Here is a 72,089-nt window from a genome sequence, read left to right on the forward strand (position 1 = left end):
TTGTCCACCAGCCTAGTGTATGTTGCGCCAGCGTTCTTCAAACCGAACGGCATCATTTTATACATGTATGTGCCGTGTATGGTGATGAATGCGCACTTAGGCATGTCTTCCTCGGCCATGAATACCTGATGATACCCTGAGAAGGCGTCTAGCAGGCTCAGCATAGTGTAGCCTGCCGTTGCGTCAATTAAACTATCTATTCGAGGCAAGGGATAGCAATCTTTAGGGCATGCTTTATTAAGATTGGTAAAATCAACACACATCCTCCACGCCCCTGATGACTTCCTCACCATTACAACATTTGCTAGCCACTCAGAGTAAGTACAAGGCATGATAAAGCCCGCCTCTAATAGTTTGTCTACTTCGGCTTTGATAGCCTCATCCTTCTCGGCCGAGGAGTTCCTCATCTTCTGCTTGATAGGGCGAGCGGTGGAGAGTACGTTCAGCTTGTGAACGATCACCTCCCGGCTCACGCCTGGCATCTCGGCTGCTGAGTATGCGAAGACATCTTTGTTCTTCCTCAGCAGGTCTAGGAGATCGGCTCTGAATTTTGGCTCCAGGTCGGCACCGATAGTTACGGTGCGCTCTGGGTCAATTTCCACTTCCTCGGTCTGGGCTCCCTCAACCATGCCGACATGAGTATTCATCAGGTCGCCCTCCTGTTGTAAGGATGGGCTCTTCCCTTTCTCCGACTTCTTCGCCACTTTGAGGGATTGCATGTTGCACCCTCTGGCAGATACTTGGATGTTGACGATTTCATCTCTCTCGTCCTTTGAGACGATATTTTGTGCTTCCCCCGGTCCGAGACGTACATCAATGTCAGGGCCCGGATGGACATCACAGCATCGGCCTCACTCAAAGTGACCCAGCCTATAAGAACATTGTAGGCAGACGAACCGTCGATCACCACGAACTCAGATAGAACATTTTTAGCCGCATCGGCTTGGCCGAACATCACCGGCAGTCTGATTGACCCCAGGGGTACCAGGCCGCCCCCAGAGAAGCTGTACAGCGGGTTAGTGCAGGGGCTCAGGTCTTCAATCTTCAGACCGAGGTTACGAAAGCACTCTCTGAACATGTTGTTCGTGTAGGCGCTTGTGTCAATTAGGCACCTCTTAACCAAGTGGTTGGCTATGTCCAGGTGGACTACCAGCGGGTCGCTGTGCGGGGCAACGACTCCTTCATAGTCCTTCTTTCCGATGGTTATATCGGGGACGGTGGAAGCGGGGATCGCTGTGGTGGGCACAAAGTTTATGGCTTGGTAAAGCTCATTTAAGTACCGTTTCTACCCATTAGCCGACCCACCGTTCTCGTTTCCTCCGATGACAACCTGGATCACTCCCATCCTCTGGAATACTGATTTTCTATTCGCCCCGTCGGAGCTTGTTTCTGGGCCTCCAGCTACATACTTGCTGAGGGCCCCCTTTCGGATCAGCTCCTCGATGGCGTTCCTCAGATGCCGACAGTTGTCGGTCTTATGGCTGGTTTGGCCGTGGTACTCGCAAAACTGGCTAAGGTCGCCGTCCCCCCTGCCTTGGGGGGCCTTGCCCATTTCTGCCCTTCATTCTTGCTCAGGGCGAAGACCTCGGCCGGTGATTTGACCAGGGGGTGAGACTGTTGTACCGCTTCGGGGTGTATGGTCCCGAACTCCCCCCGGCGCCCGCCGAGTTCTGTTTCCTATTAAATCTCTCAGGCCGTGACCTATTCATGTCACGGCGTCCTTCTTCTACGTTGTCCCGGCGGCTCTTCCTCTCTGGGTGCCCAGCTTCACTGTGGCCTACCCAAGTCTTGTGATAGTCATCCATCTTTACGGCTCGGTCGGCCATCTTTCTGGCGGAGTCTAGGTTGAGGTCTTCACACTTGATGAGCTCGTTTTTGAACTCGCCTTTCGGGAGGCCTTTCATCAGCGCGAAGGCCGCCAGTTCGGTGTTCAGCTCACGGATTTGCCGAACCTTAGCGTCGAATCTCTTGACGTAGCTCCGGAGGGACTCGTCCTTCCCCTGTCGGATAGTTAGGAGATCTGAGGTCTCCACGACCCTTCTTTTGTTGCAAGCGTATTGGGCTATGAAATTGTCTCTCAGGTCGGCATAACAGTATACCGAGCCATTAGGTAGCCCCTTGTACCAACTCTGAGCCATGCTGTGGAGGGTCATTGGGAAGACTCGACACCACACCTCATCGGGTTGCTCCCATACCGACATGTACGACTCGAAAGCCTCGGCATGGTCGGTTGGGTCGCTATCCCCTTTGTATGATAGGGGCGGCAGCTTCAGTTTAGTCGGCACCGGGACTTCGAGGACATAGGCACTGAGGGGCTGTCTGACCACGTGTCGAATGACACGCGGCGATCGGCTCCTCGCAACCTTAGTCCGGCTTCTCTCCCCGTGGCGGGAAGGGCTTCTTGTTGTCCGACTTTGGAGAGTCGGACTTCTTTCTTCATTTCTTCGGGGGTGGCCTCGTTGTTGCCGCGGCGACGCTGTCCTCCCGCGAGTGGGGGAAGGACTTTGGTCTGCCACTGGCACCACGGGCTCCGCCGGCGTCCTTGCATGCCCAGCTCCTTGTATTACTCCGGTCAAGTTGTTCGGAGTCACTTTATGGGCCCTAGTTACCTGTGGAAGCGCTGCCGTCACCGTCGTCGTGACAGGGGTGACCGGCGTACCACCCATCAGGTCCAGGAATAGCTTCAATTTGGCCGTATCGACCACATGTCCCATGACAGTGACTTGGCCGGTCGGCAGCGGTGTTTCTGGCCCTCTTGGCATCCCGTACTTCACCGGCTCAATGACTCGGCCGGTGGGGGACTGCCCGATCTCAGAATTAGGGAACGCGTCATCCTGGTAGAATTCAGTTTCTACACTCACAATTTCTGGCTATTTTGACATCTTCTTAGCTCTTTGAATGGTTTTTTGGTTGTTTTTTTTTTTGTAAGGGAGGTGACTAGCTTTTAGTATCTATCCCCACAGACGGCGCCAATTGTTCCGGGTGTAATTTCGGAGCAGTGTTGTGACCACGTGAGCTTGTTGAATGGTGTCGTTGCTTGTCTCTTCATTTCACTCTTTCCTGTTTAAGATGAACAAACTGAGGGCTCGGCTTGGTACCGAGCGTACTCACTCCAACGCTCAAGTCAGTAAACTTAAAAGAGATAAGTTGTATGTTAACTTGGCAAAGATGTATTGTAGAGAGATAAGGAAGTTTATACCAGATTAAGAGATGTTTAGATGATATTTCGATCCTTTTCTCAATGAGAGAAGTGGAGTATTTATAGAGTTTCACCTTTTGTCACGTAGTGGCCAAGTGGCAGAGCAGGTGAAAAGACTGTCTTGCCCTCGGCCGAGGGACCCATGGCAGGCCGGCAGGCCTGGTTGACTCCATGCCGAGGGGACTGGATGTGAGTACGCGGATATGTCTCTCGGCCGGCTAGTTGCCCAGACCGAGACCCAAGTGACAGGCCGACAGGCTGCGTCGGTTAGGCTGTTTAATACGTTGACTTGCTGTCTTTTGGCTTTGACCTTGCTCAATTTGTTGACCCGGTCAGCGGGTGCAGAATATGCCCCATCAAATATGAACAATAAAAATCCGTAAATTAACCAAAATATCCTAAAACATTTTAGGACCAGAAATTTAACATGCATAAATTAATTTCGTGATATCTCATAACAACACAAATTATTCAAGTTTTATATGTTATTCTTATAACTCGGAAAAACTTTTAACCGATTTGCATGCAAACAACCATGGCTCTGATACCGATTGATGGAAAAGTAGATCTATATACTTACATATTCATATATGTTTAATTTAATTTGTCATAAAATTAACTAATGATCTTATGCATGCAAACAAATAAACAAAATAAGGAAGAAGCATCCATTTTTACATTGGATTTTCGGTTCAAATGGGCACAAGAGAGATCACCTTTCTCTCTTGTTCTTGAGCTTTCCTTTTGGATGAACAAAGACCCAAGTGTAGGATCTCTCCCAAGGATTTATACCCAAGGCTCACTCTAATTGAAATTAATATTATAGTTACTAGTACAATATTAATTTGGTGAAGAAAAATGACCCAAAATAATTTTGGTCTTAGCTCCTAAAACCGGGTAGGAGAAAGGGAAGGAAGGAGAAAATAATTTTTATCTATCTAAAATTATTTGATGAGATGAATGAATAATTTCTAATGCACACTAAAACAAGTAATGTGTTGGACAAATTATAGAGAAAACCCTTGGTCTTTTCTTTTGCCAAAACCGGGTAGGGGGGGGGGGTTTCTTAGGGCCAATCACTACTACAGATACAACCTATAACAACGGTCAAAAACCGTTGTTATATAAAAAAGCGGACGTTGTTAAAGCGTCCGTTGTAAAAGGTTTTAACAACGGTTGGTTTTCTTAAGGAAACCGTTGTGAAAAATATTAACAACGGTTTTAAGTATAAAAACCCGTTGTGGAAAGTGTGACTCAATTTTGGGGGGAAAGTTATAACAACGGGTTGTTTGTAAATAACCGTTGTTGTTTGTTCTTAAAAAAAAAAAAAAAAAAAAAATTAAATATTACTCCTAGCTATAAATATTAAAGCATCCTTTACTAACATATTAAAGCATCCTTTACTAACATTCATTAATTGAAACAACATGGCAATGAACCCTAATTTTATCAACAACGAAGAATGGCTTACACAAACGATTGAAGATGATGGGAAGGTTCTCGTCGGGCTTCCCGCCGATCAACACCCATTAATCAAAGCATCCCTTGAACATCAACGGAATTATTGGATTAAGAGGCGTGAAGCAGTCCGGCTTGTCAACAAAGCCTCATCATCATCATCATCATCATCTTCATACCCTCGTCGGCTGTTACTCGCAACTTGGCAGCGAAACGAGAGATATGTTGAGTTGTACTCTTCCAACCTTATCTCCACATGCAAGTTGTGTCCTTGCATATATTCAATCTGTTATTGCAAAATATGAAGCCAATGACCCGGAAGTTAGCGGTATACCAGAGTGGCGTGATTGGTGGCAGGTTGAGAAGCGCTTTTTACGCTTAACCGGGGTTGTTCCGGCTTATTATACATCTTTTGATTTCTGATAATTGCTGTAATGTATTTGGTTTAAAATTAAATGAAATGATCATTTTGAAAGTGTTGAGTTATGCTTGTTTGATTTGCTTCCATTTTTTCAACTCCATAGATCTATCACTCATCATCAAGATCTGATTATGGCACAACTTCCTAACATATATGGCACAACTTCCTAACATATATATTAATTAAAAAACAACTCAACCCACACATTAGTATAAATACATTGCATTATCTCAACTAACATGCATTTCCATTATCTCAATATATTCTCCAAACCCTAATCGCTAAAACATGCTCGATCCGTCTTCAAGGACGCCAAAGAAGATGGAAATGAAATAATTAGAAACACATACATGGAAATGAAATAATTAGCAGATCTTTGAACGGAACCTAATGGTCGATAAAAACACATACATTGAAATGAAATAATTAGAACAATAAAATAATGACGATGAAACAAACCTGATAATTACAGAACGTACGTAAAGAGACGATGAAATCAACAGTGACGGCGAGAAGATAAAGCGACGATGAGAAAGAGAGAAAGAGACGATGAGAAAGTGTGTTTTTTGTGTTTGTGTTTGGTCTTTCTTTGGGTTTGTGTTTGTGTATTAAGGTTTGTGTTTTGTGGTCACAGCAGACTTGTGTTTGTGTGGTTTATAGTATGGAAGGTATTGACAACGGTTATTAAACAACAACCGTTGTGAAATATGTTTTAACAACGGTTATAAAAAACACCCGTTGTTAAATAAGTTTTAACAACGGGTTTCAAAAATAACCGTTGTGATTACTTTTCACTAACTTTGCGCCAATTTTGCGCCAAATTATTAACAACGGTTGTTCATGTGTGACCCGTTGTTAAAACGAATAACAACGGTTTTTATAACCATACCCGTTGTAATTGATTTTAGTAAAATTCGCGCCATACATTCTACAACGTCTATTGTGATTTTCGTGAATATTCGTTGTTAAAGGGGCGTTGTAGTTGCCTGGATTTGTAGTAGTGAATGCATGAGTGTGTTGTTCTTAACAATGCAAACTAGGGTTGCATGGCTAGGCTATTAGTGAATGATTATGTTTTCCACTAATTTAAACAACACAATATTAGCCAAAACCTCCCCTTAATTTCGGTACATACATAAAATGGAATCCATTTTATTTTTATCAATTTTGTCTTATGTCACATGTCATATGTTACATAAATTTGTTATGTATTTTTAACATATTAAAAATCAACGTATTAATAAAAATACGTCATATACAAAAATCGACTTAGTAATTCATAATTACTTGTACCAAAATATTTTACCAATTTACAAATCACAATAAATTGTATTTATAATAATTCATTCAATTTTAATTGTTACTTTAAACAATAATTTCATCTGAGTAATGATACAATTCAATTACTCAGACCGTATCTCATTTAATCAAATTTCAATGTGATACGTAAATTTTACCTCCAAAATCGTCCGTCAATTTTCAAGTAATTTAATTAACTCGTAACGTTATACGATTAATTAAATGATCAATTAAGAGTGTTGCCCTATAGGTATGACCTAGGGGATCAACTGATCACCACCGTCCGCACGACGAATGTCAAACTCTAGTCAGCCAATCATTACCGATATATGTTGATCAGTTGACAGTAAAAATACTTCCCAATTGTATTCTTTATAATGAGTTTTAAACATGTGATCATCATGATCAACAGTCGTGATCGCATTATTGTCGGAGGACACATATTTCAACAGACTCATCCCAGCTATCCCATACACGTCATATCATACCTGCTCAATAACTGCTCACCACCCCCGAATGGATCACCACAGTTTTAAAAACATTAAACGGGGTCAGTACTAATCACACAATTTATACAACCAACAACACAGTAAACAAGCAGCTCAAGCGGTCACACACACAATCACGCCCACTCCAATCAATCTCCGTCACCGACTGTCCACTGGACTAGCCCTGCCAGTAGGGGACTGCAGCCGTACCCACCAAATCCCCGCTCATCATACCGAGCGATAACTCTGTCCTATTAATGTGCACATCCCCTCCCGTGGCGGGTTCCACGGAGGGCGAAACTAGGGCGTGAAGCCACTCCCGCAAGTGACTCCACTCAGCCGAGAACGCATCTCGAGAACCAGAGACAAGCAATCACAATCACAACACAACATCAACAACCGTCTGAATCAATCAACAATCACTAACTACAGCACAATCACCACACATTATGTAACTAATACTGAGTAGGGAAACCCTACCTGGAACAGGAACACAATCAGATGGTCTCAACAGCTGTATCAAAATTCCTCTTCTACGAATCCTCCTCCTAACATATAATCACACAATCACTACCAATCACAAAATACAACAAAACCCCCAAATCCCAATACTAGGATTTAACCAACTTTGACGAAATACTATAAAAACGGTACGTAGATCTTACCCTCGACGCAAGGATCACAACGGTATAAAGAACGATGGAATCCGACCTCTCAAGCTCCGGGATTTGTCAACAACACGGATGAATGCGAAGAACGTAACTTGAATCTCCCTTTTAATGTTATTAGGTTTGTAAAAGTGTATTATGAAAGTGACGGAAAGATTTATATATTAATCCGTGTTATTAACAAAACCCGTCGAATTATCACCCGCTAACCGAGCTACTCGATCGAGTAGCTGAGGTACTCGATCGAGTGCCCCTTTACTCGATCGAGTATCAAGGTTACTCGATCGAGTACCCAACAGGTCAGAAACTATTTTAAAGACGCAACTCACCCTTACTCGACAGAGTAAGGCCCACTCGATAGAGTACCCAGAGACTCATAAAACCGTAGTATTACAGCGACAGCTCGTCTGAGCTCATGACGGTTCTGGGCGCCATGGCTCGATTTGATAAAGATAGTGGTTGAATTGGGTGGCTATGGCGGGTGCAAGATTGTTCACTTGGTGGATTGCTTGGCGTTGGGTTGTGGTGGTTGCCATGGACAACGATGGTGGTTCATGGGTAAGTGCGGCTTGCGGCTTGTGGTGTAATACTCCGTATTTATATGTCTTGGGGTACTCTATCGAGTAGCCCTTACTCTGTCGAGTATGGGCAAGTTGCGAAATAAAATAGTTTCTGACCTGTTGGGTACTCGATCGAGTAGATGGGGTACTCGATCGAGTAGGGGGGTACTCGATCGAGTACCTTGGGTACTCGATCGAGTGTCCTATTTTTACGGGGAGTTTTCTCGGGTTTTGTTAATTACGCGATTAAGGTATTTAAACATATTCGTAATTGTTTTAAATCACTTTTTACAAAACCTAAAACCTGTTTAAGAGAGAAAGCAACTAGTTCTTCTTCCTAATCGCGTTCTTGACAATTCCGGAGTTCGACGGTCGGTTCGTATCGTAGTTCGTGTCGTTGGATTCCTTGCGTCGAGGGTAAGCTTTTAATATAATTTCTATAATGTTTTGTTAAGATTGATGAAACCCTAATTTAGGAATTGGGGGTTTTTATGAGTAGTATTTGAATGGTAGCATCTATGTGTTGTATGATAGGAGGAGAATTCGTAGAGGAGCCGTTTTGATACAAATGTTGTAGATACCGTCTGCGTGTTGTGCTTTCCGGGGATTTCCTACTCGGTATTAGTCCCATAATGGGATATTGGTGATGTGCTGTAGTTAGTTGTTTGATATGATGATTGTGATTGTGATTGTGATTGTGATTGTGGTTGTGTTTGTTGATGGTTCTCGAGATGCGTTCTCGGCTGAGTGGGGTCACTTGCGGGAGTGATCTCACGCCCTAGTTTCGCCCTTCGTGGAACCCGCCACGAAAGGGGATGTGCACATTAATGGACGGGGTTATCGCTCGTACGATGAGCGGGGGCTTAGGTGGAACGGCCGCGGTCCCCCATCGGCGGTGGGTCCAAAGGTGGACGGTCGGTATTGAGATGATGGGAGTTGGTGGTGTGTGTGTGTGTGTGTGTGTGATGTTGATTCATTTGTCTGTTTGTCTTATTATTGTTATTTATATTGATTGTGTGATTAGTACGACCCCCGGTGTTGTTTTGTAAACTGCGGTGATCCATTCGGGGATGGTGAGCAGATATTGAACAGGTATAGAGATGAGTACTGGGATAGCTGGGATGGCCACGACATGACGATAGAGTCTTCCGCTGTAGTTTAGCATTTGTTTACATTTCAGTTGAGTACAGATAGTTTGGAATAATGTATTGTACATTGGTTTGGTTTTGAGGATTGTATTCATCATTAAACTATTTATAATAAATGTTGTTTCCGTTTTGTCTATTTGATTATCATACCTCGGGCGACCGAGATGGTGATGTCTTCATACCTGAGTGGTCCTGGTAAGGCACTCGGAGTATGGGGGTGTTACAAAGGGTATCAGAGAGATGATCCTGAAACCTGTAACCAATGAACTTAATGAACATAGGGAGTCAATTAAAATGAACCCGGGGTAAAAGTTGTAGGAGCTAGTGCAAAGGCTTGGGAGACGTCCTAAAGTCGCGGGGGTCGCCCTACAACTTTGAACCGGTCACATGGGGAAAGTGTTTGTCGAGTCATCTGTGTGTTTGATTAACTTGCGCAACAAAGTAATGAAGTGTGTTGATTGTTTGGTGTTGAAATAGGAAGTTGAGCATGTGAAAGGAAATGATATGTGGAACATGTTAATGAGATGATAACATGTTGGATGTTTACAATGTGGCTTTAATAGCATGATGAATTGATCTTGTTGATAGTAGAATAGATGCGTAGCATATTTATTATGATATCATGTGATTTTATAAGGTTAGCATGTAGCATATGACGTAACATGCGGGTAGCTTTTACGTATTAGTGATACTCGATCGAGTGGGGCTGACTCGATCGGGTGGGTTGTTGGTGATTTTGAGTCCAGAATCGCGTTTTGGGGCACTCGATCGAGTAACTAGGGGTACTCGATCGAGTAGGGGGTCACTCGATCGAGTAGCCTAGATACTCGATCGAGTGGGTTAGAGATCAGAAGGTCTGTTTGGTTCTGGAGTTTGGGTACTCGATCGAGTACATGGGGGCACTCGATCGAGTAGCCCGTTACTCGATCGAGTGGGTTTGGATACTCGATCGAGTAGGTTCTGGGCAGCGTGTTTTCGTGTTTTGAAGTTTAGTACGTATGTTCATATCTACCCTTTCTTATATATGTATAGTTTCAAGATGCCGCCAAAGAGAAATGCTTTGTACGCGAGAGCAGAGCTTATGACCACGGATGACATCGTAAAGATGTTAGAACACCAAGATGCTCTTACTGAGACCCTAAAGAAAGTGAATGAGGACAAGAATAAGGATAAGGAGAAGGAGGTTGACCATGCTAAAGTCAGCCTCTATATTGCGAGGTTTAACCCGAAAGAGTACAAGGGGGTTGAGGAGCCTAACCTTCTTGATAGTTGGCTGAGGGAGATGGAGAACATACTAGATTTAGTTCACCGTCGATGAGATGAGAGTGGATCAGCCGCATTCTATCCGAGGGAGGCGGTGGCAAGTGGTAGGATTCGGTGAAAGTGAGTGCCAAGGAGATATATACCAACCAAGGGTTACCTGCTATACCTTGGGAGGAGTTTCGTAGGGCTGTGAGGAAGGAGTTCGTACCAGAACATGTGAGGAGTAAGTTGAGAGAGGAGTTCGACAAGTTTAAGATGACTGCTGAGATGTCTGTGGTTGAGTACTACAGGCAGTTTAATGAGAAATCTAGATATCTTTGAGGATATGGGTTTGAGTGAGGAGAATCTGGCTTTGAGGTTTGAGAGAGGGCTAACCACGAAAATTATGGATAAGTTACCCGTGGGAGTCCTCACGATGTAAAGGAAGCGTATGAGAGGGGGTGGGAGAGCCGAGAGACTAGTGGAGATGGCTCGGGAGGTCGGGTGGAGAGAAGAGGAAGTCCGAGAGCGAGGGTGGTGGCCAATCTAATTTCAAGAAAGGCAACCACAATCAATCTAAGGGATTTTCTTCGGGTCCGGGTTTAGTCTTTGGGACTTCCTTTGGGCGAGGCCGAGGAGTGTGAGTAATAGTTGGGGAGTGACTCGCTTTGGTTGTGGTGGTGTAGGCCACAAGAGACATGAGTGCACGAGTGCACCAGATCCTTTCGAGAGACTCGCACGAGCTTTGCGAGCAACAGACCGGCTGGATCATGGCCAAACCGGGGAGGTCAGAGCTACCAGAGTGGAGGCAACCGCAAAGGCGGTAATTCTTATCAGAAGACACCGATGAACAACAACAACAACAACAACAACAATCAAGGGTCGGGTGCTAAGCCGACCGCATCAGCCAGTACTGTCCAGGGAGGTGGGCAGAAGACCAGTGGCAAGTTGTTCATGATGGACAAGAAGGCAGCTGAGGAAGATGCGCACGTTATCACCGGTACATTCCTTGTTAATGGTATTCCTACGTTTGTTTTGTTTGATTCGGGGCTTCTCGATCGTTTGTGTCTTGAGTCATGTAAAACAGTTGGGTTTGAGAGTATATGAGTCTGTTAGGGAGCAAGTTTTCATACCTTCGGGTGAGTCTGTACCGTGTGGGAGGTTGTTTAGAGATGTATCTTTGATAGTGGGGCAAGTCGATTTCCCTGTAGACTTGCTAGAGTTTCCTTTTAATGGTTTTGAGATGATAGTTGGGATGGATTAGTTAGGAAAGTATAAAGCTAAGATAGACTGTCATCAAAAGAAAGTGTCCTTAAGGGGTCCAAAGGGTGTAAGTGTGTCTTATCGTGGGTTTCTAGTCAAACCCAAAGTTAAGTTGATTGCAGCTGTTACCTTGAAGTCTTATCTGAGGAAGGGATGTCCTCTGATCTTGTGCCATGTGAGAGATGACCGGATAGAGAGTCCGACAGTCGATGAGATACCAGTGGTGGGAGAATTTGCAGATGTTTTTCCAGAGGAGATTCCGGGGTTGCCACCGAAGAGGGAGATAGATTTCACCGTAGAGTTGAAGCCAGGGACGGGGCCAATCTCTAAGGCACCGTACCGTATGGGTCCTAAGGAGATGGAGGAACTTAGGAAGCAGTTGGATGATTATACATTAGACCAAGTGTATCGCCTTGGGGAGCACCAGTTCTGTTTGTGAAGAAGAAAGATGGGAGCTTGAGGCTGTGCATAGATTACAGGGAGCTGAACCGAGTGACGATAACGAACAAGTATCCTTTGCCAAGGATAGATGACCTGTTTGATCAGTTGAGTGGTGCAACAGTCTTTTCTAAGATTGATTTGAGGTCGGGGTACTATCAGGTGAAGATTAGAGATGTGGACATACCGAAGACAGCTTTCACGTCAAGGTATGGCCATTATGAGTATGTGGTGATGCCATTTGGGTTGTCTAATGCGCCGGCAGTGTTTATGGATTTGATGAATAGGATCTTCAGACAGTTCTTGGACCAGTTTGTGGTGGTATTTATCAATGACATCTTAGTCTACTCTAAGACTAAGGAGGAGCATGAGGAGCATCTGAGGATCGTGTTGCAGACTTTGAGAGATCATGAGTTGTATGCTAAGCTATCTAAGTGTGAGTTCTGGTTAGAGAAAGTTGCTTTTCTGGGGCATGTAATCTCTAAAGATGGGGTAGCTGTGGATCCGGCAAAGATTGAGGCTGTGACAAAGTGGGAAGCACCGAAGAATATTGCTGAGGTTAGGAGTTTCTTGGGTTTAGCTGGATACTACAGGCGGTTCGTGAAAGATTTCTCCAAGATAGCTAGACCGATGACAGCGTTGATGAGGAAAGAGAACAGGTTTCGTTGGGATGAGAGTTGTGAGACGGCGTTCCAAACCTTAAAGGAGCGTTTGACCACAGCTCCTGTCTTAGCATTGCCTGAAGGGAGCGAGAATTTCGAGGTTTATACAGATGCCTCGAAGAACGGGCTGGGATGTGTGTTAATGCAGAATGGCAAAGTGATTGCCTATGCTTCTAGGCAGTTGAAGCCTTATGAGGAGAACTACCCTACTCATGATCTGGAGTTGGGTGCCGTGGTGTTTGCTCTTAAGATTTGGAGACATTACCTTTATGGAGCAATCTTTAAGGTATTTTCTGATCACAAGAGTCTCAAGTACATCTTCACGCAGAAGGAGTTGAACATGAGACAGAGGAGGTGGATGGAGTTGATTGGCGATTATGACATGGAAATCATCTACCATGAAGGGAAAGCCAATGTTGTAGCTGATGCTTTGAGTAGGAAGAGTGTACATTCTTTGTGTACAGCTCTATCTTTGATGAGGCTGAGGGATGAGGTAGCGAGCTTTGGGATACACATGTTGCAGAAAGGAGATGCCATGGGTGATATGACAAGACAACTTGAGTTTTATGATGATATTCGGGATAAGCGGGCTTTGGATCCTAAGGTGGTGGAGTGGAGAGTCAGGGTAGAGAAAGGGACAGTGTCCCGGTTTTCTATTCATACAGATGGTAGTTTGAGGTTTGATGGTAGGTGGTGTGTTCCTAATGATGAGGAGTTGAAAAAGACTATTATGACAGAGGCACATTGCACACCATATTCAGTGCATCCGGGTGGAGACAAGCTTTACAAAGATTTGAAGAAAACGTTTTGGTGGCCTGGGATGAAGAAAGAGACAGCTGAGTTTGTGTCCCGTTGTTTGACATGCCAGAGAGTTAAAGGGGAACAGAGAAGACCACAAGGTAAGGTTCAGTCTTTGGAGGTGCCTGAGTGGAAGTGGGAATCCATTTCCATGGATTTCATTGTGGGTTTGCCTAAGAGTCAACAAGGTAACAATATGATTTGGGTGATAGTGGATCGTCTGACCAAGTCAGCTCACTTTGTTCCAATGAAAGATACATGGACTAAGGCACAATTGGCTATGGCCTATCGAAAGAACGTGCTGAAGTTGCATGGAGTCCCTAAGGACATAGTGTCTGACAGAGATGCGAGATTTATATCGAGGTTTTGGAAGGAGTTGCAGGAATCGTTGGGGACAAATCAAGATGAGTACGACTTTTCATCCTGCGACAGACGGACAGACCGAGAGAACAATCAAGACTCTAGAGGATATGTTGCGAGCTTGTGTGATGGATTTTGGTGGTAGCTGGGAGCAGAGGTTGGACTTGATAGAATTTTCTTACAATAACAGCTATCACACTAGTATTGGTATGGCACCGTTTGAGGCTTTGTATGGGAGGAGATGTAGGAGTCCAATCTGTTGGGACGATAGTCTTTGAGGCAAAGGGTCTTAGGACCAGAGATGGTGCATGAGATGGTGGAACAGATTAAGATGATCAGGGAAAGGATGAGAGCAGCTCAGGATCGACAAAAGAGTTATGCAGATCTACATCGCCGGGACATAGAGTTTCAAGTTGGGGACAAGGTCCTTCTGAAAGTGTCTCCCATGCGCGGAGTTATGAGATTTGGGAAGAAAGGCAAGCTAAGCCAGAAGTTTATAGGGCCTTATGAGATCTTAGAACGAGTTGGGGAAGTTGCTTTTCGTCTGGCTTTACCGGCTGCGTTAGAGAGAGTACATAATGTGTTTCATATCTCGCAGCTGCGGAAGTATGTGAGCGACCCTTCACATGTGTTAGAGGCCGAGAACTTAGAGCTTGATGAGTCTTTATCATATCTTGAGGTACCTAAGCAGATCCTAGACCGAAAGGTTAGAAAGACTAGGGGTGGTGAGACAGTTTTGCTCAAGATCATTTGGTCTAACCACGAGACCGAGGAAGCTACATGGGAGGCAGAGGATATCATGAAAGAGCGTTACCCCTTCCTTTTTTATCAGGTATGTATGGTTACGGGGACGTAACCTTGTTTCTTTTAGGGGGGTAGGAGATGATCGCGAGCAGTTTCTAAGAGTTTTATACACCTTCTTATGTGTTGCGTCGGTAGGTTGTCGGGATGAGTTGGGTAAGTAGCGTGTTTTATATTGAGTTTTGTTTTGGTGGTTGAGTCGGGAATGTTTTGGAGTACCTTTGTTTTAGTAGTGGTTTGAACTTCGGGGACGAAGTTCCTTTTAAGGAGGGAAGACTGTAATACTCCGTATTTATATGTCTTGGGGTACTCTATCGAGTAGCCCTTACGCTGTCGAGTATGGGCAAGTTGCAAAATAAAATAGTTTCTGACCTGTTGGGTACTCGATCGAGTAGCCGGGGTACTCGATCGAGTAGGGGTACTCGATCGAGTACCTTGGGTACTCGATCGAGTGTCCCGGTTTACTGGGGAGTTTTCTCGGGTTTTGTTAATTACGCGATTAAGGTATTTAAACATATTCGTAATTGTTTTAAATAACTTTTTACAAAACCTAAAACCTGTTTAAGAGAGAAAGCAACTAGTTCTTCTTCCTAATCGCGTTCTTGACAATTCCGGAGTTCGACGGTCGGTTCGTATCGTAGTTCGTGTCGTTGGATTCCTTGCGTCGAGGGTAAGCTTTTAATATAATTTCTATAATGTTTTGTTAAGATTGATGAAACCCTAATTTAGGAATTGGGGGTTTTTATGAGTAGTATTTGAATGGTAGCATCTATGTGTTGTATGATAGGAGGAGAATTCGTAGAGGAGCCGTTTTGATACAAATTTGTAGATACCGTCTGCGTGTTGTGCTTTCCAGGTAGGATTTCCTACTCAGTATTAGTCCCATAATGGGATATTGGTGATGTGCTGTAGTTAGTTGTTTGATATGATGATTGTGATTGTGATTGTGATTGTGATTGTGGTTGTGTTTGTTGATGGTTCTCGAGATGCGTTCTCGGCTGAGTGGGGTCACTTGCGGGAGTGATCTCACGCCCTAGTTTCGCCCTTCGTGGAACCCGCCACGAAAGGGGATGTGCACATTAATGGACAGGGTTATCGCTCGTACGATGAGCGGGGCTTAGGTGGGAACGGCTGCGGTCCCCCATCGGGCGTGGCCGGTCCAAAGGGGACGATCGATTGAGATGATGGGAGTTGGTGGTGTGTGTGTGTGTGTGTGTGACACAGTTCAAATTGTCTGTTTGTCTTATTATTGTTATTTATATTGATTGTGTGATTAGTACTGACCCCGGTGTTGTTTTGTAAACCTGCGGTGATCCATTCGGGGATGGTGAGCAGATATTGAACAGGTATAGAGATGAGTACTGGGATAGCTGGGATGGCCACGACATGACGATAAAGTCTTCCGCTGTAGTTTAGCATTTGTTTACATTTCAGTTGAGTACAGATAGTTTGGAATAATGTATTGTACTTTGGTTTGGTTTTGAGGATTGTATTCATCATTAAACTATTTATAATAAATGTTGTTTCCGTTTTGTCTATTTGATTATCATACCTCGGGCGACCGAGATGGTGATGTCTTCATACCTGAGTGGTCCTGGTAAGGCACTCGGAGTATGGGGGTGTTACATGTGGCTTGTGGTCTAACAGGTGGTGATGAGGAGGTCTGAGGTGGGTTTTATGGTGATGAATGGAGGACGAATTTGATGGGGAAAGAAAGTGAGCGACGGTATCGATTACGGCGATTGTTGTGGTTGCGTAATGGTGAGAATGACAATGTGCAAGTGGCTCGATTATGGCTTATTTCGATAGCTATGGATGGCTTAAAGTGAAAAGTTAGTAGCCCAGAGTGAATAATGGTGAGGTAGGTTTGTCATGGGTTGATTAGAAGGAGATTGTTGAATGAGAAGAGGTGGAAAATGAAGAGTTAGATGGTGGTAGCGGTGGCGGTGGTAGGAGTGGGGGTGTATTTTAGGGGGCGTGAGGTTATCGGTTTCCTTTGGGGATGGGTTTTATTGAGAAAAAAAATGGTGGTGGCTTGCTAATCAAGTAGAGGGTGCCTAAAGTTAGGTTTATTTTGAATTAAAATGTATTCCCTCTGTTCCGGTCATTTGTTGTCCTTTTACATATTCGGGTGTCTCAGAGAGTTGTTATCTTTTTTATTTTAAGAATGAACTTGATGAACAAGTTGATCATTCACACTCATTTTGTTCCACTTGTTATTTAGTAATTGGTCTCTTCCTCTTTCCTTGGTCTTTGTGTCAAAACAAAAGGATAACAATTGACCGGGACGGAGGGAGTAGTTTGGAGAATTATGAGAAGATTGCCTATAGTTCTGATTATGTATGTTAAATAATTCTATTTATTAATCGTAGATTTATACTAGGGGTGAGCATCGGTCCAAATTCGGACCGAAAAAAAGACCAAAAATAAAATTTAGGTGGACCGAAGACCTGACCTAAAAGGTTTGGTCTTGGCCCGACCGAATCCTTATTTTTTTGGTCTAGCCTAGTTTAGGCCAAAATGATCGAAATGTAAGACTTTTTATTTTAAAATATTTGATAATTAAAATTTAATTTTATTAAATCAAATAAACTATAAGATTAAAGTATTTTTAACATAAATAAACACCAATATTAAGTTTCTAATATTATTAAGTCTGTAAATACTCGATAACCTTGTTGCGAAAATTATCACCGGACACGTAAATTTCGAGTCAACTGATACCGACCAAAATTAAACGGTCTTGGACCAAACCGAATACCAAATTTTAAAAAATTGAAGGTCGTGGACCGAGCCTACTTCTATCTGTACCAGGTACCCCTAACTCTTGATATTTTGCACGAAATACCCAATTTTTTGTACCAAAAAATTTCAAAAAGTCATAACTTGTGTTTACGAGCTTAAAAAGTGACATTTTTTTTTTCAAATCGATCTTTCCGAGAACAACAGTTTGAAAAAAAAAAAAAGGATTGTCGAGTTTGGAACTCGTGACCAAGAGATATGGTCACTCAAAGTTTGTTCGATAAAAATATCTTTGACATGCAAAAACTCCTAACCACGGGATACAAATACGTGATACCCTCGTATTATAAGTTTTTTGGTTTTATATGTTGTACTTGTACCCCCTCCTTTTTTTCTATTTTATATTATACTTCTAAACCTCTTACTTATTTCTCCATCATGATCTCGTTTAACTTTCCATTAACTTTATCACTATCAAACAACCGTATTTGACCTTTATTCTGACTTATTAATGTTGTATCACCATCCTATATGAACATTATCACAAATCACTTTTAATAAGCGCAAACTATTATTTAAAACTTACATTATGATTCATGGCCTGATAAGGGAGATTTAATGAATTTTTAGTTAGATTCGTATACTATTTCGTGGGTTATTGGGTAATTCGACGAACTAATAAGTAAATGAGTAGGTTATCGAGTAATTGGAATAATAAATACACGATTTAATAGGTCAATTAAAAAACTAAGTTAGCAAATATAATATTAAGGTCATGATATAGGCCATGTTTGGTAAACAGTGGATTAATTTCAGCCCAAGCAGATTGCAAAAGCAGATTATAAATGGCAGATTTTATCAGAAGGTTTGACTAGCATATTATAATTAGCAGAATTAATTTGAGTGTTTGGTAATTGGCAGATTACGATTAGTAGATTGCTAATTTTCTTTGTAAAATTGTGAAAATTTTCCTATTTTACAATATGCTAACTAATATGATGTTTCAATATGTTGTTTACCAAACAGTAAAATTAGCATATTGATTGGTCAAACATGCTAAAACTCTTGAATATGTTAAAAATTGGCCAATATGTCGTTTACCAAACAACGCCATAGACTATTTTATAGAGTTCAGAGCTATTACCATAGAATTTCAAAAGTGTAAGAATATAACATAGAAAATCGAAAAACTCAATGATACACCGTATAATATCTTCTTTAATTTTGGACCGTGTCCACTCCTGAGAACTGAATTAAAAATCTGATGGACCGCTCCTACTCGCAATCGGTAAATATCGCAAACCCTCTAGGCCTTTACTGCTCTACATCACGGGCTGTTAATATAGTATTCTGTACTAGTTAGTTTACGCAAATACCATCCCTACAAGAGTTCATTATCAAATAAACAAGCCCAATTTGTTTTTTTGAAGGAATAAACAAGCCCAATTTTAAGTATCCACAAATTTGTCAAAATCCCCATTTCTCCAATCAATACTTCTCTCTAGCTCCAAGAAAAAAGTTCAGGCCTTCGATTGTTTGGATTCATGGATCAAATTGTAGTTTTTTTAATTATCGTTATTTTTGATTTGTCGCTTAAATTGTCTGTTGATAGTATAATACTCCCTCCTAGTCGGTGTTTTCTTCCCCTTTGATGTGGGCACAAGATTTTAGGAGAATTATTAAAGAATGAATAAAGAAAGATGGTGGGGTTTGTGAATTGGAGAAAAGAATGAATAATTAGGAATTAAATAAGAAATTGTGAGTAAGGTGGGGTTTGGTGATAGGAGAGAGGATGAATAAAATAAGAGTAAAAGTTAGGTGGGGTTTCGTGATAGGGGAGAGAGATTAATAAAATAAGGGTAAAAGTTTCCAAAATAAGAAAGGGGAAGAAAACCTGAATAATCCGTTTAAGGAAGTAGGGAAGAAAATAGTGAATAGGAAGAGGGAGTACTATAATTGAAATGCTTGAGGAGGGAGGGGTAATTTGGGTAGTTTATCAAAAATTTCGACGATTTGAAGTTATTTCTCTACGATATTTAGCAATTTAGAAAATACAATTACACATGGCAAACGGGCCAATCGAGACGGGTTCGGGTCGGTCAATTTTAGGTCTGGTCATTCGGGTCTCAAGACTTCGAACCAGGCTTGGTCATTTCAGGTTCGGGTCTTTCGGGTCAATTATTATAAAATTAGCTGTGGATAATAATCAGTTTGCAATAATAAACATTAGAATCTGATTATACTGGGTCGGGTCAAATTTGGGTGTTGGATCAATTCGAATTAGGTTATTCGGATCAGGTCAATTTTAGTAGGTCTAAATACAATCCAGAGTTTATTCAACTAAAGCAGCCCAATTTTAGCGGTTTAGTTAGCCCAATGTAAATTATCCGCAAGTTTTGTCAAAATCCCCATTTTTCATGTCAATCCTTCTCTCTAGCTCGAAGAAGAAGTTCAAGCCTTTGATTGATTATTTGGAACGTTAAACGCAGAGCCATTTTACGTCTGAGACGGATATAACCGTCTTAAGCGAGACCAACTGTTATTCCACAACACAATACCAGTGCCCAAATTTTATCTTGTCCAGGTAATTTTTTTCTTAATCTCATCCTAATTTTATTTAAATGTTCAATTATGATCTAATTGTGCGATTGTGTAATTATTATTGTTTTTGCTTATGTGGGAATTTCATTAATTGAGTTATTCATCTTCTGTCAAAAAAAAAAAGTTACTGTATTAATTACGAAAGTTTGCATTTTTTTTTAATTAAATGGCTAATTTTGGTGTCAGATTTGATCTTGAGCATTTTCTGAGCTTGTTTGTGTGTATTTGGAAAATGTTGTCGAAATTGCGATCTAAATTATTGGCATTAGTGAAGTTTCAAATTGCTTCTTATGGATTGAAATTTGGTAGATGCCACAATGCGTTTTTTAAATTATCAGTTAGTCTCTTGTAAGGCGGTTTTATGCAAATGTACCCTAAAACGGATACATCAAGAATTCATGTTAAATTCAACAACGGGCCTGGGTCGCACCCAAACGGAAGAGAAAGAGTCCACAACGTAGGCCCAAGAGGGTTCCACTCTAAAACCAATTGGCGATAGAGGGAGTAGCCCCTTGCCTTATAAAGTGGTAATTCTTCTCCTCTTTTATCAATGTGGGACAACCCTCACATGTGGAACTTTGGGTCTCTTCACAATTCATTATGCATATAGTGGAAAAATAGTTATTATAAAATTAACCCAGTTTACAATATGCTTGTGTAAGACCGCCTTTCACAAGTATTTGCGTTAAAACTATGCGCCTATTTTGAGAAACTTAGTGATTAGGAGTAGTAGATAGTGTGTAATGTGATTGATGTAAACCTAATTTGAATACTGTTTTTTCATGTTGCCTCTTTTGTGCAAGAAATGAACTTTCCTAACTTTAGCCAAATGTCGCTTGTTTGATGGATGGGCTACGTAATTATTGAAGTTAGTTAATCAGGTCATAAGTTTTTATCATCTTTAGGAACTGTAAGAAGTGGGTATGTGTCAGGGTGATGCTTATTAATCAGTGCTAATAACTAATAAGTCGGTGTTCATCATAGTGTTATGAGTGACCTTCTATGATAGGTTATCCTGCTGTTTAAGTTACAGTCTTACAGAATGCATGTTTTGCTGATGACTAAGCTGCACGAGAAGGATAGCATAGATTGTATAGAGATTGTGGTATATGTATAATTTATATCCTCTCCATCACATTTATATTGTTTTCATTTCACTTTTAGTAGTCAAACTTTGTGGACGTTTACCGGTGTTCTCTCATTATATGCACTAGGTACAAATTTGTAATATGATCTATGTTGCTCAGACTCGTTCAGAAGTATCCGACACGGGTGCGTGTCCAAGTGTCAGCCTTGGCCATTTTTATGAAAAATATGCATATTTTGGTTTAAAATGATGTGTCGAAGTGTCATACCCTTGTCCGAGTGTCGAGTGTCGGACACGGGTACGTGAGGGAATTAGAAGAGTCGGAGTAACATAGTGTGCAATGCTTTTAGTGAAGGGTTAGTGTGTAAAATAACTTGTTAGGTCGTATGTCCAGCCATTGTTCTACTCTTTTTACTCTCAAGTTGCTTCACTCGGAACTTTGATATCACTCTTTTTATTTAGGAATGATCAGAAGAGGTCAGTGATTCAAGACTAAAAAATGAAGTATCGATGTGTGAAGTGTGGCCATGTGGTTGAAAGACTGTACATTCAGTACTCGCCGGGGAATATCCGCCTAGTTAAATGCTCCAACTGTATGTCGGTTGCTGATGAGTACATAGAGTGCGAACTAATGATCCTCATGATCGATTTGATCTTACATAAGCCCAAAGCTTACAGACACTTACTCTTCAACCTGCTTCACCATAAGATGCTCGCAATTAACGGCTTGTTGCTTAAATCATTTTTTATCTTCTTCATACTTGATGCTTATAAATTATGGATTTTGAATGGCAACCCACAAGAATGGTCGATTGTGAGTTTTGGAGTAAGGATATTTGGACATGCTCTTCTCGGAAACCTAGTCTTTCTTTATTCCTTTTATATCTTATCAACAAAGTCATTGGAGTTTGTGGAGGGCTTTTCTTCATACAAAGAGGTCTTACTCGCAATAATAGTCTCCTGTTACTTGAAGGTTTATATGTTGGCCATGATGGTGTGGGACTTCCCTTCTTCAGTTGTTTACATTACGGATTTATTTGTTATGTCATCAAATCTGGTTGCTTTACGGGTGATCACCAAATCATCTTTCGAAAGGTGTATCGGGGTATGCCTTTTCGCACATGCTCTCAAGTTTTTTGTGCATTGGCTGCTCCATGGATTGTGATTTTCCTTTAATTTTCCAGCCTTTTTTAATAGTTATTGGTGATACTGTAAAACATTTCTTCTGGATTCACTCATTCCTGGTTTTCATTTTTTTTCTGCCAAAAAGACGCTTGAAAAAACTAATGACATCGGAAAGAATTTTATGCGGAGCATTAGGAGTTGCTTTATTATCTTCTTCCAAGGCTTCAACATCACATATAGCATGATGATCATTTTACTAAGCTTCTCCATTAAAGAAATTATGGACTTTTTCTGAAATTAAAATTTTCAGACAGAACCAAAGAGATTCACTGATTCTGATTTCTGACGGAATAAAGCAAAATGGCTCCGTATATTGGGCCAAATTTATTGGGAAGTAGAAATTGTTTGATGCAATTCTCGACTCAAGTTTCATTAAAGCTATTCGGGAACGGCCTGTCGGTGTTGTTAACATGGTGGGTGTTGTTAACATGGTGGTAAGGCTGGTACAAGACATTCCATTACCCTGCCACCAGCAGAAGTCATTGAGGTAATGGGGCATTGTTGCTGTTGTATCTCTAGAAGCAGATTGCTGACATGGAATTCTAGAGGAACCAAACAGAATTTCAACCACCATCCACCGCTGTCTCATCGAAGATGCAAGTTTCATGTATGATTTGAAGGATCATATTGATGAGTTTTAAAATGCTTCCATGGATGAGCACAAGCATGCTTTACAAAGACCATTTGAAAGGTTGGTATTTTTATCTCAATATCTTGGTTATTATTTCTCTTCTGTTCATGGCTTTGAACCAACACTTAAACTTCTTTTATTTGTTTATCCAGATGTTTGAAATAACGAAGTAAAGGCACATAGGGCTTTCACTAGCAGGAAATCAAGAGTGTTTTGACACTTCTACATCTTCAAACGAAAATCTCAGAATAAACCATCTTCATAATACCAGCAAATTTTCAGGTTAGTAGAAGCTTTGCTTCAACGGTGTGAATAATTTAGTTGTTTTTAAGGATATTGAAGCAATACAGATTTGATGTTTGTTTCTGAACACAATCGTAAATTCATACTTAATTCGTGAAACATACATGACATTCTACTTCACTTGGTTTAGATATTGAAATTCATTTCTTTTCCTATGTACTTTGTCCCTATCATTTAAGTTCATCTGCAGTCATAATATTTAATCCCAGTTCAAGACTAGATGTGGTAATATCATTTGTCATGACTTGATCTCAGTCTTGCGGCTATAAATACAATTTAAATGCTGTCGCTGTGAACTTCAGTCCTTGATACATCTGCGATTAGCTGTTGCGACACAGATTTAATATCATGCCTGCAATTAAAACAGCCTTACTCTTGAAATCACCTGTGGTTATCTTCAACAACAACAAAAATCAAAGATTGCGAAAATGGAATGTGGAGACATATAATCCAAAAATAGAAAAATTTGAAATATTAAATATTAAGATAAATATACCTTTGTGGCATTTGCATATTTTTTAAGCCATACAAGAGACGATATGGGCATATGCCTCCAGAAAAGAAAACTAATATTCCCAGAGAGACAGATAATATTTTCCAGATTTGGATGAAAATAAGAAATCAAAAGATGCAAAAACATACAGTAACATTTAAAATGCTCACAAATCACAAGGAAGAACTTCTCCTGCTCTGAAACTACTTCCCACAGGAATAAACAAGACATTAAAGTTTAAGGGACAGTGGATCTGCTTTTGGAAGCTTTTTTATGAATATGACTGCACCAATTTATGGAAAAAGGACCAGAATCCACACCCCACATCAACACTTGTTTGTCTTATACCCAACCTTCTATGGAGTAGAATCAGAATTAGTTGTGGAAGTTTGTTCTTCTCAAATTATTTTTTTTTTTGAGAGAAAAGAACAATTCATTAATAGAACGCCATACGGCACTTACAAAGAATAATTATAATCGAAAATAAATCTAATGGAAACCAAAGAAAAATAATTTTCTTATAAACTAGGGATCTCAAAAGACAATTCGGCTCGTCCTATTATCGCTATCTTCATGTAGCTTTTGAGGGGATACTTCGTTTGATTTATGAGATAAAATTTACCTCTGACTGGTTCCAAAGATCGTTGACAAATTACTTTTACCCTTTGAAAGAACACGCTGCAAACCATCAACGAACTACTCTTGACTATATTACTGATGAAACTAACCCCACGAATAAATGGAAAAACCCTGAAATAAGGGACGGAAAAACGATTCTCACCAAAAGGGAGACTTTTATTGAATAGAAAATAGATATGCATACTATCGATTGAAATTTGAAATAATTTTGGGGTTTACCAACGATCGATTGATAATCGATGGGAGCGAGCCCCTTGTATAATATGATGGAGGCTAGGGTTTTTTCAGAGAGAGTTTTTTGTGAGAGAGAGAGAGAGAAACCCAATAATAATAATAACTTATTGAATTAGGTTAAAAGTTTGCAACTAAACTCCGTTCTTCTCAAATTATTGAATAAGACTGTTTTATAGCATGAGATGGTCTTTTTATTGGTTAAACACTCGTTTATTACTATCATTAAATGAGTGTTCTTAGTGGCTTGACGCCTTGACCCGATCTTTGGTAGAGGAGCAATAAACTTCAAGTCAAAACTCTTCACAAAGTTAAAATTTATTACATTGTCAAGTCCGGGATTTGATTCGTATATGGCTTGAAGTAACCGTAGTGGCTGCTGAGCCGGAAGTCCTCAAGTTTGAGGACGTTCTTAGTCTTAGCTATGAAATTTTTAGTAAAAAAAAATTGTTTTAAATTAGGTAAATTTCGCAATATGAAACGTGATTTGTTTGAGACCATGCCGGATGACCAACCACCAGCCACTACATATTGAAAATGAACTACCTTAATCCTTCAATCACCGAATCTGATCTTTACTGCATTGTACAGGTTTAAGAGTTGTGACTGTGTTTAGGAGTTGATTTTCTCATGCAATGAAAATTTGCTTGAGAGGTATTGAAGTTAGTCGAGTAGTCAAATTCAAGCCTCTCAATTTCAGAACAACTTAACAGAATCAACTCAATGTTATCTCATCTGCAATTTTTCTCCCTTGCCCATGGAAAGTCAACTTTTTAGATGGAGCCCTACTGTAAAGTTCAGGTTCCTGGTTCCACTGTCTAGTAGTCGTAATTTGAGAGTGCCCACTGCTTGAGTGCTTGGAACCATGCATGGCAAAACTTAGATAACCCGTATTGACACGACTTGACCCAATTCATCCAACCAATCTCGACTCTCGAGCAAAATTAACCTTACTCGAACCAGCCTGACATGACATGAACTTTACTGCATCCGAACTACTCCGCACTCCCAAATTAAATTATCCCTGAATAGCCTGAAAATTTCATATAAAACCGATCTTATACTCTTTTAAGATTTCCGATTATGACACTAGAAGGAATCCCCAAACATTACTTTCTCAATGATATTTGACTAATGACTTATGATAAGGATTCCATCAACCCATGATTGGTGCATCTTGGTGTAGCACTAGCTTATTCTTGTGAAGATTCCTAGAAAATTTGGAGGAAGCAACTTTAGAACAATCCATAACTGTCAGGTGAACTTCCACGACTGCAGCTCTGAGCCAGAGGCCTCTCTGTGTGCCACACACTGTTAACAATTTCAATTGTCATAGGCATTGAGATGAAATATTATATTTCATAAAAATATATTGAAAATATCTCATATTAAGCACATGTCAAGCAAGCGAGCTAGTATCGCTGCTCCTGTAATGGTAAAATTGAATTTTATACAGTATCAAAATTTCCCCCTTTTTATAGATTTCTATATCTGAAGGGGAGCCTTGGCGCACCGGTTAAGATGCTGCTTTGTGACCGTGAGGTCACGGGTTCAAGTCCTTGGAGCAGCCTTGCCCCTATTACACCCTTGTGGTGGGACCCTTCCCCGGACCATCGCTTAGCGGGGACGCCATCGTGCACCGAGCTGCCCTTTTTTATAGATTTCTATATCTGTTTTACAAGTTCACGCCAAAACATCACATCCACATTTAAGCCACCCAATTTTTAAACCTCGAGACTCGAGTCTTCACTAATATGTGTTGAGTTTGGCTCATAGCTCCTCTAAATTTCTCAAATAAAAACGAGAGATTTGATCACTTTATAACTAGCTCTACTCTTTGTGGGTGTGTGGCCAAGCCGATTTGTGAAATTTAGTAATATGTTGTTAGAGAATCTATGATTTTGTTAGTTTTAACATTCATCTTATTAGTCTATCCCAGTAACATAAGAGACACAGATACTTGTGAAAGACGGTTTTTCATTAAGTAACTGTAAGAGAGTAGTGCGTGAAAATGGAATGAGAACATTCTAATCCTTTGAATCATCCTTTCATTGCACCTGCAACTTGTATTTCCTGAGCACATATCCTGATTATTTAGTGATTCTATATATAGTGAACAAAGCTTTTGATGAAGTCTAGTTGTCAGATTATTCTAACAGGACCCCAATCACCATGCAACTTGCAGGATTACCTCTCATCATATCTACTAGTCTTTTCATTTAAGCCTCTTATATTCACATATTTAGGTTCTTCTTATCCTAGCATCTTCTCTGCTAACATCGACATTATCCGAATGTTTCAAAGGTTTTCGCCTATAACAGTGTTAGGGAGCGTAGGAAGCAACTTGAGTAACCGACTGTTGTATTGAAAATGTACGTAGAAATGTTAAATTCTCAGATGGATCTTCTTACTGAAAATTGTAGGACTAACTGTTACGAAATACTCGTATTTTGTAGGATAAGAAGCAAACACAGTTTAATTAAACACTTTGCCTGTATTTCATTATGCTGCATAACCTTAGAACAGTGAATTTTTGTTTCATTTGGAATTGAAAGTATTATGTGGTAGTTCCCTTGTACTCAATTACTCCCTCTGTCTCGATCGTTTCGTTATGTGTTCCTTATTTGGGTGTCCCAGTCGTTTTTTTACGTTTTCTTTTTAGGTATCTAGTAGTTTTTTCTTCTTATTTGCATATTGTTTTTTCACTTTTTGTATTTCTTAAAGCACGCCTCTCTCGTTTTTCAGGTCTTTATGCCAAAAGCAAACGTAAAGAAATGACTGTGACGGAGAGTGTAGTCTTCATACCGTGCTACCGAAAGCACCATTCTCTATGTATAATTTACCTGCCCCTTATATGTTTCAAATGAATCTTATTGTTTATGCCTTCAAAAATACAGAAAACACATTGAGGCCGACATCTCCCTAATCACAATTAGGGTGATCTATATGTATAACTAACAGATACGGAGTAAATTTTAACCTTATTCGACTCGCAGTCCTTAATTAGCATTTCTGGGATCCTTAAAAGTAGAAAGTTTATATTCTATTTATGTTCATATATACTTTAGATTAAATTATCATTCAGCCCTCTTTAGCTCGGTGGGTGAGTATAAGTATTCATACACAAAATTAACGACATGTTCTTTTGGACTGAAATTGGCTGAACTGAACTTATACTTATCTGAACTTAATCGACTTGAACTGAACTTATAAGAACTGAAATTAAGTCTAAAAAAATAGGGCTTAAGTGTTCGAATATTAGCACCCCTTATCATTTATTTCAAGTTCCGGCATTGCGCAGTCCTTAATTATCATTTATGAGATCCTTAAGGGGGTGTTTGGTTCAAACACAAAAGGTATGAGGTATGAGTTTGGAATGAGCCAAACCCATACCATGTGTTTGTTTGTCAAACATAAGGGTTTCATACCCATACCTCAAACCCATGAGGTATTGGTTTCTCATACCCAAGGAGGGGGGTGAGTATGAGATTGATATCCATAGGTATCAAATTAAAAGAAACAAAAATGTGAAAATAAAAATTATGCCAATATTGTAAATGAGCTTTTATATAGTTATTAGATTAAATATTTATTTTTATGATTTTATAATATTAAAAAATAATATTTAAAATATTATATTTTACATATTTTGGCTTTAATTGAGTTTCAAACCCATACCACTCGGAATTGAAACAAACATATGGAATGAGGTATGGAGTTCCAACCCCATACCATCCAGGTATGATTCCTCATTCCAAACTCATACCCATGCGCGAAACAAACGCTCCCTAAGAAGTATTCTATATATCATTATCAACCTTAATTTGGGACCATTTTGTATTATGCAAGTTGCCTAAATATGGTCTGATGGAATATATTTCATTTTAGGTGAAGGTATTTCTGGTAGCCCATGCATGACTATTGGCATCAAGTTTCTAATCAGTTGAGATATTATCATGGAGTTTGATCATTACTTTGCTAATTCTTGGTAAAAGACATAGTAGTAAGGTTGATATTTTTGCTCATCTTGTAGAGGGAATAGTTTGGACTGTTCTTCAATTTGAGGTGGAACAAGTGAAGATGGGTTAAAGATGCACTTGTAAATCCGTCTCGTACATTTTAGACCCTATGCCGAAACAATAAATTTAGACCATTGAAATATGAGAGTTCACTATTTAAAGTAGTACATTATTTGATCTCACTATATGTTAAAAATACATATATTATGTGAGACTCTTTGAATCACGAGACCTTGTACAAGCACCTTCCACGGGTCGGGGATTAAAGACGTTATCAACTACAACTTTTTAATTCGTCTCGTACTGTTGAGTTTATGGATTCAAGTACCTAAGAGGGGGAGGGGGTGAATTAGGTACTATTTTAAAAAATTATAACTTCAACTTTATTGATTTAAAGTGAGTTACAAGAACAAAAGAGATGAGAGGATACTTTGAAAAATATTGAAAGATTGAACAAGTATCACTATGAATGTTTGCTGAAGTATGAAAGCAACAATCGTTCTGACTGTATCTATTTGTCTCAGTTTGTGAAATATGATCATGGACCAAATGCGACGGTATGATGAACTATTGCTTCTAAGTTTAAGCGAAACAAAACAAACAAACAAAGTAGAAAGCAAATGGAAATAAAGTAAGCACTTGAACACGGGATTTTTGAATTGGTTCGGCAAGAAACTCAAGTGCCTACGTCCGTCTACCTTTTTATTACTTTCCTTTAGTGATCTACTCCGAAAACTAAAAGACCCTTGTAATAAAAGACACCAACCTACTCCGGTTGTAAAGCTAGTACAAGAACTACTCCGTTCTTATGACAAGCTAACTCGCAACCTACTCCGGTTGCCAACTCACAACCTACTCCGGTTGTCAAGAGTTAAAGACTACTCCGTCCTAAACTCTACTAACACACTTAGAATGTTATAGGATCAAGTTTCCACTAACACATTCTTAACAAAGAATAGAGGTGGACAACTTTTACAAGATCAACAATTCTTAAGCAAGAGAGTTTAGTATAGAAAAGCAACAGTAGCCACGACTGTAGAAACTTGAAGACACTTGAAGACTTTTAAAGATTTTTGCAAATAAAACACGATTTTTAGCTTTAAAAATAATTTGCAAAGATGGAAGAATTATTTCAGAAAAGTCTTGAGGATTTAATGAAGAGGGACACGGTTTATATAGAGGAGGTGAGTGAAGGGGTTGCTAGGGTTTTGAAGGGTCAAAGACCTCACATGTGAAGGGCAATAGCAACCACCCAAAACTTGCACCAAAAAGGAGTCTTTTGCAAAGGTAAGAATAGAGAAAGAAGGTTTGAAAGATAACCTTAAATGCTCATGCAAAATCAGAAAACAAAGGATGTGAGACAAGTCACATGATGACAAGTTAACACAAATATGGCAAAAAGCATTTTTTGTTTTCTTAAAGACCAAAGGATTGAATTTGCACAAAGAGGAAACATTTTGAATAATTCAAACCACTCTTTAAAGAAGACTACTCCTTAATAAAAATCTGATATTTTATCTTTGAAAAATAAGTCACGTGAAAGCTTTTGAAAGATAAAAGGGACTTCAAGTTTTTACGAGTTGTGGCATAATCCAAACAATTTGTTTTGCGTGTGAAAGCAACGATCGTGCTGGACTGTTTTCTATTACTCTAGTATACTCTACTTTCTTGCTTGTACATAAGATGACACTTGACTAAATACAATGAGATTAATAACAACTTCAACACTTCTTAATCCAAGCTTGATTACATCATTAATCCTGAAAAGGTAAACTAAGATAACACAAATCAAATGGGCATGTTATCATAAACATAAGGAACCCAACAAATTCCCCCTTTGATGATGACAAGCCCCAAACGAATGTATAAACAATGTAAACACCTTGATTCAAGACTTTTAAGCAAGCAAGATCAAATGATAGAGAAGGGACAATATTACCTTACCAAGGGCAAAAGCTAGAATCAAAGTATCATGACAATTTTACATTGCCCCAAACAAGAATCAAGCTAAGAAGGTTAGGCAAGACATTAGTTTAATCAATAAGCAAAGAGATTCAAAGCATGAGTTTACCTTTTCCCCCTCTTGACATCATCAAAAGGATAGGGATGTCACAAGCATTAGAGTGCAGATATTTCATAAGAAAACACAAAAAGACACATGTAGTTGTAACAAGGTAACAAGGTCAACATAAACAAAGATTAAGCATAAGTTAATCAAGGTTCAACATAGCTAAAGAGAGTTTAAAGTACACCACCAACTGTTCAAAATAACAAGCAAAGAAAATAAGTCTTAGAAAGGCACAACCAAGGTGGAACAAAATAAAGGGGTACGGGTAAAGGTTAATAGGCCGAGAGGAAAGGGAAAGGCTAGGGAGAGGAGGCTTGTTCACCATCCGAGCCACTACCCAACGGGTCATCATCCACATTAGCATCTTCACCAACTTCTTTCGTTGACACAAGGGTGGAAATAATATCCACCTCTCCACGGATGAGGTCCAAAGTAGAAGCAAGAGCCGAGATTGCCAAGTCCTTTTGACGAGCATCTTCCCTAATCCACGCACCCAACTCAGCCACGGCATTAAGCACTTCCCGCATACCACCCGTATTCACTTGACTTGTTGACCCAACTTCCGGGTCCTTCTTAATTTTCACAGAGATCAATTCGTCATTTTCAATTTTGATCAACATCTTCCCCATTTGCCCATCACTCATAACATCACACATATCCAACGAACCCAAGCTAGTGTTTACCAACACCCCTTGTGCCTTGAGCACAACCGATAACCACATGCCATAGGGTAGGTAAATCATACTAGAAGAAGGTCGACGAAGCTTGGTCGAAATAAGGTGAAAACGTTTGAACATTAACCCGACTAGGTTCACCTTCTTATGGGTAGCAATATGATAGATTAAGTATTGTTGGGCTATGGTGAGTTTTCCCCTATCACCCGAAGGATAAATAGACCTACACAGCATGTTGAAAATAATTCGAAGAGGAGGTGGGATTTGGGTGTTGCTCACGGGTCCAGGAGAAACAGTTTTGGGACAAACGGTTTGAGCAATACTAAGAGGTGAGGCATAAGGTAAGGCAATCCAAGTTTCGGAGGGGAGTTTGTCATAGCCTCCGACTGGAATATTAAGAGCAGTAGCGAAATCAGATTGAGACAATTTAAGGGGCTTACCGTTCACATTAGCCGTAAGAGTTTCACCCGACTTGTCAACCCTAACAGTTGCAAAGAACTGTATCACCTCACTCACAAACACCGGCTCACGCATCTCCAATAGCTTCTCCCAACCTTGAGCTAGAACCATATCACGGACTGAGTGAAAAGCAGGCGGCTCGAACCAAGTTTGATTATAAACCCGAGGAGAGTGAATTGCTTTGATGTTCATCAACCTTTCACAGTTTTTGTAAATTGAAGTAGGGAGGTCAATACTCTCAAGGTGATCCCAAACGATGGCCAAGTCCCATTTCGAGGTTAGGGAGACCGGATCCGAGGGAGAAAGGTATACAAGCTTTTTCTTCAATGGTTTTGATTTTTTCTGAGGAGGTTCACTTGGATTTACAATTGGAGCATCAACAGTGGGGTTGTCAACATTACTCGCTCGATAGTTTAAAATTGGGGGTAATTGGGATGAGGAGGCTTTTTCCTTTCTTTTGTTGTTCTTTTTCGCCGGAGTCGGGTCAGACTCGCCGGACTTAGATGGATTTTCATTTAAATCAAATTCGGTTTCATCTTCAACATCTTCAACCAATACTGTAACCGGTTCAGAGGAGGAGCTCGGAACAGTGGAGCTCTTCTTCCGACCACCACGTGTGCGTCGTCCTACCATTGTAGAGATGGGGATGTCGTCGGATGATGGAGGATCAGTGGGGTTCGGTGAAGGTTGAGGGTTTAGTGTATCTGGGTTTGATGAAGGGGTCGAGTTTGAGGTTTGAGGTGGGAATGCATAGGATGTTTTGACTGGAGTCATGGTTGGAGTAGTTGATGTCGGTGGGTTGGATGTGACAGGTGGTGAGGTAATTTTTGTGGGTTTGATGGGTATGGGTGTGTTAAATGATGTTTTTACCATGGTGGGTTAGGGTAGGTGATATGAGGGAGTTGTGGATTTGGGAGATGAAGGGTTAGTGGATTGGGATATTTGGACGGGTAGTTGTAGGTGATGGGTTGAGGGAGTTTAATGGCCCATTTAATGAGGTAGGAGAGGTGGTTGGCCCGACTAAACAAATTTAATCACTCGAAATAAAAACGCAAGGTAGCATATAATAAACGTAAATTTAGATATGAGGTTGAGTGATTACCGACTCACAAATACGGTGTCAATTTTGGTCCAAACATGATGTCAATGCACTTAGAACACTTAATAACATATATCCAAATTTAATTTAATCAATTAAGGAATTTTGTAAAACTCATACTAAAAGTCACAAGCTATTAATTAACCCAATTTCTTGTCTAAATTTCTCAAAATGTTCTCTTGCAAGTGGCTTAGTAAAAATATCGGCAATTTGATTTTCGGTCTTGCAAAAGATAAGTTTAATATGTCCTTTTTCCACATGATCACGAATAAAATGGTGACGAATATCAATATGTTTGGTTTTAGAGTGTTGAATAGGATTTTTGGAGATATTTATTGCACTCGTATTATCACACATTAAAGGAATGGAGTCAAAAATAATACCAAAATCCAAGAGTTGTTGTTTTACCCAAAGGAGTTGAGAACAACAATGTGCCGCACTAACGTACTCACTTTCGGCCGTAGAAAGAGCTACCGTGTTTTGTTTCTTTGAGGCCCAAGAAGTCAAGCAAGGACCCAAGAACGTTGCAATTCCGGAGGTACTCTTTCTATCTACCGTGCACCCCGCATAGTCCGCGTCCGAAAAGCCTATAAGATCAAAAGGACAATGTAAAGGGTACCATAGGTAAAGATTTTGTGTTCCAATCAAATACCGAAGAATTCGTTTAACGACTTTGAAATGTGATTCTTTCGGATTTGCTTGGAACCTAGCACATAAACACACGCTAAAGAGAATGTCGGGACGACTTGCGGTCAAGTAAAGAAGTGAGCCTATCATACCTCTATACACCTTATCACTAACATTCTTACCGAGTTCATCCTTGTCCAATTTGGACCCGGCTACCATAGGTGTATCATGAGGCTTACCATTAGTCATCCCAAATTTCTTAAGCATTTCTTTGATATACTTTTGTTGATGGATCATGATTCCATCCTTTGATTGCTTAATTTGGAGCCCAAGGAAGAATCCTAGCTCACCCATCATGCTCATTTCAAACTCCGATTTCATTAGTTCCGAAAAATATAAGTAAAGGAGTTCATTTGTTGCACCAAATATAATGTCATCAACATATACTTGTACAACCAACAGTTCACTGGATCATTGCTTCAAGAACAATGTTTTGTCAACGGAGCCTCTTTTAAAACCATTTTCAATAAGAAATTTAGACAATCTATCATACCAACATCTTGGTGCTTATTTTAAACCATAAAGAGCTTTGTCTAATTTGAAAACATGGTTAGGCAAATCATTGTTCTCAAAACCCGGTGGTTGCTCTACAAAGACATCTTCTTCCAAATATTCATTTAAGAAAGCGGTTTTGACATCCATTTGGAAGAGTTTAATGCCTTTGTGAGCCGCAAAAGCTATAAGCAATCGTATGGCCTCAAGTCTAGCTACCGGTGCATAGGTTTCATCGTAATCAATACCCTCTTGTTGGTTATAACCTTGCACCACTAGTCTAGCCTTGTTCCTTACAATTTCTCCCGAGTCATCAAGCTTGTTGCGAAAGACCCACCTAGTACCAATGACGGTACGATTAGGCGGTCTAGGGACTAAGTGCCATACCTCATTTCTTTTGAATTGATTGAGCTCATCTTGCATGGCGAGCATCCAATCTGCATCAGTCAAGGCGACTGTTACATTTAAAGGCTCAATTTGAGATAAGAAGGCATTATGGGCACAATACTCATTGTGGTGAGCGAGATTGTTGACGGATGATCTTGTTCGAATTCCCGAGTTGAGATCACTTGTGAGATTAGTGAGTGGATGAGAGCTTTGATGTTTCCACTTCTTTGGAACAATGGTTTCTTGTTCCCCCTCAACAAAGATCGATCCACATGATCAAGTTTCTATTGGCCTGGAAGGTTCTTCATCCTCACTGTTTTGGGTTACTTGATTACGAGGTGGATGCAACGATCGTTGGGTCTGTTGCTTCCAGAGAGGAATCGAAGTACTACGTGTTCCCCCGAGTTCTTTGCTCTCCTTTGAAGGTGACAGTCTACGTGTCTGTTGCAATTCGATCTTTGGGAGCTTCTTCATCCGTGAACACGAAGTCTTTTCGAACAAGGCCAATCTCAAACTCATCATCCTCGTCCTCATCATCATCCATGTTTTGTACCTGTCCAAGCACACTAGATTCATCAAAAATGACATGGATGCTTTCTTCAATTAACAAGGTTCGTTTATTGTAAACTTTATAGGCCTTGCTATGATTGGAGTACCCAATAAATACTCCTTTATCACTACGTGGATCGAACTTACCCAAGTTGTTTTTACCATTGTTGTGAACAAAACATTTGCTTCCAAAACATCTAAAATATGAAATGTTGGGTTTTCTTCCACGTAATGATTCATAGGGAGTTTTATTTAAAATACTCCTTATCATGACACGATTATGAATGTAGCAAGCGGTATTTACCGCTTCGGCCCAAAAGTTCTTAGGCAACTTACTAGATAATAACATTGTTCTAGCCATTCCTTCAAGGGTTCTATTCATCCTTTCAACCACACCATTTTGTTGTGGGGTTCTAGGAGCCGAGAAGTTATGGTCTACACCATTGTCATCACAATAAGCACCAAATGATGAGTTTTCGAATTCGGTTCCATGATCGGTTCTTATTGAAACAAGTTTTAAACCAAGCTTATTTTGAATCTTCTTTAACCAAATTAGAAACTCATCAAATGTCTCATCCTTAGAGCTTAGGAAGAGTGCCCAAACAAACCTAGAGTAATCATCAACAATGACACACACATAACGACTACCACCTCTACTTCTAGTTCTCATTGGTCCACACAAGTCGATATGTAAAAGTTGCAAAGGTTGAGATGTACTCATAATTCTTTTGGATTTGAAGGAACTTTTAACATGTTTACCTCTAGCACATTCATCACATACTTTATCAATGTCAAATTTTATATTAGGAATGCCTTCAACTAAATCAAGTCTTTTAAGGGTATTAAGAGTTTTTGTACTAACATGACCAAACCTTTTATGCCATAACCAAGGATCATTGTTCATTACACTCATGCAAGACATGGTGTGACCGGATAGAGAGTTCAAATTAGTTAAGTAAACATCTTTGACACGTCTTCCTTCGAGTATTAGTTCATTAGTAGTGGCATCAAAAATTCGACACATATTGGAACGAAATTCAACAACATTACCCTTATCACAAAGTTGAGAAATACTAAGGAGATTATGTTTCAAACCTTTGACAAGCCGCACATTGTCGACACAAAGTAAGGATGACTTACCAACTTTTCCAATACCAATTACTTCACCTTTCTTGTTGTCACCAAACCTTACCGTGCCACCATCATACGCTTTAAGTGAGAGGAATTGGCTTCTATCACCCGTCATGTGACGAGAGCATCCACTATCCAAGTACCAATTGCGGCCGCCTCTCACCAAGCCCTACACAAGATTAGTTTTTGAGTTTAGGCACCCAAATGAATTTGGGTCCCTTTTTGTGATCAACATAACTTGTGGTGTCTTTCTTAAAGTTCATTTCTTTTAATGTTTTGGTGTTCTTATCAATGTCATCAAATCATTTTGTACATCCATTAAAAACATGACCATTGTCACCACAATAATTGCAAATGATGTATTCGGGAAGACCTACATACTTCCTTCCTCTAAAATCGTTTTTAGGCTTCGGATGCAACGATCGATCTGACTGTTCCATTTGAACCCCAAACCAAAGAGATTTATCACATTTCTCGGTTTGATTCGAGAGGAAGTTTAACACGGTTTGACTTCCTTCCCATTTTTCAGTGATGTTCTTAGCATTAACAAGTTCATTGGTCAAGTCATTGACACGTGAGAGAAGATGCAAATTCTTTTCCTTTTCTCTTTTAAGTTCATCATTGTTAACACTTTCTATGGACAATCTCTTCTCAACAATGAAGTCATGGGTGTGATTGTTGAGTTTAGACACGAGATATATGATTCTTTCTTTGGACTCTTCATATTTAGATGTCATCTCGTCAAGTCTTTTGCTTAGATCAACGACTTCATCGGATCTATGGTGAGGAGAAGACCTAGAAGTGCTACATTCGGGCATACCTTTTTGAAAGAAAGTAAGCCTATCATGGAGATCTTCTATTTCATTCTTGAGACACACAACCTCACTTTTAAGACACTCATTTTCATTTTCCAACCATTCACTTTTTCTTTTAAACTTGTCTAAATCGTGGTCGAAGCAACAGATCTTACAGATTGTTTCTCTTAAGTCTACAACTTCAACTACAAGGTCATAGATCTCATTTTCAAGAGCATCTTTGTCCTTCAAAATGTCATCACGTTCCTTGGTTAGTTGGGAAACTTGCATCACCAAAGTTGTGTTGACATTTTCGAGGTCAGAGACGTCCGTGGGGGTCAACCTAAGACGCTCTAGTTCTTTAGTCAAATGTTTGTTTAACTTGTTGACTCTTTTGACTTCATTATATGCCTCGAAGTGACAAGATAACGTGATCTGTTGCTTTTAGTTCATTTTTCAGATTAAAGTTCTCTTGAGCAATTTTCTCAATCTCATTTTGCATAATATCAAGCTTATTAGTTTGAGACCGACACTTATCAAAAAGTTGGTCAAGAAGCTTACATACTTTCTCTTTGGAGTAAGTTCTAGCCTTGGCCTTTAGATGATTTACCTCGTTGTCGGAATCGGAGTCGGAATCGTCGGGGTTAGCCATAAGGCATCTTAAGTGTTCAAGTTTTGAGGTTTTTGAGACTTTTTATTTACCATGATTTGCAAGATACATTTTAGCCTCAAGTTCCTCCTCGATGAGTTCCTCATCTTCCTCGGAGTCGGACATTCCCCAAATAGCACTCATGACTCTATGTTTATAGTCCTTTTTAACCTTTTCTCTTCTTTCCTTAGATTTGATTTCCTCCCACTTGGGACATTCTTTAATTTGATGAGTTTTATCACCACATTTAAAGCATCCCACGGTGGAAGTAGGTTGTTTCTTAGGAAAGCGTTTTTTCGAGTAATTATTAGTGAACCTTTTGTTACCTTGTCCATTGACCAACCCGGCTAAGTTCCTTGTGAACATAGCAAACTCGTCTTCCTCCTCATCTTCTTCATCACTTGGAGAAGATGTGAGGGCGAGACTCTTTCCCTTTGATGACTCACTAGAATGCTTATCGAGATTAAACTCGTGAGCCATTAGTGATCCCATTAGTTCATGAAGAGATAGGGTTGACAAGTCTTTAGCTTCCTCTATGGCGGTGACTTTAGGTTGCCATTTAGGGGTTAGTGTAACACCCCGGTTTATAAAAGAAGTCCTCGTCAAGACATTCTCTAATAAAACGGACTGTTACCATCTCGGTTTCCCGAGGTAGTGAATAACAAATTAAACTCCAAGGCAATTTAAGTAATATTTTAGCTTAAGTATTACAAACCTCTTTTCAACTCGATTACAAGAACTGTCATAAATAAAAGTGAAAGTCTTCTATATGATGATCTAGCCACTAAGTCGTCTGATCCAATGTCTCACGCCCATCAAGCTCCCGTCCTATCTCTTAAACTCACAAGTCTGCTCCCCATAAAACGGATCATCACAGGTGTTCACGAATACACAGGGTCAACCACGAGGTTGAGTAGGGAAAACAAAATAAGTACGACAACAAAATACATAACTCCATTTTCAATTCGTCACATACTCCACCTCTCCGTATCACGGACCACTGAATAACTCCCACACCATATCGGAACTTCCACACCATATCAATAACTTCCACACCATATCAATAACTTCCACACCATGTCACGGACCACGAATATCACGGACCACGAATATCACAGACCACGAATATCACACCCAAATATCACGCACCACTGAATAATCTCTTTCCATATCACGGACCACTGAATAACCTCCACACCGTCTCATATCACCACATGATAGGATATGCATAACATAACAAAATTAATGAACATTATAAATAATATCACATGCCGTTTACGAAGTGAAATATAAACCAGATCTCCTTATTCCCCGTCTCCAATGCATATGAACGCCCAAGAGATTTAATGCAATGCAATGTGTAAATAAGTCACTGAACTGATAAATCATAAAGTCACGCCAGTTACCCGATGTTGTGATATCATACTCAATACGATCAAATCAGTCAATCACCCTTCCCAATATAAATGATAATATAACTCGACAACCAGGAATCCGAATAACACAATTCGATCAATAACGATAATAAGACAAGTGTAGTTCCCCTACCTCAAGTGCCAAAAATCCAATTAAGCGAGTCCGAAAATAAAGTAATGAATTTGATTATCGATCCTTCACGAATCCGTCACCTAGCACAATTATAATATTTATAATTACTCACTACTAAATATGAAGATCTCTCAATTAGAAGTCTTCCCGAAATACAATCCCGACACCAACTTATGCCCGACTGATAATTAAAGTAACCCGATTAGTATTTGACCCAACTTTCCCAAAATAGAAGGTTATAAAAGTATAATCTCTTAAAATGGAAACTTTCCCGATATAGTAACTTTTCTCTTTTAACAAACCCGACTCAAAAACCCGACTTGAATTATTTAACCGGCTCGGGAATTAAATTGGATAACTAATATGATAATTAAATGAATTATATGATTTATAAATACCCGAATCAATTCCTTAATCAACTTAAACAATCCCGTCTCAAAACCCGTCTCCAATCATTTAACTATTATTAATTATTATTTTATTTTAGATACTCGGAAATTAAATCGGTTGATAATTAAAGGATTAAACGTCATATGCGATTTTAATAAAAACCCGGATCGATTATTTGAATAACTCAACACCCGTCTTTAATTATTTAAACAGCTCGGAATAAAATTAATTAATTAAGAATACGACTCATTACGAATTATAATGATTTAAACTATGAAAACCCGTCTTTAAATAACCCGGATGTTAATTTAACTACTAAATACGATACTTTAAATAATAAAGAAACGACTCAAACCCGACTACGCACACACCCTCTTCAACTCGACGCAACTCCCTCCAACAACCACCAGCACTCACCGCCGACCACCAGGCCTGACACCAGGTCTGGCCTGGTCACCTCCGACCACCATCAATGTGGTCGACCCACGCCGGTGGTCAGAGCCACCACCACCAACACCCCCTGCCTGCAACACTGACGCCACAAAACTCCACAACAGTACACCTTCAACTCGTCTGCCACCACGACCTACACGCCTGACACCTTGCCTAACTACCACCCTTGACACCACCGTTGAACAGTGACTCTAACCCAGGTGACACCACTGTTTCGACCTCACCCAAGTCCACAGTGGCGCCACCTCGAAACTACCCTTCTAAAAACCCGTCTTAACCATACCCAAACCCGTTTTGGCATCAACCCCTCGCTGCCGCCCATAACTGTTACTAACACCACTTAACACCACCATAAACACCACCAATAGACTCGTCCCTTGCCACCCATTACTAATACCCCAACACCAACCACCCATAACCCTTGCCTACGACACGCAATGCACAACAATCAACTCGACATAAAACAAAACAGAGGAAAGGGTTTGACCCATACCTTTTTCCGCCACCAGAATAGCCACCACGGCCGTCCATTGACATCGACAATAGTCCCTTGGCCTTCCCTGCTACACCGTCAATCAGCCACACTCTTTCTCTCTCTCTCTTACTTGCACAGTTGAGTGAGTAATCATGGTAGGAAAATGGTATGATTGTCGGTTTTAATGAAGAAGAAGAAGAACAATGAAGTATGGGTGTTGATGTAGGCGTGGAGTTGGTGTGGAGATTGATGTGAACAAGGGAGTATGGGTTGAATAGAATAATCAAGCATGCCTATTACTTGTCCCATGGCACGAAACACCACCTTAATACGGTTTCCCATAATTATTTTGGGTCCGATGTTTAATTATTTAGTTTACCTTTCGAATCCTTATAAACCCGTCTTAATTAACTTAGCTCGATAACTTAACATAATTCTCGACTAACAATTAACCCGACATAACTAGTAATATAAATGTATAATAATTAATATAAAATAATATCCGTTTAATTAATTTTATTATATAAAAATACGGGGTATTACAGTCTTCCCCCCTTAAAATGAACTTCGTCCCGAAGTTTGCTCCCATACTCAAACCTCAAAAGGGTATTGTATATCGTACCAACGGACGTCACGCATTTCTAACTCGGTTAACACACTATTTTGACACATCAATTAATCATAACAAATACGGAATGTTACATTCTGCCCTCCTAAAAATAAACTTCGTCCCGAAGTTTGACTCGTCTTTTCTTAACCCACTAACTGCAACTAATAACTACCTGAGAACACAAATGTATAACAACTAAATACTCATCTGAGAGCACCATCATCTTCCATCTAAATTCCGATCTCAAACTCAACATAAACTCATTAACCATGGTCGCACTGGACCGCAAACACATCTCCCGTAATCATCACTCGGCTCATAGGCCACTCATAACTCGTTATCAGCAGTTTATTCACACTCTCCTTCTTCACATCAATTAACTAACAGAAGTAGTAACAAAACATATAGAACTCATTTGCATACGTCCCCACCCCTAAACGTCAACTTGGTCAACTATGACTTACAAACAAGTGCAAATTAAGCATCAAGATTTTACGATCCTCCCCAACTAGAAACATGGTTACGTCCTCGTAACCTTCATTATTATAACAATGGTCTCAACTACTGCTAACCACTTAAAAAGGATAAAAGGTTCCCAACTCACGTTCCAGATAACTAGTTCTTACCAAAGACAATCGATATACAACTCTTTCAAGGATGCTACCGTTACCAGTAAAAATCATTAGTAATTATTCATCTCACCAATCATTGTAATTTCATACTTTAGAATATAAGGGATCAATCATCATAAGGAAAGAATTAGGGTCAACACTTTGGTAAATCGATCTTATTAAAATTTATACCCTAATAGGTCCAATCTAACTTTCCTTTACAATTGTACAAATTCGTGTCAAGACACGAATCACCGATAACAAATGAAGACAACCGGTTTAAAGATACTTATCATCCCCGAATTATTTTCAATCCTCATAACAATTAGGTTTGGTATTTATTCATGAATGACGAAAGCACATTGCTTGGCAATTTTACAACTTATTGGTTGAGTCAAACAAGCGATTAAACAAATGATATTGGAAAGTTAACATGCAAGACTATCATTCATAAAATTTCGTTCTTGATATTACGTGTATTTGAACTGCACACAACACCATGACATAAAAGATTAAATGTATTTTACTACCCCAATTTTACCACTATTCGTTTTGTCATGCTAATATCAACGTACCATGTTGATACACAACTCACTTAAATCATCACGTTACATTCCCTGTTTGGACATCCGTAACTACCCACAACCCACCAATTCGCTACATGAACAACAGTATGACTAAATTAACCCACTACTGGTGACTCCGTTTTAGTTTCATTTCTCAGGCTAGCAACTATCATGGACACATACAATCAGACACTGACTGGAAATCTCTTTCCGAATTATACTCACACGACAGAATTTATCTTCATTTTCAAAAACTTTTACTTCCATACTTTGACGATGAATAAATTTATTAACATAATTCCTATAACAGAGCTGTCCATCAAATTCATTTACAACTTGCTACAAGACTCAAAATCGGATAAACTTAATTCAATTCCTTTAAACAAAACCAGTTAGGTGTTGACTCATATATCGTAATCTTACAGATTCACTTATTCATTTCAAATCCTATCTTTACTAATGAACGACTATTACCTCAATCATCGATTTTAGTTGCACTTCTTTACTCGATTATATTCACGACTCAATTAAACGTAACTATAACAATTATCATTTTAACCAACGTGTATCATGTGAATCATCAAAGGGTTATCCCATTATAATATTGCCAACATGGTTATCATAAACAATCTTTATTAAAATATAATTGATAGTGACGACTCGAGAATATAACTATGTCAAAGGTCGTATTATATCAACAGTTTCCTTTATATCATGTTCCTACAATTGCAAGAATCCCTTTAGTATCTTATGACGATATACTGATGAACATATCCACTAAGAATTAACAACACTATTTATTTTCATGTTATAGGTTTTAGGTTTAACTGAAATAATTTCATGCAATGTAAGTAATAAATATACTATAGGCATACCGACTCACATGAAAGTTTTTAAACGTAGATGACATCCTATATGGGTGGGCATTTAGACACGATTATTACTACCATCCATGTGTAAACATTTAAACATAATTATTATCATATTCATGCGAGTATATTAGAACGATCAAATTGACTTTTAACACCATTGACTTTACTACGATATGACACTGTAGTTTATATTTATATATTCGACCACTATGCAATTATGATGAACACACCAGAGATATTACAACATACCCAACATATATAAAACATGTAACAACTGGACTCGTGTAAAATATTTCACCCTCGATTACGAATCAAATTAATTTATTCAATTTTACTCATACCATCACGCCAACAATGTTATCAACTAAACTTCAATTTTTATCACTTTGGTTGAGATACGTAACTCACGAACATGCCTGCTACTATCATCATATAAGGACATTATAAATTCATATTATTAAAGCTCGTGAATTAATCAAACACTGTATGAAGACTCAACCTAGAACACACATTTTAAAAGTCATGATTCACGTTGTAACTTTCAAAGATCACGAATAAATAACCGTTCGATTAAAACTTGATTCATATTACTTTTACAAAACACGGAGAGCTAAAATCACAGGGAAAAGAATTAGGTTCAAAGCACAAGAATACCATTTTTAAAGAATTTTACAACTCAGTTGGTCCAACCAAACATGTGACAGCTATTGGTTCAAAACTTGGGCCAGTTCGCAAAACTTATTATTTAATATTGAGACATCAAGATTTTTCGTGGCTTATCAATTTGAACACATATGTGAATTTTACAATCGATGGAGTTGGAATTTATGCGAAAATTATTAATACCATTTATATGAGAATTTTTACAAAATCGTTGGTCAAAATATCACCGCACGAACTTCCTAACCACAGCTCACCAAAATAATTATTACTCCTAATCTGTATATCTTATAAGCGTGAAACCAACGTCAAATGATCACTAACTCACGAGGTCATTTTCTCATAAAATTTTCATCGATAGGCAATAAACAGAAAAGAAATGGTAGTAAGGTCAATTAAAGGGTAACACCAACCAGAGCGAGTTTTATCACTAAGTTATTCATTTTCTATGTTCCAATTCTTATAACCATACTATCGATACTAACTTATCCTAACTTAAATCTCACATTGTACTTTCGTAAACATCTATCCCGTGGAATCCCTTCGCATCTCGATCTACTCTTTACATCTACATTACGATAGCTATGACTAAAAACAGGTAATTCAATAGCGCTTCTTATTACAATCACATTATTATACTAGCATGGCTTGGGATCACATAACCGCATATTACTAGACATAGTAGTACCATCAGTACGTCATTCAACATCCACCTAGGTAATTTTCATCGACTCGCAATTATTTTCATGCTCACGACTAGCACAACACTTCATTGATTATTAACCTGAACTCGAAAATTTATTTCTCATTTCCCAACATTATATGATCACGTCATCATTCATACAACATACTTACCGTAGCGTTGTCCTACAGAATGGTTAGAATACATAGGTCTCAAGGTATATATCAACTCGATTATGCAATACTCTATGCATCAATCAACACTTAGGCAACAATATAGGAATCTCGGGTTCAACCTTATGCAACTTTTCTACCCTTTTTCTCTCATATACCCTCAGGGTTTTCCGAGTCAAACTGAGAGGGCCACTGGTTCGGTGTGAGGGGGCCCCTAACTCAAACCTTACCTCAGTGTGCTCCTAACAGTCCTACCCCGGTGTTCATTTTAATTAGACACATCCTAGGTTCATTGGGTTCATTGGTTTAGGCCTGAGGATCGTTCGCTCTGATACCACTTTGTAACACCCCGGTTTATAAAAGAAGTCCTCGTCAAGACATTCTCTAATAAAACGGACTGTTACCATCTCGGTTTCCCGAGGTAGTGAATAACAAATTAAACTCCAAGGCAATTTAAGTAATATTTTAGCTTAAGTATTACAAACCTCTTTTCAACTCGATTACAAGAACTGTCATAAATAAAAGTGAAAGTCTTCTATATGATGATCTAGCCACTAAGTCGTCTGATCCAATGTCTCACGCCCATCAAGCTCCCGTCCTATCTCTTAAACCCGTCAAGTCTGTTTCCCATAAAACGGATCATCACAGGTGTTCACGAATACACAGGGTCAACCACGAGGTTGAGTAGGGAAAACAAAATAAGTACGACAACAAAATACATAACTCCATTTTCAATTCGTCACATACTCCACCTCTCCGTATCACAGACCCTGAATAACTCCCACACCATATCAGTAACTTCCACACCATATCAATAACTTCCACACCATATCAATAACTTCCACACCATGTCACGTCACCACGAATATCACAGACCACGAATATCACAGGACCACGAATATCACGGACCACTGAATATCACACCCCTGAATATCACAGGACACTCGAATAATCTCTCGTTCCATATCACGGACCACTGAATAACCTCCACACCGTCTCATATCACCACATGATAGGATATGCATAACATAACAAAATTAATGAACATTATAAATAATATCACATGCCGTTTACGAAGTGAAATATAAACCGAGATCTCCTTATTCCCGTCTCCAATGCATATGAACGCCCAAGAGATTTAATGCAATGCAATGTGTAAATAAGTCACCGAACGATAAATCATAAAGTCACGCCAGCTATTACCGATGTTGTGATATCATACTCAATACGATCAAATCAGTCAATCACCCTTCCCAATATAAATGATAATATAACTCGACAACCAGAATCCAAACACAATTCGATCAATAACGATAATAAGACAAGTGTAGTTCCCCTACCTCAAGTGCCAAAGAAATCCAATTAAGCGATCCAGAAATAAAGTAATGAATTTGATTATCGATCCTTCACGAATCCGTCACCTAGCACAATTATAATATTTATAATTACTCACTACTAAATATGAAGATCTCTCAATTAGAAGTCTTCCCGAAATACAATCCCGACACCAACTTATGCCCGACTGATAATTAAAGTAACCCGATTAGTATTTGACCCAACTTTCCCAAAATAGAAGGTTATAAAAGTATAATCTCTTAAAATGGAAACTTTCCCGATATAGTAACTTTTCTCTTTTAACAAACCCGACTCAAAAACCCGACTTGAATTATTTAACCGCTCGGAATTAAATTGGATAACTAATATGATAATTAAATGAATTATATGATTTATAAATACCCGAATCAATTCCTTAATCAACTTAAACAATCCCGTCTCAAAACCCGTCTCCAATCATTTAACTATTATTAATTATTATTTTATTTTAGATACTCGGAAATTAAATCGGTTGATAATTAAAGGATTAAACGTCATATGCGATTTTAATAAAAACCCGGATCGATTATTTGAATAACTCAACACCCGTCTTTAATTATTTAAACAGCTCGGAATAAAATTAATTAATTAAGAATACGACTCATTACGAATTATAATGATTTAAACTATGAAAACCCGTCTTTAAATAACCCGGATGTTAATTTAACTACTAAATACGATACTTTAAATAATAAAGAAACGACTCAAACCCGACTACGCACACACCCTCTTCAACTCGACGCAACTCCCTCCAACAACCACCAGCACTCACCGCCGACCACCAGGCCTGACACCAGGTCTGGCCTGGTCACCTCCGACCACCATCAATGTGGTCGACCCACGCCGGTGGTCAGAGCCACCACCACCAACACCCCCTGCCTGCAACACTGACGCCACAAAACTCCACAACAGTACACCTTCAACTCGTCTGCCACCACGACCTACACGCCTGACACCTTGCCTAACTACCACCCTTGACACCACCGTTGAACAGTGACTCTAACCCAGGTGACACCACTGTTTCGACCTCACCCAAGTCCACAGTGGCGCCACCTCGAAACTACCCTTCTAAAAACCCGTCTTAACCATACCCAAACCCGTTTTGGCATCAACCCCTCGCGCGCCCATAATCATTACTAACACCACTTAACACCACCATAAACACCACCAATAGACTCGTCCCTTGCCACCCATTACTAATACCCCAACACCAACCACCCATAACCCTTGCCTACGACACGCAAATGCAGACAACAATCAACCCGACATAAAACAAAAAACAGAGGAAAGGGTTTGACCCATACCTTTTTCCGCCACCAGAATAGCCACCACGGCCGTCCATTGACATCGACAATAGTCCCTTGGCCTTCCCTGCTACACCGTCAATCAGCCACACTCTTTCTCTCTCTCTTACTTGCACAGTTGAGTGAGTAATCATGGTAGGAAAATGGTATGATTGTCGGTTTTAATGAAGAAGAAGAAGAACAATGAAGTATGGGTGTTGATGTAGGCGTGGAGTTGGTGTGGAGATTGATGTGAACAAGGGAGTATGGGTTGAATAGAATAATCAAGCATGCCTATTACTTGTCCCATGGCACGAAACACCACCTTAATACGGTTTCCCATAATTATTTTGGGTCCGATGTTTAATTATTTAGTTTACCTTTCGAATCCTTATAAACCCGTCTTAATTAACTTAGCTCGATAACTTAACATAATTCTCGACTAACAATTAACCCGACATAACTAGTAATATAAATGTATAATAATTAATATAAAATAATATCCGTTTAATTAATTTTATTATATAAAAATACGGGGTATTACAGTTAGACTACGAAGGATTTTTCGAATGGTGTCCTCGGACTCGAAATTCCTTCCTAGACTTTGAAGCTCATTAATAATACAAGAAAAACGTGAAGAGAAACTATTTAAAGACTCGTCCTTTAACATTCTAAACATTTCATATTGTTGCATGAGAAGGTCAATACGGTGTTTTCTTACTTGGGACGTCCCTTCATATGCAAGTACAAGGGAATCCCAAATAGATTTTGCCGTAGGACACCCGGAGATTCGACTACCTTCCCCCTCACCAACACAACGTTGAAGAATCGACATTGCTTTGGAATTCTTTTCGGCAAGCTTGAAGTCGTTTTCATTGTAATTTCTTTCCTCTTTTGTCTTGGTGAAACCGTTAAGAATATCGGTTTCCTCAATGGCAAGAGGTCCATTTTGGATGATGTTCCAACATTGATAATCGATACTTTTGATGTAATGTTCCATTTTGAGTTTCCACCATCCAAAATTCGAACCGGTAAAGACCGGGATCTTGGAGTGTTTCTCGGAATCCATTACCCACGAATCAAACTCTAAGGCGGTTAGCCTCGATCAAGAGCACGAGGCTCTGATACCAATTGTTGAGTTTATGGATTCAAGTACCTAAGAGGGGGAGGGGGTGAATTAGGTACTATTTTAAAAAATTATAACTTCAACTTTATTGATTTAAAGTGAGTTACAAGAACAAAAGAGATGAGAGGATACTTTGAAAAATATTGAAAGATTGAACAAGTATCACTATGAATGTTTGCTGAAGTATGAAAGCAACAATCGTTCGATCGTATCTATTTGTCTCGGTTTGTGAAATATGATCATGACCAAATGCGACAAAGATGATGAACTGTTGCTTCTAAGTTTAAGCGAAACAAAACAAACAAACAAAGTAGAAAGCAGCGGAAATAAAGTAAGCACTTGAACACGGGATTTTTGAATTGGTTCGGCAAGAAACTCAAGTGCCTACGTCCAGTCTACCTTTTTTATTACTTTCCTTTAGTGATCTACTCCGAAAACTAAAAGACCCTTGTAATAAAAGACACCAACCTACTCCGGTTGTAAAGCTAGTACAAGAACTACTCCGTTCTTATGACAAGCTAACTCGCAACCTACTCCGGTTGCCAACTCACAACCTACTCCGGTTGTCAAGAGTTAAAGACTACTCCGTCCTAAACTCTACTAACACACTTAGAATGTTATAGGATCAAGTTTCCACTAACACATTCTTAACAAAGAATAGAGGTGGACAACTTTTACAAGATCAACAATTCTTAAGCAAGAGAGTTTAGTATAGAAAAGCAACAGTAGCCACGACTGTAGAAACTTGAAGACACTTGAAGACTTTTAAAGATTTTTGCAAATAAAACACGATTTTTAGCTTTAAAAATAATTTGCAAAGATGGAAGAATTATTTCAGAAAAGTCTTGAGGATTTAATGAAGAGGGACACGGTTTATATAGAGGAGGTGAGTGAAGGGGTTGCTAGGGTTTTGAAGGGTCAAAGACCTCACATGTGAAGGGCAATAGCAACCACCCAAAACTTGCACCAAAAAGGAGTCTTTTGCAAAGGTAAGAATAGAGAAAGAAGGTTTGAAAGATAACCTTAAATGCTCATGCAAAATCAGAAAACAAAGGATGTGAGACAAGTCACATGATGACAAGTTAACACAAATATGGCAAAAAGCATTTTTTGTTTTCTTAAAGACCAAAGGATTGAATTTGCACAAAGAGGAAACATTTTGAATAATTCAAACCACTCTTTAAAGAAGACTACTCCTTAATAAAAATCTGATATTTTATCTTTGAAAAATAAGTCACGTGAAAGCTTTTGAAAGATAAAAGGGACTTCAAGTTTTTACGAGTTGTGGCATAATCCAAACAAATTGTTTTGCGTGTAAAGCAATACTGTCGTCTGGACTGTTTCTATTACTCTAGTATACTCTACTTTCTTGCTTGTACATAAGATGACACTTGACTAAATACAATGAGATTAATAACAACTTCAACACTTCTTAATCCAAGCTTGATTACATCATTAATCCTGAAAAGGTAAACTAAGATAACACAAATCAAATGGGCATGTTATCATCAACATAAGGAACCCAACACGTACATTTTAGACCCTATGCCGAAACAATAAATTTAGACCATTGAAATATGAGAGTTCACTATATAAAATAGTACATTATTCGATCTCACTATATGGTAAAATACGTATATTATCTAAGACTCTTTGAATCACGAGACCTTGTACAAGTACCTTCCACGGGGCTAAAGATGTTATCAATTACTACAACTTTTTAATTCGTCTCGTACATTTTTTACTCTACGTCGAAACTATAGATTTAGTCCCTTGATATATGAATTTTTACTATTCAAAGTAGTACACTAATCGAAATCACTATATGTTAAAAATACATATATTATTATCTGAGACTCTTTGAATCATGAGACTTTGTACAAGCACTTGCCACATAAAAAGAGTCCTATATATTTTGGGATATGTGCCAAAATAAAACAATTGAGTTCCTAACTTCTTCCAAAAAAAAAGTACAATAATAAATCTCACTATATATTAGATAAACAAATCACTGGTTCAGTGCATGCACTTTCAACATCGAAAGGGTCGCACATTTTTTAAGACTGTGGTAAAATAACTAATTTACCCTTAAGAAATGAAGTTTCACCATTCAAACAAGTACATTAATCAATCTCATGATATATTAGACAACACAAATATATACTCAATATATATCATCTGAGACCCCTTAAATCATGGCATTGTGAGGAGTTAAAATAACAAATTTAACCTTAAGAAATGAAGTTTCACCATTCAAATAAGTACAATAATCAATATCACAATATATTAGACAAACAAATATACTACGTATATATCATCAGAGACCCCTTAAATCATGGGCCCTTGTGAAAGCACTTCCCACATGGAAGAGCCATCCATAGATGGTTATAAACAGATCAATTATACAAATATGAAGTACATATGGCATCATTTCTTCACTCTCTAGCAATGGCTAAGGACAAATTGAATCGAATATTTTCAGAATTCGTGCTACGTATAGTAGGTTGATTATTTGGTGTAATAAGTGCCCTAGTGTTTCACCAACAGAGGGAATTGATTTGATCAGAGTTATAGATTGCAATCGAAACACCCACCATAAGTCGATAAGATGAATGCACCTGCTATTGTTCAGCTCAGCTTCATTCACTTCAATTCAGCTATTCCCAACTTAATTATTACTTCGACTTCATTCAGTTCAGCTTAGCTCCATTCAGTTCAGTTGAGTTCAACCCAGTTCAATTCAGTTATTCCCAAATTAATTCTTACTTCGACTTCATTTAGTTCAACAAAGTTCCATTCAGTTGAGTTCAACCCAGTTTAATTCAGCTTCATTCAGTTCAACTTAGTTTTTTATTCTGACTTCATTCAGTCAATTAAGTTAAGTTCAACTGAGTTCAACTCTTTTTAGTTGAAAAGAACAAAACTTAAAATGAATACACACGTATTAAAGTTTTGAGTTTCGATGAAAAATGATCTAGGGCATCTTGATGAAATTATTGTAGGGAGTAGGGACGAATGAGGGATGGATCTGTTGAGAGCTTGGAATGTTGTTAAGGACAAAGTAGGACAAAAAAAGAAAGAAGATGACGTGTAGATAGAAAGCACACAAAAGATTTTGTGTATAATTACTAATTTGACGACGGAAATACTAACGGGTTTATGGGCTTGTGGTTCACTCGTGAGAGGATCCCACACCTTGACATCCGTACAGTGATTGGTGGGCCTGTGGCCCACTTAAATGCCTTGACTAGGGTAACTCAACAGCAGAACTTATTCTGCATCAAAATTCTCAAGGACAATCAGATCAATTTTTTTTATGGGAAGGCGCTCTCACAATATTTTACTGCAATTGTCATATATTGAAAAAAAAAAAAAAAAAAAAAACTTCTATAAGGGTCTTTACGTAAAACTGTGGGTGGTTGTACAGTAAGCTAAAATTTATGTAAAATCGTCTTATATAACTATGGGTGAGTCCACTTTATCAAAGGAAATTAAGGAAATTAAGTGTGGACCCCAATCTCCACCGGGTGACACCCAATCTCGGCACCACCCTCTCACATGCAATAAGTGTGGACCCCTTCAATAAAAGATGCATGTGAGAGGACGAACACCCAATTTCGACGCCACTCGGTGGCGCCCTCCTCCCTCAAACTTTATCAAATGATGTTAGCAAAAGTAGAGCTGACAAGTATGACCCGACCCGAACCCGAGCAAACCGACCCAACAGGACCCGAAAATATTGCGACCCGAAACTGACCCGACCCGATGACGACCCGTAACCTGGCACGACCCGATTATCAGTGACCCAAACCCGACCCAGACCCGACCCGATACTAACCCGATTAAATTGATGACCTGACAATTATTAAGCTTAATTTTGATCAAAATGAAAGTGATTTTGTGTTTAAATTGATATGTTTGACTTAGTAATGAAGTAATTAAACCAAATAATAGGTTAAAAACTAAATTTAATGTTAAAAAATTGTAGTAATGCGATTAAGTTACCGGATTCGATAATGACCCGACCCGACTCGACCCGAAAAGGTATGCTGACCCGATATGTCCCGACCCAAACCTAACCCGACCGACCCGATTACCACCTCTAAGCATAAGCACATGTTACACTATTGTTGAGAAAACATGTGAGAATTAAATATTTTTTTTTTACACCATTGATCATACTTTGATCTTAAGTTAAGTTTGTCGGTTACCTAAACTAATGCATTGACACATGTAGTTGTTGAGTAATAATTTTGTTACACCATATTATAAAGGGTTTTTCTATCCTATGCCCACTAGGCATAGGATAAGAAACCAAAAAAAGAAAGTATTAAATGATATTTTCATGGAAAATTGTAATATCTAATCACTTTTGCATTTCTTCACAAGAAATACATTTAATACTTTCCTATTTTAGTTTCTTATCCTATATGCCTAGTGGACATAGGATAGAAAAACCCTATTATAAATCTTGGACTCGTCCCTGATATCACAAGCCATTGTGAAAGATAAAAGAAAGCGTATATGGAGTACTTAATCATGCTAACGAAGTAACAATGCCATAACTCATTCATTTTACAATGGCTTGAGTGGTTGAATTTAAACCTCGTCAATATTAATAGCTTGTTTTTAACATAATAAAAATAAAATCTTAGTACAAATATCAATATAATCTCTTATACAATATTGACTCTATCAGGAATTGTAATTCAAGGGCCCTCGAAATTGATAAAAGCAACCTTATTTAATTATTTTCTGTGGCAAATAAGCCATACGGGCCTTATAACTTGAGATAGATCTAATGTTCATTGTACTTCCATCTTTAACTACTAGACTAACATATTTCTAATACGAAAGTCGAAAACAACCTTGTTTTGATGCACAAACAAAGCTTCTTTGTTTAAATATTGTTTTTATCAACAAATTAGAGAGATTGACAACTTCTATAAACCAAATACACAACCTTCTAGCTAAGATTCATCACTCTTTAGACATTGGTCTTTTGTGAATCGTGTAGGTAGGTTGGCTATGTTATTAAGCCATAGATCAACATTTAGGTGTAATTAAATCGATTAATTAATTAAGATCAAGATTACGAGCTTAGATAGTGACCTAACACGTGATTTAATCTTGGAATTGTTGAATTAATTCAAGTTTAACACCAATTATCCTCAAGTTGTGTTTTTAATCTAACAACATTTAGGAAGTTTTCTATTAACAGATGGGTTAGCAAAACGATGTTGGCAAACGTAAGCAAAACTAGTGTTAAACAAATGGTTTAGGAAGGTATTGATTCCTCTACTTAAAATTTAATTTATTTATTATCTATTGGCGATGACGTAGGGAGCACGATTAACGAGATGTCGAGATGTAGAGATAGCGAAACACCGAGTAGAAATTAAAAAATTATTTTGTTTTTCTTAAAAAAAGATTGGAAAATTTAAGATATATGGTCGATAAAATTGTATTAGATTTTTAAAATCGCTTTTTCAGTTCATTCATTGATCACAGACCTAACATTTCAGTGGTTCTAAAATAGATAATGAAGTGAAATTCCATTAAATTTACTTTAAACTATAGGCGATGACGTACAGAGCACAATAAACGAGACGTAGAGACACTAAGTAAAAAGTTAGAAAATTGCTTGGTTTTCATTAAAATGATATTGAAAAATCTGAGATATAAGTTTGATAAAAGGTTTTATTAGATTTTTAAAATTGTTTTTTCAGTTTAATCGTTGATCACGTATCAAACATTTTTGTGGTTCTTATATAGACAATGAAGTGAAATTCCATTAAAATTTTGATGGACCATTGGAAAAAGTTTGTTTGATAAACTTTCATTAGATTTTTAAAATTGTCTTTTCAGTTCATCTATCGATCACATATTAAACATTTTTGTGGTTCTTAGATAGACAATGAAGTGAAATTCCATTAAACTTTTGATGGACCTTGGGAAAAATTATTCTCAACTCGGTTAATAAACAAGGCGTCGAGACAGCAAGACACCAAGTAGAAATTAAAAAATTGCTTATTTTTCATTGAAATGATATCGAAAAATATAAGATATATGTTCGATAAACTTCTATTAGATTTTTAAAATTGTCTTTTCAGTTCATTCATTGATCAAGGACCTAACATTTTGGTGATTGTTAGATAAACAATGAAGTGAAATTACATTAATTTTTTTATGGACCCTGGGAAAAATTATGCTCAACCGAGGTAATAAACAAGGCGTCCAGACAACGAGATACAACATAGAAATTAGAGAAATATCGAAAGATTTAAGATATATTTTCGATAAACTTTCTTTAGATCTTTAAAATTGTCTTTTCAGTTCATCCATTGATCACGGATCAAACATTTTCGTGGTTCTTAGATAGACAATAAAGTGAAATTCCATTAAATTTTTTATGGACCTTTGGAAAAATTATGCTCAGCTGGCATTACCCCACCAAGGCCACCAATCTTTCTCCAAACCACTATAAATTGCAACATTTCTCACTATTTTAGTTCATACAAAATCACAACTCTTCTAAACCAAAACCCTTCATTCTCAACATAAAAGCCTTGTAAAATCATCAATTCTAGACCTTAATTGCGAAATGACATCGGGTTCAATGTCGTCTCACGGTTCAATCTGGACACCGAAGCAAAACAAAGCGTTTGAAAGCGCATTGGCAGTGTATGACAGGGACACCCCTGACCGCTGGCACAACATTGCCAAGGCAGTTGGTGGAAAAACTGCTAATGAGGTTAAGAGGCATTATGAGGACCTTCTTGAGGATGTCAACAACATCGATTCCGGCCGAGTTCCGTTGCCTAAGTATAAGAATCATAGTGGAAGTGCAAACCAAGGGAACTTAAGAGATGAAGAGCTAAGGTATAATAACCAACACAATCCTACTTCATTCTTCCTTAACTTGTTATATTGTACTATACTATCTTAGAATATTAGCGCAAACGTCAGTTAACTTAGCTGGTAAAATTTTAATATACTGAGTCTCTCTTAAATTGTATTGTACTGTATTTCTTAGAATTCCAAAACAAACGACAGTGTCAGTTAACTTAGCTGGTAGAATCTTAAACGAGTAATAAGCGAGTAATACTTATGACCGGGATTCAAAACATGCTAACGTATGTAATCTTGATTAAATCTTGGAAATTCGACATTTCAACACTTCAAAATCTTACACCTAGAGACTATCAGACTATACTACTCCTATAGTAATCTTGTGCTATTGTTTTTGTTGCTTAACGTCAACTTAATCAATAATCACCAAATTCCACCATTATTTTACTTCTAAAATTTCTTAAATTCAACAAAGTTTTGTTGGTACTTTTTTAAGTCTTACCTCATTGATGTCACACAAAAACTCAAGTTAACAAAAGTTAGCCATGAATTCGACCAACAACCTGAGTGCCTCAATGACTCCCGCAAATTGCGAGGCGAAGGGGGTCGGATGTCCGCAGTTTTACCCTTGTATTTTCAGCACAAAGAGACTGTTTCCAAAAGACCTAAGATGGAAATTGCGTCGAAAAAAAAAAAAAAAAAAGTTGTCAGGTGACCTAAAATAAAAATTGCGTTGAGAAAAAATAAAAGCAGTGTCAGTCATTTTGCTTTATTCCGTGATAATCGGTGAATTCTTGACCATGTGCTAGAAAGCCTAAGATAATACAAAAACATAAAACAACCCTTAATTAATCTCCTTATCCTAAAACATAAACTAATAACCAAAAAAAGTAAACATAATTAAGCTACTACTAATTAGCATTATGAAGGCTAACATGGATACAATGTGATAGCATATGCTTTCGACATTGCCTCGCACACGACACACGCAACATCGCCTTAATTGGGAAAGTGATCTAAGCCATATTTAGCAACCTATGATTCAAAGAATCTAAATACATTATCATAATTCATCAAGATAATGACAGCAGATCATTTCTTAGAAACCAACAAAATAATAATGAGTTAAATTATTATACTAATACAATATAGTGTTCAACTTGCTAATTATAGTAATAAACATGATTGTTTAACATAAATTAATGTTTTATTTATGGTGTAGGATGAAGAATCTAAGGCTTCGTTGAAGATCCAAGTCGATAAATAAGACGATTAATTAAATTAATGGCGAAATGTTTTATGGCAAGTAGTTAAGTAGAGCTACTGATCATGATGATTCCTCTGTCGCCGACCTCTCTGTTGTATTGTATGTAGGAATTTCCTAAGTTATCTGTTTCAGTACTCCGTTTGTCTCTGTCATTTGTTTAATTTATATCGTTCTAAGGATTAAATAAATGATTCTGACGAAGGGAGTATAATGTAGTAGTATTGCATCATATGTGTTGTCACTTGTCAACAATGTTTCTTAATTAACTCCTCCTAGTATGTAACAAATTATCATAATAAGGATGTCGAGTTTGTTTATTTATGTTTTAATTTACGATATTTTGCCATTTTGGTTCTATTCGTAATCATTTGTGTAATCGGTTAGCTCTTGTAGTAAGCCTGTGTTATACAAAAAAAAAAATCATATTAAATCCGTTTCTGATAGACCTATGACGGAAATCAATTTGAAAATCCGTTTTTGATAGACCTATAATAATGTAAATTAATTTGAAAATCACATTGCCTATAATATATAAGCAATAGTGAAACTTGACAACAATTTAGTAAATCACCTTGCTAACGAAGGGTACAAGTTCAACTGTTATAAATAAAAATATACGCGTAATGTTATATACAAGTGTCGGAAACATAACGAGTAATAAAAGGAGTAAATTAACGTACAAGATGCACATGTTAGAACTTCAATCAAATACATATATGCCCTTCTAGGAGCTACAACACTACAATGATTGAGATAATTGAACTAGGTGATGTCGATGGATAAGAAATTTGTGAGTTGAGAAACGTATCAAACTTATGTGTACGTATATATTCAACCGAAAAAAAAAAAAAAAAAAAAAAACTAGTGTAGATATATACGAGTATTTGTTTCATTTATTTCGTACTTTTATTTGTACGAAGTTTATATTTTTCATTATTCAATCATATCCTTTTTAGAAGACAAAACGTAAAAGGAATAACCAGTCGATGAGTTACAGAGAGCTTAATCGATTGAGGGTAATACTGTAATAGTATGAATAAAACAATCAACTAAAATTGATCATCGGATATGACGAGCTCGAAAAATTGACAAATTGAGACTAAGTGGTATCTACATCTATACGATTTCGGTCGTATTATACATGTTTTTTTTGTAGGATTTCATGATTTACAATTTTTATTTTAAAAAAAAAATGAGATTTGTAGTCACCCAAAAAAATTGAGATTTGTACGAAGTAGGGGTGTAAACGAGCGCTCGAGTTCGAATCGAGCTCGTTGTCATCATATTTTTTTTTTAATTTGCTCACCTTTTGTGTCTAACTAATTATAAATATTTTTAAAATACAAATACAATGATAAAATACTAAAAAAATATTATATTATACTCCTCCATACCAGACCAATGGTAACATTGACCGTTTTGCCACTATTCATGGTCGTAGGGAATCTTCGATATTATTCTTAAATCTTAATCTATAAGACAAAATATAGTCAAGTGAGATCTTGTTTGATTTACCGTCATGAATGCTATAAGAATATCAAATTTTTATAATTTTTAATAATGCGTAACAAAAGATATTTACGTTGCAAAACGTGTCTCGACAAGTGTGAAAAAGTCAATGTTACCATTTGTGTGGTATGGAGGGAGTAATATATTTATAAATGCTTAAGTAACGTATAATTTATAATAACATTGATATTACAGTATAAAAATTATATACAAAAAATTAGAAACGAGCTTCCGAGCCGAGCCTTGCTAAGCTCGGGCTCGTATTTAGCCAAGCTCGATTAAATTATAAAGGAGCCCAAACGAGCTTCCGAGCCGAGCCTTGTTGAGCTCGGGCTCGACTCGTATTTAGCCAAGCTCGGCTCGTCCATGAGCCGAGCTTTGACGGAGCCGATTAAATTAGAAACGAGCCCAAACGGGCTTCCGAGGGCCGAGCCTTGCTAAGCTCGGGCTCGGGCTCGGGTCATATTTAGCCAAGAGCCGAGCTTTGACTGAGCCGATTAAATTATAAACGAGCCCAAACAAGCTTCCGAGCCGAGCCTTGCTGAGCTCGGGCTCGGCTCATATTTAGCCAAGCTCGGCTCGAGCCGAGCTTTGATCGAGCCGGTTAAATTATAAACGAGCCCAAACAAGCTTTCGAGCCGAGCTTTGCTGAGCTCGGGCTCGGCTCATGCACGAAGCGATTCAGAGGGCTCTACGAACCGGCTTATCTCATGTACAGGCCTAGTAAAGAGCAAATGCTAAAACAAGACCAACCAGAAATTGATTGGGCTTCAGCACCCACCAAACCAGTTCAACATAACATCAAATATTCCCCAATCAACTCATAGGCCAAGTCAAGAGTTAGGTTGGCCCATTTCATATAATCTGAGATGGAGTTACCGAGTGGTACCCAGCCTCGCTATTATCTCGTAGTGATGTACACGGTCCACTATAAAGCTGGATTTTTAAAGTATGTGAGAATGTATATCGAGATTCAGCATCACCAGAGACGCCCTATCACTTATATTAGTACCTTATTATCACTAACGAGCCAATGGTCTCATCTGGTAGTGTCGTATCACTTGAATGAGTACCTTATTGAGCCAATGGTCTCGTCCGATAGTATCATATCACTTGTATCAGTAGCTTATCACTAACAATTTAATCAGTTGTTTATTGACTGTGCGTGTTTGTACATGATTTCGTCTGGTTCTAGAGGAACTCCAAACGTAACACGAGGAAAAAGTTGGCTCAAAGAGAAGATTTGGAGACGAATTCTTTTGTTCGAGTAGCAAAATGAGGTGACAGAATTTGGAAAAATCCCTCTATAATCCACCTACAAATTATTTTACCTCTTAACAAAATATTTTAAAAATACAGCATAGATGACAACTTAACATTTCTTCTTCCTCAAGATCTAAGCTAAAATGACCCAAAAATTAGGAAGAAAACGTTTCTTTGAATTGGGTGCCCTCCAAAGTCCAAACTCGATAACATCAAAGGTGCATAGTCAATTAACATCCTCTCAATTTCCATTGATATTTTTTTTATAGATTCATCCGTCTAACACAATTGTTTAGTTTAGATAATTGGGACGAATAGAGGTATTACACAATTACCTCATTCAAGGAATAGACAGTTGAATCGCTTAAACATTAAATCATGAAAATTAAATCTTGGTACTTAATTGTTGGGGGTTGTTGCGACAGCTGTACATTGTGACGAATTAAATCGAATCAACAAATTAAGCGTGATTGCGTAACAAATGCAAATTAACCAAGATTTATTTGCGATAATTTAATTAAACCCGTCAATAAACCAAGCAAAACATAAAAAAAGGCCGAGACGAATGAATTATGGTATTCAACAATTCTTTCATTACTTTTCAGTAACCAAATCTCAGAACACCTTTCTCAACCCAGAAAACCAAAACTCTAGACCCAGTAACACAGTAACTTAAGAACCAGTAACATAAGAACAGTAACTAGTAACCAAAGAACAGTAACATAAGCAGTAACATAGTTCCAGCCCGACCCGAAGGCACAAGCACGATTAATTTAACTCGACCCGAACCAATAACAATTTAACCCAAACATTTAACTTTTTAACCACTTAATTTCTCCAATCACCGTCGGAGTTACCACCACGGCTACCATAACCGCCACCACCTCCACCGTAACCACCACCGCCTCCTCCTTCACGACGGCCACCATAACCACCACCGCCTCCACCATATCCACCGCCACCACCACCATATCCTCCACCGTTGCCACCTCTGTAACCACCGCTGCCTCCTCCACCATAACCACCTCGGCCGCCACCGCCGCCTCCACCGCGGTAACCACCACCGCCTCCGCCACCACCAGATCCACGTGATTGCGCTTCGTTGACTGTAATGCTACGTCCATTGAGCTCTTGACCGTTCAATCCTTCGATCGCATCTTTCATCGATTGTTCGTCTGCGAATGTCACGAATCCGAATCCTCTTGATCTTCCAGTTTCACGATCGTTGATGATCTATAAACATCAATTCAACAACTCAATATCAGTTAATCCAGATCTAAAATAATTAAATAAATATATGATCGAAAAAACGTAAACAATCAAATGGAACGGAGAAATTTAATTGAAATATGAACATACCGTTTCCGGAGATCATAACAGTAAAAACAGAACAGTAACAGTAACATAGTAAACATAGTAACATAGTAACAGTAACGCAGTAACAGTAAGAGTAACAACAGGAGAGAGAATCAGATATAATTCAGGATTTTTATGTCCGTCGGTAAATATCAGATCTCCGTAGTGAGACCGACCTTAGAATCTGTAACGGTGCCGTATTGAGAAAAAGCTTCTTCTAAAGAGCGTTCGTCGGTGGCCCAAGCGAGGCCGCCGACAAAACATCTGTATTCAACTTCCGCCATTGATGAAATAAAATTTAAGGTAAGAAGATTATAGGAAGGAGATTTGAAGGTAAAAGAGGTAGATGAAGAATTGGGGGAGAGGTTGGTGGGTTTATATAGGAGGGAGGGGGGATGTATGGTTGGGTTAAGTTTAACTATGGTTTGGTTAGGATGGGGTTGTGCAAGTTGTTGGTGACTTGGTGGCCATGACTTTTGGTTAAGGAGGATAGGATATTCTTTGACACAAAATCTCATTTGTGACGGCACGTATCCGTCACTTTGGAGTGACGGATACCATTTTCTCTCACAAATGATCCAAATAGAGGAGAGAGGGAAGCACATGGGGGTGCCCCCACCTTGTCCCCCTTATTCGTTTTATGAGTGGCATTATCCGTCACTTGCTCCGACCCGTCTTCAGCAAGACTTGCTGATTCTTTGAGGAGAAGAAAATATCTTTGATATTTTTTATTTGATTGTGTTTGTCAAAAAGATAGAGAAGAGAAGATATTTATATCTTATCTTTGATTGATCCTTTCCCTTTTTCTCACGTCATTGAGTTAGTAATAAATAAGTTTCTTTTTTTTTTTGAATTTTCGAAGGTGGGCTGATTTGCACTAGAGCTGATTAAGTGCGGGTCGGCCTGCTAAAATAGCGGGTTTGGAGTAGAAAAATAAAAAATTAAGCAGGTAATGGACAAGAAAAATAGGTCCGCTAGGATAAATGGACGGGCTTGGACTAAACAAAATTGTCCATGGGGACCTGCTAGGCCCACTATTAAAAGTAACTTCATAAAAGTTCTCAAAAACCCTAAATCTTACGATGTTCTCTGCTCATTTCATTTACAATTTGTACACTCTAAACCAATTAGGTAACGCAAATGAATACTTATGTCTTATGTATAAGGGAAAATTATCGGTATTTACACTTGTCGTATAAGTGAAAAATTATCGGTATTTACACTTGTAAAGATCTTTCGAGAATGGATATGCTAACGGGATTGTCATGTAAAGATAGTACATTTTAAGTATTTATTACACGGAAGTGTATGTAACCGCTAACAATGCCGCACAAACACCAAGACAAAAATGAACTTTTGATGTTTGTAGTAGAACATTGTCAAACTTGTGTTTTTTTTTCAAAATCTAGTAAACTTATCATTTGAAAATTAGTATACTTTCTCAAGGGTAAGCTTTTAAAGACAATTGTTAAGTCTTAGTGAGATGTAGCGATAATAAACTCGTGTTTTAATAGAGACACTACTTTCTGTATTTGATTTTAGTCAGGCCCGCGGGCCGACCCGCTCTTTTGAAGTGGGCGGGTACGGACAGTGGAAACAGGCTCGCTTAGCGGGCTCGGGCTATAAAATAAGGCCCGTCGGACACTTTTTTAGCAATTGGGTCGGTCCGTGTCCGGCCCAAGCCCGTTTTTGATCAACTCTAATTTGCACATAGTTAATAAGGTATGGAGCTGATTTGCTACATCCTCGGAATCATACCTTCAGAATTACAAGGGATACGACCTTTCCGAGTTTTCCTACCAATGAAAGTATCGGAAAAATGAGCTAACTCGTGCACAACTCGAGTACATTTAAGGTTAACATAGCGCCAAATTATACTATCTAAATTACAACAAATTCTTCTAATTTTTCCGACAATCAAAAATAAATAGTTGCGTTCCTTCTTGCCTTCCTTCGAAATGTTGATTACGGTCTTGCAATCACAGACCATAACGATTCTTCAAGCCCTCTCCATGCTGCTTCCGTAATGCCTTCTAGCAAAGCTTCGGCTTCCATCTCCCATACCTCGCTCCGTCTTTCCTCTTCGTTTGACGGTCGTGCCCCGTCGCACCACCTACTCATTGTCCCAACACACTATCCCTAGCCCAATTCCCCAACCCTCATTCACACCAACATCGCACATAATCCGCATCCACCCCTCATCAACTCTCCTCCTTTCCTGGCCTTCGCTACAGCGAGCAATTACCCTCATGTACCCTTCACTTCCCTCTGCTTCTACCATCTTGTCACCTCCCCTACCGCCAACTTCCACCTCCGCAAACAGCTTCTCCACCCTATTTCTCGTATCCCAAGCATTCACCCTTCGTTCTTCAAACACCAAATTGTTCCTAGCTTCCAAATCGCCCAACAACCCATCGTAAACTTCCCTCGTTCCTCGGCCCTCATCTCCCTCCACACATTATTCACTCACTCACTCAGCCGCTTATGCTCATCTTCCTTCTTTGGGATGGGTAATAAATAAGATATTCATCAAAACTTTGACTGACTTGTTTATTTGTGATTTCCATTAGATGCGAGCATCGGTCTAAATTAAATAGGATTGCATCGTTTTGGATCAAATATTAAGGAAACAAAAAATTTAACGACTAAAAATTGGACCTAAAAAGTTTGATTTTGGACCAGAACGAACAGTTCGATTTTAGACTAAAATTTATAATTTTTCATTTTTGGTAAAGATATTAAAATTAAAATTTAATTTTTTTTAGTAGTTGAGTAATAATCTTTAGGATAAATAACCAAAAATAATAAGTAATATTGTTGTGAAGATAAAATACTTTAATTACTTAATAAACTAAATGGTATAACATGTAATAGAAATAATGCTAATGTAATGTAAATCTATATATATATATATAAAAGAGAGTTTTTTCGAGCGATCTGAGAGCGTCCACATCATCAAAAATCAATTTAGGAAAGTATAATTTTTGATGTAAAAAATAAAGTGGAAAATCTTTTAATTATTATAATATGTATATTTCCTAAATTATATTCAAGTGATATTTCCAATTTTTATATCAAACTTTTACATTTCATTTGGCAAAAAAATATCGTTAAAAAAATTATGAAAATAATATAATTAGCTTTGTGGTCAAAAATGCTATCATTAGAGTATAAATTTCATATTATTTGCACATATTAAAGATGATGTATTTCTTAATACGTAAAATTGTGTACTTTTTAGTATTTTTTGTCCCACATTGGAAAATAAGTAGGTGTGGTGAATATACTACATATAAATAGTAGAATTGTCCCACATTGAAAGATTAGTATAAGGTGATGTGATTCTATGATTATAAATAGGAGACATATTTGGAACTTATGTATCCACCCAAAATTTTTTGAGTCTCATAAATATTGTTTTAAAGAGCTCTTAAGATTTTCAATCATTATCTACGATATGATATAAAAAATAAAGTGGAAATCGTTGGGAACTACCCGGGAAAGAGTTAAGAACATGAACAAGAAAATTAAAACTAAGGTTTTACTAATGGTAGTCTCCTGACACAGTACAAAACTAAAAAATTTACTAATGGTTGTCTTCTGAATGCAGTAATAGAGCGTTAATGAGTCGTTATATGTACAATGTAGAGATCTCTATCTAATGATCGAGACTAGGTGGTTTTACCTTCAAAGAAAAATAATATGTATACAATAGTGGTTTTTTTAAGAATAGACATGTATTTCTTGGTATGTTATATCTTTCACATTGAAAAATAATGTAGGCATGATGAACATATTACGTCTAAATAATTAAATTATGTATCTCAATTCTCACATTGAAATAATAGTATACGGTAAGGTGATTCTATAAATATAAATAAGAAGTATCCTTGAAACTTAGGTATTAACCCAAAATTTTTTGTTATAAAAGATATGTACTTTTTAGTATGTTATATGTCTCACATTGAAAAATAATGTAGGTGTGGTGAATATATTATGTATAAATAATAGAATTGTCCCATATATATATACATTTTCTATATTATATTAAAGTGATGTTTATAATTTTGATATAAAAACTTTATATTTCATTGGACAAAAAAGAATCGTATGAAAATTATATAATTAGATTGTGACAAAAAAATGCTATCATTAGAGTGTAGATTATATTGTATTGTATTTTCTCATTATTAAATCAGGTTGATGTCAAAGTAGGTGCAAAAAAAAATGGTGTACTTAGTATGTTATTTGTCCTACATTGAAAAGTAATGTAAGTGTGATGAATATACTATGTATAAATATTAGAATTGTCCCACATCAGAAGATTACCATAAGGCAGGGTGATCTTATGATTATAAATAGAAGTCATAACCCAAAATCTTTTGATTCTCTTAAGTATTGTCAGAGAGAGCTCTTAAAAGAGTTTGTATTACTGTCACTACAATAATGATTTCTAACCTAAGTTAATCTTTGGAAAATATTTTAGTTATTATAATATATACTCTGTATTTCTTTTTTTATATTCAAGTGATGTTTCTAATTTTTATACAAAAGCTTTTACATTACATTTGGCAAAATAATGTCGGTAAAAAAATTATGAAAATAATATTATTAGATTCAAAGTAAGAAATACTATCATTAGAGTATATATAGATTTCATATAGTTTGCACATATTAAAGATGGTGTATTTCATAGTATGTTATATGCATGTCCCACATTGAAAAATAATATAGGTGTGATAAATATACTACATATAAAAAATAGAATTTTCCCACATCGAAATATAGCATAAGGTGAGTGATTCTATGATTATAAATAAGAGGCGGCATTGGAACTTATATCAACCCAAAATCTTTTGAGTCTTTTAAGTATTGTCTTGGAGAGCTCTTAAAAGTTTATATCATTATATTTTCTACCTATAAATTTTATATGTCTCATATTGAAAAATAATATAGGTGTGGTAAATATACTACGTTTAAATAATATAATTAGAATTGTGTTAAAAAAATATTCTATCATTAGAGTATAGGTTCCTATCATTTGCACATATTTTAATTATGATAAAAAAAAATAGAAAACAAACGTCCATGGTAGCATGTGTAATCTATCAAAGTTCAAGGTTACCATGAGAAATTTCCAATATTATAATGATATAGTTAATTAAATTTTCATTTAAAAGATTGAGATATCCGTACCAATAAAACAATAAAGGGGGTATTATTTTTTAATTGTTATTTTATTGTCACACCATCAAACTTAACGTCCATTTAACAGCCTTTACATTAGGGGGTACCATGGGCAAAAAAATGGAACCTCAAGGGTACCATAGGCAGATTCTTAAAAGTAGGGGTAACATGGAAAATCTGACAAAATTAAGGGGTACCATGGGAAATTTCCGTATCTCAATTATGTTAAATTTTTTTTGAAGAAAAACAACGTACAAGCATTAATGGAGAATACTTGATCGTATTATTAAATTTGAATATAACTATTAGATATAATGAGTAGCAAATGTCAGTATTCGGTATTCGGAATTTGGTTGGATGTCGAACTAAGTGTAAAAAAGATGGTGTAATTCTGAGTATGTTATTTGTCCCACATTGAAAAACAATGCAGGTTTGATGAATATATATTACATATAAATAGTAAAATTGTCCCACATCAGAAAAAAAATCCAAGTTTGGTGAATATATTACTTATAAATAGTAGAATTGTCCCACATCGAAAGATTAGTATATGGTATGGTGATTATATGATTATAAATAAGAGTTAACCCACGTATATATTAATCTTTTATTTTTTTTGAAATTTTCGTATCTCAATTATGTTACAATTTTTTTGAAGAAAAACAACGTACAAATATTAATGGAAAGTACTTGATCATAGTATTAAATTTGAATATAACTATTAGATATAATGAGTAGCAAATGTCTGTATTCGGTATTCGGGATTTGGTTGGATGTCGAACTAAGTGCAAAAAAGATGGTGTAATTCTGAGTATGTTATTTGTCCCACATTGAAGAACAATGCAGATTTGATGAATATATATTACATATAAATAGTAAAATTGTCCCACATTAGAAAAAAATCCAAGTTTGGTGAATATATTACTTATAAATAGTAGAATTGTCCCACATCGAAAGATTAGGTAGGGTGATTATATGATTATAAATCATTAGACATAGAATGTAAACATTAAACTCTTATAACATTTTTTTTTGCATTATAAATAAGTTAATTACCCCGTTGCAACGCACGGGCATTCAAACTAGTAAAGTACTAATGGTAAATGTAATACTCCGTATTTATGAGTTTCTGGGTACTCTATCGAGTAGGCCTTACTCTGTCGAGTAAGGGTGAGTTGCGTTTTAAAATAGTTTCTGACCTGTTGGGTACTCGATCGAGTAACTAAGATACTCGATCGAGTAAGGGGGCACTCGATCGAGTACCTTAGCTACTCGATCGAGTAGCCGGTTTACGGGGAGTTATTTCTCGGGTTTTGTTAATTATGCGATTAAGGTATATAATACTTCCGTCATTGTTCTTAAACACTTTTTCAAAACCTAATCACTGTCAAGAGAGAAAACAAAGTACGTTCTTCGCTTTAATCGCATTGTTAGAAAATCCCGGAGTTTGGAAGGTCGGATTTCACCTTTCGTTATACCGTTGAGATCCTTGCGTCGAGGGTAAGGTCTATGTACCGTTTTTACAGTATTTCCTTTAAGTTGGTTAAACCCTAATATGGGGATTTGGGGGTTTTGTGTAGATTGTGATTTGGTAGTGTTTATGTGTTTGTATGATAGGAGGAGGTTTTGTAGAAGAGGCTTTTTGATACGATTGTTGATACCGTCGATAGTTGTGCTTTCCGGTAGGGTTTCCCTACTCGATATTAGTCCCATAGTGATTGTTGATGTGTTGAGATTGATTGTTTGATTAATATCGTAATTGTATTGTGACGGTTGTGATTGTGATTGTTTGTCTCTGGTTCTCGAGATGCGTTCTCGGCTGAGTGGAGTCACTTGCGGGAGTGGCTTCACGCCCTAGTTTCGCCCTTCGTGGAACCCGCCACGGAAGGGGATGTGCACATTAATGAACAGGGAATTCGCTCAATTTGAGGAGCGGGGATTTGGTGGGTACGGCTGCGGTCCCCCACCGGCTGGCGGGGTCTAGTGGACGATCGGTGATTGAGATTGATGGGACCGGTGTGATTGAGTGTGTGTGATGTGTAAGCCGTCTATCTGTTTGTCGTATTGTTGATATATATAAGTTGTGTGATTAGTCTCGACCGGTTGGTGTTTTGTAAAACTGCGGTGATCCATTCGGGGATGGTGAGCGATAATTGAGCGAGTTTGAGTTGAGTTCTTGGGATAGATGGGATGTGCCACCGTCGACGATAGAAGTCTTCCGCTCGTAGCTTTACTAGTTTTATAGACTTTTCGATTAACTCGGTGAGACGTTGGTTTTGAGAACATGTATCGTATTTTGGTATTTGGCTTCAGTTGTAACCTTTCACTAAAGTTATATTATTTAATGTTGTTTCGTTATTGTCTTATGATTATCATGCCTCGGGTAACCGAGATGGTACCATCCTTATACTTGAGTGGTCCTGGTAAGGCACTTGGAGTGTGGGGGTGTTACAAATGGTATCAGAGCGACGATCCTGAAACCTGTAACCAATGAATCTAATGAATCTAAGGAGTCAATTAAAATGAACCCGCGGTAAAGGTTGTAGGAGCTAATGCAAAGACTTGGGAGATGTCCTAAAGTCGCGAACTCGCCCTACAATTTTGAATCGGTCACATGGGGGGTGTATGTCAAGGTCGTATGTGATGCTTGTTAGTTCGTATGTGGATGTGATGATGTATGTTGTAATTGTTGGATGTTGGAGTAAAAGGTTGAGATTGTGAATGCAAGGTTGGTGAAGTATATAGAACTGTTGTTGATTGAAAGCATGTTGCATGGTAGTTGGTTTACAATGTTGGTTGAAATTGTAGGAAAAGTATATGAGAATGATGAATGATGTGGTAGAAAAAGTAAGTAGTTCATATGTGATAATATGTGATGAATGATGATGTTGCAGGATGGATGGTTCATAATGTGGCATAATAATAACATGTGCATAGGAATGTTGTGTCGTATACGTATATTTTGTTTGAATAAAGTTGTATGATAAGTTTATGTACTTGTCCACTGTTGTTCATGTGTATATGTGGTAAGAAGTGTGTAGCAGTAATGGATGAATTGGTTGGAAGAGATTAAGTAAGTAGTTGTATAAAAATATGAAATTCATGTGTGGAACATATTTATGTGGGTAATGGATTTTATAATATTGCGATGTTAGTAACATATGAATAGGGGATTTTATGTCGTATATTATGTTATTGTGTACGTAAAGTTATAAATAAAAGCATGTGGGTAAATCATGATTGACAAGTTAAATAACCTATGTGCATGATGAATGTTGTTGCTTGGCTTTTGAAAATTGTAACTGATTATGAATACTGGTTTTATGAGTTTTGGACTGGTTTTGTTTGCTTGGTTGCTGTTTAAGCTGTTTGGAAGTAAAAATCAAATAGTTATGTCGTCTGATTACAGCAAAGTTGTCTTTAAACTGTTATAACTTGAGATGAATAAATGATTTTGATGTGATTCCAGTTGGAGGTGATAGCTTGTCCTTTTACGATTCTAACGATAGGTCACACGCCCAAAACGACCAAGAAATGAGTGAGTTATGGCTGTTTTACGAAAACTGGACAGTGCTGAGAAATGCGTAGGTACTCGATCGAGTAGCCTTGGTACTCGATCGAGTAGGGGGCACTCGATCGAGTACGTCACTTACTCGATCGAGTGGCCCTGTTAATTTGTTTTACGTGCTTCTAATCTTCACCTACTCTATCGAGTAAGTCACTTACTCGATCGAGTGGCCTGTACTCGATCTAGTGACCCCTATTTTGGGTCATATGCTTATCTTTTGACTTCGTTGGATATTATGTTTAATTCAAAGGTGTTAAATTATTTCGTTATGTATTGTTTTACGTATGTGTTGGTCCTGAAGCGTAAGTTACCCAATCTTATGGTGGTGAGTGGCACCTTGTGGTGAGTATGAGTTTGGTGGGAGGAGATGAGCTATATGTGGTTGTGCTGAGAAGTGGAAAGACAAAAAGAACATTGATGAGCCGATTGAGGCATGGTGCAAGTTTTGGTGAGACGTGGTGAGTGATATATTCGCGAATTTGAGTGATGTAAAGGCAAGTGGATGTGAGTAAGGAGTAATGTAAGTGTAAGGAATGTGAGACTAAATGGGTGACAGGAAGGATGTGGATAGTAGCAACTTGAGATGTGTAAGAATTATGGAGGGAGATGGTTATATTGTGTTGGTTAGGAATATCTGTAATGAAAAGTCGTTGTAGAGGGATGGAGAATGGTGGTCTATAGTGAACTGAGATGGAGACAAGCCGCGAGGTGGACTTGAAGACAATGAGTGAGTTTGGGAGATTTGGTTTATTAAGAGGTGAAACTAATATGTGATTTCCTTGGGCAATTAACGGCATGAAATGAAATTGTTTGAACAGTTAACGTTGATTTTATGGATAGGTTAGTGGCAAGTGTGAGTGATAGCACGATAAAAGAAGATATATAGTAAGAAAGAGTGAGATGATATCGACATGAAATAGTGAGATTTGAGTTTTGGAGCAACGAAAAGGTAATTGCAGCACTAAAGCGTTAGGAAGAAGTAATAAGGAGTTGAATGGTTAATTACTTTTGTCGAGTGTAAAAAGAAAAGAATGAGAGGAGTAAAACTAAGAAAAGGTTGACCGGAGTTATGTGATATAGAGGTAAGGAGTCACCGAGATGTGCGACACTAATCATGAGGATGTTAGTTAATGGTTATATAGGAGTTTCGGGACAACATGATTAGTCTTGAGTTTTGAGGAATTAAGGAAAGTAAGAAGTTGGTAGAATATCTGCATGATAAGAGATTTTGGCGGAGAGCTAGATTATGATACAATTGAGGATAGTATTGGCAAGAATGTTGAGGTAATTTTGTTGATGGATTTGATGTTCGTTGTTTGGGATGATAACCAAAGATCGGAAAGAAATCGTGATGTTTAGAGATGAGTGTAAGAGGTTTGATGTCCGGACAGTGGTAGTGTTATGGTTTGTGACTAGTGGTTAAGGGTGATGGTATATTAGAAAGGTAACAATTCTAAAGAGGTTGATTTTGTAGAGACCAGATTGATAGGTATGGTTGTGAGAGAGTATAAGAGGTGGTTATATGAGGCGGTTGTTAGTAGTTGAGTATTAATGGCATGGTTACAATTGGCAGGGGGTGATAGATATGATAATGGAAGAATATGTTATGAGGGGTATACGAGTTAAGCTCGGGTGAGAGGTAACTTTTATCAGGTGGTAACTTACGTGATCAGGATTGACTGGTTGGGTGTGATTACGGGTCTGTGATATATATATATATATATATATATAAATGTTGGTGTGAGGCTTTGACCTCACAAGACGTGGTATGGAGTGATTATCATAAGGTTGTTATTTGAATGTTCTGTAATGCATGATTGGGTACGCTAATCTAATTGAATGATGATTAAAAAGGTAATAATTTGAGTTATCTGGCATGACTGGTTATACTTGTATGTATTCATGATACATGTTAATCTGTGATATGGTAAGGGGATGATATTCATGAGGTTATTATCTGTTTTATTCATATAATATTGTGACACCCTTAAATCTAGCCTTAATTAAATACGTAAATTCTACAGAAAAACTGGTAGGATATGTTTGTAATTGGTTCAACTAGCCAAAAACCTGTAATTTCAAAAAAATTTCTAAACCAATCACAACATTTCCAACATTCCCAGAAGCGGGTGCCAAAACCTGCAATGCTAATGAACTACTTTACATGCCATAGCTAAATAAGAAAATAGAATGATACAAACCAAAAATAGAAAAAGGAGACATATGTCCCTTCAAATTATATACAAAACCAAAAGATAAAAGGTTATATACATAACCAAAAGATAAAAGGTTTCTACAAAAGAAAGCCAACTAGGTCCAAGGTTCCTTACTCACTAGCTCGTCTGTGACCCCAACTAAGCATCAAGTACCTGTCAATCGCATTTTATACAAACACGAAAGCCACAATTCAGTGGGGAGTAACTTCGAGTCCTCCCAGCCACGAATCGTCATAATTAATGTAACATGCAATGAAACATGTAAACAATTTGATAAACCATTTACTTATCATGTATTCTAACATGTGAACTCTAACTGACCA

At 38.0% G+C, this 72,089-nt stretch overlaps 3 protein-coding genes across 5 annotated transcripts; 2 read left to right on the forward strand and 1 right to left on the reverse strand.

Moving 5' to 3' along the window:
- Positions 1–19,906: 19,906 nt before the first annotated feature.
- On the forward strand, positions 19,907–27,744 carry LOC141611203 (protein ARV 2-like). Of its 3 annotated transcripts, XR_012528557.1 has the most exons (4): positions 19,907–20,131; positions 21,698–23,111; positions 23,204–23,333; positions 27,463–27,744. XR_012528557.1 is itself a non-coding variant. In XM_074429678.1 (2 exons), exon 2 carries the CDS (start codon positions 21,735–21,737, stop codon positions 22,398–22,400), a length of 666 nt encoding a protein of 221 aa, XP_074285779.1. In that variant the 5' UTR covers positions 19,908–20,131; positions 21,708–21,734; the 3' UTR covers positions 22,401–22,550. The 3 variants fall into 3 exon arrangements, 2 of the variants coding, with proteins under 2 accessions (XP_074285779.1, XP_074285778.1); XM_074429678.1 differs by lacking the exons at positions 23,204–23,333; positions 27,463–27,744 and having other exon boundaries at positions 19,908–20,131; positions 21,708–22,550; XM_074429677.1 differs by lacking the exons at positions 23,204–23,333; positions 27,463–27,744 and having other exon boundaries at positions 19,911–20,131; positions 21,698–22,550.
- A 27,309-nt stretch (positions 27,745–55,053) lies between these two features.
- Positions 55,054–56,984, forward strand: LOC141611207 (protein RADIALIS-like 2). Its single transcript, XM_074429686.1, has 2 exons — positions 55,054–55,430; positions 56,623–56,984. The coding sequence occupies exons 1-2, from the start codon at positions 55,153–55,155 to the stop codon at positions 56,645–56,647; spliced, it is 303 nt and encodes a 100-aa protein (XP_074285787.1). The 5' UTR covers positions 55,054–55,152; the 3' UTR covers positions 56,648–56,984.
- Positions 56,985–60,009: 3,025 nt separating this feature from the next.
- On the reverse strand, positions 60,010–61,241 carry LOC141611204 (glycine-rich RNA-binding protein-like). Its single transcript, XM_074429680.1, has 2 exons — positions 60,972–61,241; positions 60,010–60,672 (listed from the first exon to the last, which is right to left on the reverse strand). Exons 1-2 carry the CDS (start codon positions 61,077–61,079, stop codon positions 60,268–60,270), a joined length of 513 nt encoding a protein of 170 aa, XP_074285781.1. The 5' UTR covers positions 61,080–61,241; the 3' UTR covers positions 60,010–60,267.
- Positions 61,242–72,089: the final 10,848 nt, after the last annotated feature.

Source organism: Silene latifolia, chromosome 11 (genome assembly GCF_048544455.1).
Source record: "Silene latifolia isolate original U9 population chromosome 11, ASM4854445v1, whole genome shotgun sequence".
Classification (NCBI taxonomy): Eukaryota; Viridiplantae; Streptophyta; class Magnoliopsida; order Caryophyllales; family Caryophyllaceae; genus Silene; species Silene latifolia.

Bases quoted from the DNA above. Each gene is read 5' to 3' on its own strand.
- LOC141611204 (XM_074429680.1), bottom strand. From the start codon at position 61,079: ATGGCGGAAGTTGAATACAGATGTTTTGTCGGCGGCCTCGCTTGGGCC. The intron at 60,673-60,971 runs GTCGGTCTCACT...TGATGTTTATAG, and splicing joins GCACCGTTACAGATTCTAAG to ATCATCAACGATCGTGAAAC.
- LOC141611207 (XM_074429686.1), top strand. From the start codon at position 55,153: ATGACATCGGGTTCAATGTCGTCTCACGGTTCAATCTGGACACCGAAG. The intron at 55,431-56,622 runs GTATAATAACCA...TTTATGGTGTAG, and splicing joins TTAAGAGATGAAGAGCTAAG to GATGAAGAATCTAAGGCTTC.
- LOC141611203 (XM_074429678.1), top strand. From the start codon at position 21,735: ATGAAGTATCGATGTGTGAAGTGTGGCCATGTGGTTGAAAGACTGTAC.